This window comes from Glandiceps talaboti, chromosome 18, assembly GCF_964340395.1.
Source record: "Glandiceps talaboti chromosome 18, keGlaTala1.1, whole genome shotgun sequence".
NCBI lineage: Eukaryota > Metazoa > Hemichordata > Enteropneusta > Spengelidae > Glandiceps > Glandiceps talaboti.
The window spans coordinates 14,752,509-14,817,701 of record NC_135566.1 but is presented as its reverse complement, the minus strand read 5'-3'; the positions used below and the strand labels follow the sequence as shown (position 1 = coordinate 14,817,701).

General features: G+C 35.3%; 1 protein-coding gene across 1 annotated transcript; it reads right to left on the bottom strand.

Moving 5' to 3' along the window:
- Window positions 1–4,630: 4,630 nt before the first annotated feature.
- Window positions 4,631–39,753, bottom strand: LOC144449727 (equilibrative nucleobase transporter 1-like). The gene is made up of 9 exons (XM_078140305.1): window positions 39,422–39,753; window positions 30,135–30,258; window positions 17,156–17,248; window positions 12,337–12,589; window positions 8,763–9,029; window positions 8,023–8,154; window positions 7,271–7,463; window positions 6,102–6,225; window positions 4,631–4,847 (listed from the first exon to the last, which is right to left on the bottom strand). Exons 1-9 carry the CDS (start codon window positions 39,751–39,753, stop codon window positions 4,677–4,679), a joined length of 1,689 nt encoding a protein of 562 aa, XP_077996431.1. The 3' UTR covers window positions 4,631–4,676.
- Window positions 39,754–65,193: the final 25,440 nt, after the last annotated feature.

The following is a 65,193-nucleotide window of genomic DNA, read 5'->3' as shown; positions in this document are numbered from 1 at the left end:
GTTCAAATTGCGATATCAACACGTTTATATATGATGTAAACCATGATGAAAACTAGTCGACACACCACTACGATCGATGTTATGCAAACAAAAAAACATGATGGTAAAACACATTAAATTTCTACCGGAAACCCAGCACTGTATATCACATTAGAAATAAATATTAATCAACTTTTATCAACATCTCAGTAGTAAATACAGAACCTGTTATCATTGAAGGTGTGAAAGTTTTTAACATTTATTTAGGAGTGCAAAATAAAGTTCAGCAATCACATTGACATCAACCCCCCCCCCCCCCCCCCCCCCAAACAAAGTTTGTTTATTGAGTTTGTGTGACAACGTGTGAGTGCTGGCTGATAAGGCATAACATGTTGTATCTAAAAGACAACTACGAACACGGTCCCTTCCTTATCTTTGTCTTTGTATGATGGCCATCGCCTAAAGTAACATAATAAGATATAAACCATTTTAAAATTGAAATTGAGGACATCAAAATATGAGTATTGTAAACAGACAAAACATGATACTTCACAAGTAAATAAAGACGATTAGAAACTCTTTCTTTTTGTTTCCAACTATATAATCTAGATCTTAAGTTGATGTAGAAGATATCTCTTAAAAAAAAATGTACTTTCCTGGTACTCAAAAACTTGTATATTTTGGTTAAAGTAAATACAGAATATAAAGGAAAAGAAAATCTTCCTTTCTCTGTCTGAGTTTACATCCTGTTTACATTCACTGTCAATGCACAGGATATCTTGTTCACAGAAGTATTATGTTCATGCAACATACTACAAGTTTACACTTTAAAATCAATAAATGGATTGCCACTTCAGGAAATTAGAGACATTTTCATAAACTATGGGTTCTTGGGAGTAATTCCATGATTTTTACATCACCTACAATTACTTGTGATTTCAGAGAAGCATCAAGTTGATCTTGTGCCTTTTTACTATGGGCCACACTGCCTCAACTGAGTCAGCAGAAATGTATTCATGGTTGAACAATGAATATTCATGAGATGTTTTAGTGTAGGGAATAAGCACCTAGGAATCATATTCACGATTACTCATGAAAATCCTTTTATTTCCTGGAGTGACTTTCCCCTTTAAGTACGATATTCGCAGCATTTACTTTCAAGTCAAATGTATCAACAAAAAACCATGAAAATTACAGGAAGAGTGTCATCATTTCCTTACCCTTACAATAGAAGTCTAGATTTGTGCAGGGATATGACTGTGGCAAGCAAGGTTTCGGTTTACTAAGATAGACACAAACTAAATTATTATTGTTTGATGCGGTAGATTACACAAGTGGGTGCGTCTGTATTAACATTAGAAGTCCCTAACATGTACGATGCAAGATCATGGAAATTCATCACAAATGCTACCCTACCCTGTGAGTAAAATGAAACTGAAGTCCAATCAATAGGTTATGTCACAACAATAATTTGTGTTTGTTCATAGACCCTCTACCCATGGGAGGGTCTATGGTTTTATTATTAAGTAACAATGCTGTGAGGGTGAAATAATTCATCAAAATTGTCCATTTATACCTTTTCCACTATTTATTTCATGTTTCATATTAGTGTACGATCGTTTTTAGTGGTTTACACATTTCAGATAGCTGCATTCCTATAGTATTGTTTACCATCGTAATGTTACATATAAATGCAATAAATAGATTACATAAATTAAAATCATACATTATAGATAGATCTTTATCTAGAGCTGTGTTCTATACCACTATTACCATAGTGCTGTTGGGGTCAATTGGAATACTGCAACAGCAAATTTTTATGAACTTAACAACTTGCAATATTATCTCTCCCCCTAAACACAGTAGTACTACTAAACTGTCCTTGTTACACAACCAAAAGTTGTAATTACATACAAGAAATGTTTTGCATTCAGGTTGATTTGCTTTGCCAAACTGTGCGTTTGTTGATTCTGTTTTGGATGGAATGGACATTGAGATTCAGGGAGTATTTGTACATGTTTATTGTACAAGCTGCTGACAACACTTGGGTCAATAAAAGCAGGCGTCGGAATTGTGACATGCACGGCAAGATCAATCTCATTTAATATTCATGACCTGACCTCATTATGCAAATGATCAATAATGATTTGTATGTTGTTATTACTATTCTCTTTACAATATTCACCACCAGGGTCAAACACGATCACAGAACAAACAGTTTAAATCTCAAGGAAATGGGTGATACTTCCATGATTCTCTCTTCTCACGTATATTTTCCTTTTCATTTCCACGAATGTTTCTTTGTAAAACTTCAAAGGTAGTGACTTCTGTACAAAATTAATCCCTTCTTTCATAATACAAAGCCGTAAATAATGCAACACTGTAGACGTTTCATAAAAAGAAACCGAAAACAAACCTCAAATGAAATTGCGAGTTCTTATTCTGTCATCAATTTATCAAAACGAGATTAAAAAAAGACAGCTATAACAAAATTTAACAACATTTGATAGATTGTAAAATATAACAGCACAGTTTTGGTTCAGTATGATCTAAAGAAAGCAATGCACATTTTGCTTTAATATCTGGATTCCTTGCCTATCCTCAAAGTCGATGATGGCAAGCACCTTGGCACGTCCATTGAAGGTATATGTCCTTGAAATCACAATTTTTTCACAAATTGTCATCACGTTATAAGTACAGATTTATGAAACATCATAATATTCCCCAAATTCATGGTCTCCCCTTGGTATCAATGTGCAACTTCACTAGTAACTTTGTCTACACACTTTTTAAATTGTTCCTTTTAAAATCAGTAATATACATATAATATATTCACAGATTGAAGTATTTCCAAACTACTGCAGTATGTAAAGAAACTATCACTGATTACTGTAACCAAATGTTGAGCATGCTGAGTTGATTGAACTTTGTGATGAAAAACACTCAACTGGACGTAAAATAGCCATGGCAAATTAAAACCAACGACATAGACACATGTTAGATACAAAAGTCCTACTTTCTGTTCTAATGCTAAAATTCGGGTTTCTTTTTGTAATCATATGCCAAGTACTACCCTGCAGTACCTAGCTGGTAACATTACATTCAGTGGCAACACTGCCACCTAGTGTTGAACAAGAGAAACTTTCATTCCAAAACTTAACAAAAAACAAACATGCTTCTATATATGAACCCTGACATTAACACAAATTGAAGATTTGTAATTTCATTGTGACTATCCACTGACATTACAACTTAAGTCTGATATTTTGATTTGGCATTCATATGTACAATTAATCAAATATACAACTTGCAGCAGTGATTTCTATATGGTTATCGTACATCAAATATTATATACAAAATAGAATGAAAAATTGCAAGTTTTATTTCAGGTTAAATTGTTTGATCGACTGCCCCTCATACGTACTTGATTATCATCACTATACAAAGTGTTTTTTCTCCAGGGTATCGACTACCCTCATACATGCTCTATTACGACCACTATACTGTACCTTCCACAGGGTATCGTCTGCCGTCATATATCAACTGTCTTCATACATACTCTCTTAATTATGGCCACTGCATCTTAAACAGGGTATCGACTACCCCTATACATAGTCTATTATAACCACTACACTGTATCTTCCATAGGGTATCTACTGCCCTCATACATCGTCTGCCTTCATATATTGACTGCTCTCATACACATTCTATTATAACCACTACACTGTATCTTCCATAGGGTATCTACTGCCCTCATACATCGTCTGCCTTCGTATATTGACTGCTCTTATACACATTCTATTATGACCACTATACTGTATCTTCAATAGGGTATCTACTGCCCTCATACATCACCTGCCTTCATATATCGACTGCTCTTGTGCATATTACTCTCTTATGACCACTGCATCTTAAACTGGGTATCGACTACCCTCATACATATTCTATTAAAACCACTAAACAGAATCTTCCACAGGGTATTGACTGCCCTTATACATCACCTGCCTTCATACATCGACTGCTCTAGTACATTCTCTAATATGACCACAACAGTGTCTTCCACAGGATGTCTACTGCCCTCATACATACTCTACTATAACCATGACACGATGTCTTTCACAGGGTGTCTACTGCCCTCATACATACTCTAATATGGCCACTACACTGTATCTTCCACAGGATGTCTACTGCCCTCATACATACTCTACTATAACCACGACACGATGTCTTTCACAGGGTGTCTACTGCCCTCATACATCATCTGCCCTCATCCCTACTCTTTTATGGCCGCTACACAGAATCTTCCACAGGCTATTTACAAAATTATCCATCATTCTCAGAGAAAATGTTATCACAGGTTGACTTCACATTTTGAAGAAGAAAAAATGAAAATGTAAAAGATCTTGTATGTAGCTGGAAAGCATTTGCATAAAATATATTTAAACAGTACAACTAATGAAATAAGTAGATAGATTGATCGTTTATGATTTAGCAAATATGTAAAAAGTTGACATAGTAGATTCCAAAACGAGAAAACAATGTGTCATAAGTTAACGTAAGAAATCACAGCCCTTCTACTCTACCCCATTGTAACAATATACAGAGTCAGGAAGAATTCAATGTACACACCCCCTGACTTAACCTTTGACCTGACATCACCTTTGCACCCAAAACATCAATGTGTTAAATTTTCGTGTTTATACAGTTGAAATAATGTTGACTATCTTGAGTTCTTCGGCTTCTCGGTTTCTTCGTCGTCTGTCCACTTCTTCCGTCCGCATCCGCAACGTTTCTCTTTTACAGTAGTAAGCTACATAGATGGGATGTGCATATGTCACAAAATTCAATGCCAGCAGTCCGACATTAATCTGTTGTATAAAGGAAATTATAACGATATCATGATTCAGTTTCAAAAAATGTCATGCAATCCCTTTACCAAAATACAATGGTCTAGATGCATGGATTGTCACATACTGGGTTTGATATTAAATTTCTAAAGACAACTTGTAGTCAACCTTCTGGCTGTTTATCATTAGGAGCCAGGATAAAAAAAACCTTACTGTCTTACGTACAGGTCCATGATTCTATCCCAGGTTCTTGCATTAGTATCAATCAATGTAGTATAGCTTGCTGCATCTATTATACTACATGAGCTATTCTGCTTATTTTAAAAGCGACTGAAGTCACTACTAAGGACTCTACTTAGACAGAGGTACTGTCATCACCATTTCATTCATCAACCTCCAAAACACAGATCCAAAGACTATATCAAGACTACTGTCAGTGCAGCTTTTAATAGGGATAAGCTAGGATCATTCTTTTGTTCAGGATAAACTTTTTCTGCAGCTCTGTGGTATGATTTTTCTCACCCAAACCATAATCTGATATATGCCCCCTTGATTCAAATGTTATTGGTAGCTCATATCACTTGATTCAATCACAGTGTCTACTGTTATTGGTATCTCATATCAGTGGAGTAGTAAGGATGCAATCATACGTTTTGTTCTGGATCGACCTTTTCTACAGCTCTGTTAGACAACTGCTTTTCTTTCCTATATTTCAATCCCACGCTGACATTGGCCTTTAAAGGCCTATGTTTAAATTCCAGGTTCTTACATTTACGTTATCTTATCAGTGGAGCCATGAGCATTACATAGAATCATTCTTTTCTTCACAACCAACTTTTTCTACCACTCTACCAGACATCTATTTTCACAACTACATTTTCATGTTAACATGACATGGGTCTTTAAAGCTGCACTGGCTGTAACTGGAATGTCTTTTTTTTGTTGTAAAAACTGTTTTATTTAGATGTAATGACTTAATCATAATATGGTACACCCTGAACAGTATTGAATCACCTGTGGGTAAACATATTTGTGTAGCAGTAATATCCATTAAAATTGATTTTTGGGTCCATACCCAAAAATCAGCACACCTAATATCACAAGTTCAAGTTATTACTATACTACTAAAAGACAAAATTACCCTCTAATTGACATGTACCATGTCAAATTATTGTATTTTGACAATTCTTAGTTCATATATTGTCTGATAGAAATAATACCCCAGTTACAGCTAGTGTAGCTTTAAAAATTCTGACAGGTTTAATTAATACTTACCCAGAATGGATCTCCTTCAAATATACTCTGTGCTAGTTTAAACAGTGGAAATTGTATGAGACCAAACACAGCTGCTAATGCCAGATCTACACCAAGGAGTGTACCAAGATGTTCAACTGGGAAACTGCAAACAGAAGAATGAACAAAACATGAATCCCTTTGATCGCAGTCACGACATACTGTAGTTGTGTTTATTTTGGTCATAGACCTTCCATCAACGTTGTGGAGGGGGCTAGGTTTTGGTGCATGCAAAATTTGGCAGAATGGTGATTTAGGACATGTTTGGCACAGTTTAATTTGGCGGACAGTGCAAAGGAAGCAATGTCAGACAGACTTTGGTACTTGTCAAATTTATCAAAATAAATCTATCAACTTAGTTAGAGATGATAGCTTTGATTATTTTCATCACAAAAACAACAACTTTTATACAGAAAAACTATTTGACAAATTTTTAGGTTATCTATCACATATTCTTCGTAAATAGCATTTTCCAACTTCCTGACAGTGAAGTCAGCAATATTTACATTTAAGTTTCTGAACTGTTCCTCACAAAAGATCTCATGTGAGGTCACAAAGGGTTATCTTGGTACTCTCTGGAATTTCTTGATACAAATGTTTTATTAATGTCATTCCATATTTGGAAGTATGTGGTCACAAGGGGTCAGAGTGGTTGTATGAATTATTCATGAGTTTGATGCCATATTTGGAAGTTTAAGGTCACAAGATGTCAGAGTGGTACAATGCATTATTCATGACTTTTTACTCCACATTTAGAAATGGGAGATCACAGGATGTCACAAGCTATGAATTATTCATGACTGTTTACTCCATATTTGGAAGTGGAAGGTCACAAGGAGTCAGGAAGATTTTATGAATTATTCATGAGTTTGACTCCATATTTGGAAGTGGGAGGTCACAAGATATCACAGTGTTGTTATGAATTATTCATGAATTTGACTCCATATTCGGAAGTGGGAGGTCACAAGGTATAAAAATCAGAGATATGAATTATTGATGATTTTCGACCCACATTGAAAGTGTAAAGAATATCATGTTATAGTTTAGACACGGCAGAATTGTTGAAAATCTCATCTTCTACGTAAACAGACAAGCTCCAGAAAATCTTTGGGGAAATAAACATCGAGGAGACATTGTAAATGTTGACTTACGCTATTGCTATAAAAGCAGCGTTGAGTCCATAGAGAAATGACCTGAGTATAACTTGTAGGACAAACGATACATATTGTACTTGTAGCATTGGAACCACAATGGCAATGGAAAACAACACACTGAGTGTACAGGTAACAAGTAGTGCTAAAACTGTGTCGTACAGGTCAGCATACGGACCTTGAACTGTTGACACTGAAATACAAACAAATCACAAATAGTCAATATTGTACTTTCTTTTTCAGTTCAGGTCAAATCTAGTCACTTTGGGATCTGAAAATGTGTGTATTAGATGCAACCGTTTCAACGCTACTCTTACAAAGTGATTTTATATCACTGTCAAAATTTGTTTCTTGGAACCATAAAGAAAATATTTTTCATTATTTCTTTTTGCATCTGCAGTATAAAAACATCTCAAATTTCCAACTAGTTTCATGTCTTGGTTTGCTGTTTTACAAGAAATTTGAATAAAATGTAACAAAGTATTATAATTATAATTTTTTTTTATAAACACCAACATAATTTGAATATCACTTCACACAAAATATTTCAAAATTTGTACATTATGTACATGTATTCATCTAAGAATATGCAGTGCGCCCTCACAGGCTATTTATGATTAATGATGCCTTTTGTTTAATATTTGGTTGCTGCTTAGCTACCCATACACATTCATCAAGACATAGAATACTGAAATAATCCGGTGTCCCCCCCCCCCAATTTTTTTTCAGAATCATTGATGTTCAGAACTTACCTTCCCAACTAACTCTTTTCCAACCTGATTCTGATGTACTTTTCTTATTTCTATCTACGATGAGACCACATAGCGGACCGAAAAAAATAGCACCCAGTTGGATAAAGGCGAATACAGTGGTGTAATGACTTTCTGCAAAGAAAGAAAGAAAGAAAGTACTTTAAAAGATAATTTAAATAGCATTGTTAGGTTTCCCGTGGTTGGACTTCCAATTATCATTCCCGATGACAAATTCATGGAAAAGCGCAGACATGAAAAATAGATTGAGAATACTGTTTAACACAAAGTTTGACTATAGGAATGACAGACAAGAGACTGTCTGGTGTTGACACTGTGACAACCAGTACTAAATTTCACACACACACACACACACCACACATGCACACACCCCCACACGCCAACACACACACAGACACACACACTCACACACACACACACACACACAGACACACACACACACACACACACACACACACAGTGTCATCTTCTGCACACAACTTTTCCTAGATTCCTTCAAACACCACGAAATAAGTCTTTAACTTATGGAAAGTTGAAGTTTGATGGCAACATCATTTTACTCATGTCCTCTGTTTCCAATATGTTAATATCTTATGACAACACTAGTAAAAGTACACCCTCTAGTGTCCAAAATGAGAAAGTCAGAACAAATATGACAACCCTAACACATCAGCTACAACATGGTCAACGATTTTTTCACACGTAAAATATTTCCTACTCACCTTTTTCTTCTGTTGTCATCGACATGTCTTCATCATTGTCAGCCATAACTGTTATCCACGGCTGAAACGTGCCTAGATAAAACCAGTTCCTATGTTGCAGGATTGACATCCATATAAGGTGTGAAACAAAGAGACCAGACAACACACATTGTTTAACACTGGGGATGGCTTTGGGGTTGTTGTTTTCACTGTTAATGTCTTGGTTAGCGTGGTACGTGCTGACAGCAAGCCCAGAATCTATACTGTCATGGTTAACTTCATACTCATCTGCAAAAAAGTAAAAACGTGGTTTAAATATTAAACAGTGAAGCCTTTCTGTGTCGACTTGGTCTGTATCATTACTCTGCACTCTATTTCAAATATAAATTTGACAAAACAACATTGTCGTGTGCCTAAGATATATAACTATTTGGACACTGTACATTGGCTGGACACGGTGTAATCCCTAAACCTATACATACAGTCACACATACTCACATGGACAAAACCACTTTTCCAGCACACATCAATGCAGGCAAACACCTATCAAACACTCATCCACCGTCCTCCCCAATACAGACACCTCCACACATACACCTTTCATGTAAACCCCCACCACACAGACACACACACATACAGACACAGACACACATTTGTACATACACACATACATACACACACACACACAGAGACAGACAGACACACAGACAGACACAGACACAACAAACTGTTAAATGTATCTGGCACATAACAGTCCCCTTGAACTTCAAACACTAGCCATTCAATTTTACAAGCTCTAACTATTGTTGCCGAGTCATCATGAGCCTAGACCCTATACCCATTGACAACACATTTCCTTTCAAGTGTGCAATTTTGGGGAGTGATCACCTATGTTTCAACACATTTTGTTACAAAACTAAGATGATGAATTTGTTGGTGAATTTTCACAGCAATTTTGAGTAACAAAAATAAAGACTGTTTTGACGACAATCTTACATCGTAAGTGTCTTTCTATTAAGTGATAACCAAAAATTGAAGTCCTCTTTTTTTTCGCAGACGCAGTAACAACATCATATGAATATTAAAGTTAAAGTTAAGATAATCAGTACATGTATTACTTTTGTGTGTTAAGACTATACATTTAAGAATTGAAAAGGAAAAGTGAATTCAGAATGTACTACTGACTTGAAAGAGAAACTTGATCAATTAAATAGTAATCTATCAGTGCTTGGATACAGGTGTCTAGAACACTGTTAGTGATTACGGTGGTGCCACGACTCAAGTTGTAATGTTTCACTTGACTGCATTGAAGTCTCATCTCTCCAAGGACCCACTACACATTATGCATCTTCCCTATAACCTGTTACAATCACTGCCGTTTGTACAGGCATGGCTCCAATGTTGTTAACGTCATGGCGACTCGTTTCAAGACACAGACATCGTGGTGTCTGTGTTCCTTATTGACTTTCATGTAAACCGCCGGTCATGAAATTTCACCTTTTCCCCCAGGTACATCTAATCTCCAAGTAATTACTTTGTCACATCTTTTAATGACTATCTTGTCCCCCATAGAGCCACAATCGCCACACAATATTCCAACCTCTAAAACTGTCTCTAAACAGCCTCTTCTCTATCTCCTCCCCCATCTAGTTATCCCCATAGCAACCATTCATCTTGTTCCCTTGTCATTATGTCAACAACACTTCTCTAAATCAACTTTCTTCAAAGATTGGTACCATCGCTGCTGCTAACCATCCCCATGGCAACCACCCATCTTGTCCCCCATGCCAGAGTGCCCTCGATACTTTCTTAATTTGTCTCTGCAAAGATCAGTATCCTCTCTATCTCCCCCTGCTAGCTGTTGCCATGGCAACCACCCAATGTGACCCATCTGTTCTCTTCTTTCCCAGTTGTATCGATATTTCTACTGAAATTTGATATGGACATGTTTTCCGACACTATCTCTCTCATAACCCCATTCTATATGTATATACAGGGTTTGTTATTAACACAGATTCTAATTTCCTCATCACTCTTTTCAAACTTCCACCTACTTTCTGTGTCATCATTCATGAAATGTGTATACTTCCCTTTTCCACAAGTTATATTAAAGCAGCAAGGAAAAGAAAATATCTCCATTTCATATCTATTCTCAGAATATACATCTATCATATTGCTTGTTAACAATGGCTCATATATGTAAATGTATGTGATAACAATCTTATCAAATACAAATTTATATATATTAAATAAATCTGGCTTCTCTGGTCTTTGAAATTTAATGCTATGTGGACAATTCTAATCTTTACTTTCCGAGTTCTTACCATTTTTTGATGGTCTCTGACTATTCACTGATAAATGTGTTTGACTGTCTAACACTTCATTCTGACTAGGTACTGGTCTTGTATCTATTCCTATAGCCTGACTGGTATTCGATGCCGTCTTCTGACTATCAGTTTGCTGGCTATCTGTTGCTGTTGCCTGACTACATGTACCATCTTTCTGGCTATTTGTCCCTGTTGCCTGACTACCAACTTGCAGGGTATCTGTCGCTGATGTCTGACTGCCATCTTGCTGGTTAACTTTTCCTGTTGCTTGACTACCAGCTGGTCTACTACTTATCCCTGTTGCTTGACTACCAGCTGGTTCGTTCTCTGATTCTACTGTAATGTCTTCACTACCGACTGACTTGGTCTCTGGCCCTATAGCCTGACTACCAGCTGGGATATTTGTCCCTGTTGCCTGACTACCAGCTGGTTTGTTCTCTGATTCTACTGTAACATCTTTACTACCAGCTGGCTTGGTCTCTGGTCCTATAGCCTGACTATCAGCTTGTACATTAGCTGTCCCTGTTGTCTGACTACCAGCCGGTCTATTCTCTTTCTCTACAGCCTGACTATTCGTTACTATGTTAGCTGTTTCCATATCCTGACTACCAGCTGGTCTATCAGCTAATTCAAAACACTGGGTGGTTCCTGACCTACATGTACACTCTGTCTCTCCATTACACTCTGGTGCTACTCCTACCTGGTTTCTCTTGAGTACTTTCATTTTACCTGTATACATATGATAGCAGTAGTAAATTCATTATTCCTATGGTCTGTTCATACATACACTAACACTAAATCATGGTCTACTCTTTTTTCCCCAAAAATCAATGTGTTAATTATGGTTTTAAAGCATCACTCTAAGGTTATACAAAATCACTTAAAAACAAAAAAAAATGATTATGAGTACTCATTCAAGACAGACAGACAGACAGACAGACAGACAGATAGACAGACAGAGACAAACTCATACACAGACATGCATGCATGCATACAAATGGATAAAACACTGGCTTCGTGGACATAAACATATACAGAGACAGACAGACAGACAGACAGACAGGCAGACCAACAGACAGACAAACAAGGATATACGGTATCTCTTCCAATGGTATGCTTCATAATAGCCATGAAGTCTGTTGGCACTACCATTGACAGACAAACCAAGAAACAGACAGACAGACAGACAGACAGACAGACAGACAGACAGATAGATAGACAGACAGACAGATAGACAGACAACAAACAAACAAGGAGACATCTCTTACCATGGTATGCTTCATAATAGCCATGGAGTCTGTTGGCACTACCATTGGGCAATCCACCTTTTGGACTGTCAATGGGTCTGAGTCCTATTTCTTCCATCAATTTAGAAGATGTCTTGTAGAAATAGTCATCAGGTAATGGGTATGGAATGTGTGACTTTGGAAGTAGAAAGAATGTATTCACATTGAGCAGGAGACTCACACACACATACCCTATAAACATCATTTGAAGAGATACACCAAAACGGTAACCAAACTGTAAGACAAAAATATTGACATTTTACAATATCACTTCATTTAATAGGTTGATATTTTTAATACTACTGTGCATTTCTCATTGTTTGTAAGGTAAACATGATGATTCAGTCAGTCAGTAAAATCCCCCCCCCCCCCCCCCCAAGAAAAAAAATTCAGCATGTCACCATGTGGGTAAAGATTCATGTACATGTAGACTGTAAGATACATTGTGTCACTGTGCCCTCACTGGCCTCCTCTCAGTGTGAGAGGGGTTGACCGATGTGTGAGGGCGCCCTGCCATGGCATACCTTCCAGACTTTGAAGAGTCTAGTTGCTTCAGAAAAGATAATTAAAGTCAAAAGAATAGAATGAACCTTTTGATCCTACAAATTATTAAAGGCCTCACATTTCTCAAATAAATGTTAATTTTTGCCCAGACTAATACATGCTTGCCTTTTACCACCTGTAACATGACATTTTTTGTGCCTTTTACCATCTGTAACATGGCATTTTTTGTGCATTTTACCATCAGCAATATGGCATTTTCTGTGCCTTTTGCCATCAGTGTAGCATTGCATTTTTTGTGCCTTTTACCATCAGTAACACAGCATTTGATGTGATCTGGTCATTGAGGACACGATTTTTTCAATTTTTGGTCAGATAAGAAAAAATAGGGTTGATCATTAGTCTGGTCATGAGAAACAGAAAACTAAATGGAGCCATATTATGTATTTGATTAGAATATCAAACAACTATTATTAGTATGATTTAGAGGTGTACATGAAATCTACTTGACCTTGAAATTAGTATGTTGACCTCACCAGAAAGTGACAACAGCTGAGATGGTTTATGAGATTGTGATGAAAGGTCAGCAACTGTTACATTAATGATACTTGTGATGTGTTGATTCTTGTGTGGGTGAACCTATGTCACCAATTTATTGTACAAATTTCAGACCAGATTTAAAACTCAATTTTACTGCAATTATTTGTTTTAAAAATCTTTATCATGAATTTTGTAAAAGACAAAGATACTGTGTTACACAGTAACTTGACACACAGTGTTTTATTGCAACATACCATTTAACATCACTCCCACTTACCCATGGTAAATTACACAATGTATGTGTACAATAAGATTTCAAGTGTCATATTACAGCAGTACGCTATCTTTATTATGGTTTAGCTTACACAATATAATGGAAAACCTACAAATTATTCTGGAAGGCACAAAAACAATGAAAGTGAGAATCTACGACTGTCACACCTACAGTTCGAGGTGTGTCCAAAAGGTGCAAGTATTTTAAGCTCAGTGCCATCTATAAAATTTGTCTACGTGAAATTATTTTGAGTTCACTGCCATTATTAGACATATACAAGATTCATGTTGTTTCTGATAATATAGTCCAAGTATTTTCAGTTTATTGCCATCATAGACACATACAAGATTTAACAGTGTGTTGGATAAGTGCAAGTATTTCAAGTTCAATGCCATTATTAGATACACACAAGATTTAACATTGTTTGATATGTGCAAGTTCACTGCCATTATTAGACACATACAACTTACAAGATTTCACACTGTGTTTGATAAGTGCAAGTATGTCAAGTTGACTGCCATCGAAATCTGTTAATACAATGAGTTCATGCCATAATTAAACACTCAAGATTTCACATTGTGTCTGATAATTATTTTGAGTTCACTGCCATCGAAATCTGCTAGTATTACATGTACTATTAGGAGTTCAGTGCCAACATTAGACACATACAAGATTCCATCTATTCTCTCTTCTACTTATCTACAGGTATAACAAAATCAAAGTTCTGCGCCTTCAGGGTATTTACTTGTTGCTTGGCAACCTATCGTGACTTGATACTGCCATTCCTTGTCCCTGATTACATTTTCCTTCAAATGATCCAGGGAAGAGACAATCTGTCTCCAGGGATTGTCTTCAACTGTGGTTTTCAGGGACAGAAAAATTCCGACTTCTAAGATATCCAAGCATTTCAGACATGGATAGACATATTGAGTGCACCAAGGTGTCACATTACATGTACATGGCTCCATCCCAGACAACTGACACAGCATGCTCACCTAAATCATTGGCATTCGTTGCATGGACTAGGTGTTATACGTTCTATATTCACTGGGCAGAAGCAAATGACTGTGATTTTAAAATGCAAGGGGTGCCAGCGTGTCTTGAAATTTTGATTGATCATACGCATAAAACTGGAAAAGCATATTAGACATAAATTTAATGCTATTACAGAGAGGATGTAGTGTCTTTTTTTAATAGTAATGGTAGTACAGTGGGCCCTCGCTAACTCGCGCCTCGGTAAGTCGCGGATTCGGCTAAGTCGCGGGTGTCACCTTGGATCCCATTTTTTCTTTAGTATTCCTATTGTTTTCGGAACTCCTCTTTGTGTATTTTTTTAAACAAATGGCACGACTGCCAATTTCAAACTCGTTGGTGTTTCGATGAAGAGGTGTCGCGGTTTGACTTTGATGTTAGCAATCGCCTTCTATTTATTCGGACTGCCTCACATTCACAAGTTCCTTATGCACTTCTCGGCTAGTCAACAAACACGTCGACCATTTTCGTTTGGCTGGTTAACGGTGCATTGATCGTGTTAGATTCGAGTCGCAGGATTCGTCAGTCGAATTTGAACATTGTCCACAAAAACAAATTAATAACTAAAGCTTGTCTCGCATTAATATATCATTTGATTTGATTGATTTAGAAGTCACCTAAAAACGTTTTGTTTCTTCAAAATTTTGAGGACAACGATATTTATATAACGAAATTTCGGTCTACGATCAACTGAATTCGTTCATCACTTGCGTCTTTATGTTTATATATCTACCTACATCATGCATCACACCACGTGTTGCCGAACCTTGCGATTTCTCAACTCAACCCCATCATTTAGTAATGTTACTGTACTGAGAAACATAAAAAAATAGTTGTTGTTTTAGAATATATAAAACAAATCCCGTTATTCGATGATATAAAAGTCAAAACTGCACTTCCGCAACCCGGAAATTCAACAGCATTTCTTGGCCCTACCATGGCCGCCAGGCGTGAGCTTGTAAGTTGTACTGTTAGTTTGTCGACCGTGCAAAAAACAAAAAAGAAAGTCTAGCCGTGATTGATGCTTTGAGAGTCACACAATTGTACGATAATCTTCCTCAAAGATTTACTGTTAATCCATGACTGTTACAAATTTCATCTGTACATTACTGAAGAATGAAGAAAAGCTGACGTGTGACGTGTGTTAACGTGTGGTTATGAATATATAATGAGCACCTCGCTAAGTCGCGGCCCTCGCTAAGTCGCGGGTTTCTTGATGGACCCGGACACCCGCGAGTTAGCGAGGGTCTACTGTACTTCCAAGCTTTATGCCAGCACCACCTGGAACATTTATTTGAAACAAGGAAATGACAATGTGAACAAAGAATACTTCCTCCATCACTTCAAAATATACAATTGAGTTTAGATATACCTTTATTCTGATTCACTATCTCAGGCCATACACCCTCTATGTGCAAACAAATTTTCTATAAAAGTTCTGATAGTGAGACAACACAGTTTCTTTATTTTATGTTTCCTAACTGTCTGATAACAGCCATTGTACGTATTCATTTGAACAAAGGAATTACGAACGAAGCATAGTTCATCCCTTAAAAACATATGATTTAGTTCATACATACCAGTACATGTATTCTGAATCACTATCTCAGCTAATCAATATGAAAGTTCAGACAGTGAGACTAACTTCTTCATCATCGTTTTTTACGTTTCCCAACTGTCTGATAACAGCCATTGTACACTTATTAGAATTGCACACTGGCCATTACTTTTTACATCAAAATTGTCCATTAAAAGCACAGCACACAAAGTAGTACAACAGACAAATTTTAATGAATGTTCTACAAGGTTTGCTGGCAGGTGTATTTTACTACGGTGCATTTAATGAGTGATTTTACCATGTGTATGCTAAGTACCATTATAGTGTCTGTGTCACTACAGGATATGCTACAATGCAAGCTTTGTGGAAGTTTACATGCAAAGCCATCGTAACCTCTTTCTCATGAACTCTTACCAGCAATTTCATATTCCCATTTGTTTAATTATGTACAGAAAACATACAACAGCTAGTATAGGACTGGGTTTCATGTGAAAACTACACAAGTTACCAATCTGGTGGTGTTTTGCAAAGGCTTAGGCAGTCTCGGTAACAGAGGAAGGAAACCAAGTAAATCTCATGGATACCTTAGTTTTGGTAGCAAACACTTTTAAACTATGTGGGGAACTTACAAAGGTACATTTTTTACGACTTACAATCAATGAATATATATGATATGATAACAAAACATTGGTTAGGAACCCTGGTAATATACCTGGTAAAATTTGGTTAGATTTTCCCTATTATAATGCAGGAGTAAGATTAGAACAACTATGGTGTGTTAGAATACCTTGTATAGAAACATAGTCTGTATATTGAAAGTTTGGAAACTTATGTACAAGTATAAATAACTGAACTACATGACTAGTTTTCAAGTAATAAATAGTAGATGTACTTACATTGATTGCCATCATTATCACGGCTGAGGAGTCAAAGGCAGCAGATAGCAATGTAATTACGGTGGACCTCTTGGCAGCAAATAGATTAGCCACCTGAAACAAAAAAATCATTGACTGTTACTTCCTGTTTCATGTGCATCCCAATAAAATGAGCCAATGGTGTATAGATGATTGAAATCTGGTCTCAGGTTGGACATTAAGTATAGATGTAGTGTTGTAAGTAATGATTCTTTGCGATGAGAATGAGTCTCAGACTGAAAGACCTAATCAAAACAGCAAAGAACATATATATAATTCATCAAAACCATCAAATATGATATTTTCAACTGATGATCTAATATTTTGATATTATTTTGACAATACATTGTTATTTTTAGTAGGCAATAACACTTGTCATACTATCATATATTTCTCACTGCATGCCTGTGCAAACTGTAACTCACTTAGTAATTCAAGTTTCAATACTTCTTATACACACTTTCACATTCCACAATTTACTATATGAGTACTAATCTAAAACATCATGTATAACTATTATTAGTAATTGTTTCATGAAATGATAAACTATGATGTATGACAGTACATTTGACCGATGTAAAGTACAATATATATATCATATACTTCTCACTGCACGCCTTAAGTCAGTGAGTGATTCAAGTTTAACTGTAATATAGTCCCATATTCCAAAATTTGCTATGAATACTTATTCAAACCATCAAATGCTATTATTTGTTTCACGATGAGATGCAGCCTACAAGTTTACTTGTGATATACCAAGTTCCACATTCCTCATCTAAACCACCAAATACTAACAACCATTTCAAAGACTGATAAACTCTGCTGTACAGCAATACATACTCTAACCATGATATACTAATAACCATTTCATAGATTGAGGACAAATTCTGCTATACAGCAAGACATACTCATCGAAGCCATCAGATACTAACAACCATTTCATAGGTTGATGATAAACTCTGCTATGAAGCAAGACATACTCATCTAAACCATCATTACTGTACAACAATACATTATGCCTGTTTATATACAATCATGTACTAATTCAGTGCATGTCTTTAGTGTAAACTATGAGTGAGTGAGTGAGTGAGTGAATGAGTGAGTGAGTCGATGTTTATTTTGTATGCAATGTATGCAGAAAGCTCCTGAAATGTCAATGTATGTGTTATATAGATAAATGTACAAGGTATGCACTAAACATATCAGTTCTACAGTCCTAGGTATTCCTGGTTTATAGGCATCAGGAGAGCCAAGGGTTGGATGTCAGGATGTCATTTGAGGTATTATATCATGCCTATGTGTCTTACTGGACAATCACCACAACACAAGGACTTTGATAATTTGTATCAAGCCTTGGCCTGCCAGAGTTTCATCATTCTAGATTAGACATCATTCATACATCATTACAGATAATTTAATACAGATATAAATTTGACATCATAAAATATCTGTAGGAATGTTCAAATGCGCCAACATTCATCAAATAAATAAAACCTGTCAGGAGCTAATCAGAGAACTCGGTACTATAAGAGCACGAAAGAAGTGTACGACAGAGATATATTGTAATAGAAGTCTTTTGTTACTCAAGGAATTATGAAAATGAAGATAGGTTGTGCCTCAGTAGTGCAATTACAGCCAGGTTAAGCATCTGTGGTACAACAAATGACAGCTTTAATCTACAGGGATAATACAGATAGGGCTTGGGAAGTCAGACATTATTGAGATTATGTGGAGTAATTTATGATGAAAGGTCTCAGACAGAGTGCTGGACAGAATATTTATCGAGACAAACAGGTATAGTTATACAATTCAGGTACCAATTCATTGGTTGGTTACAGCATACTTCTGTCAGTGTGTTCAAAAGTGTTATTTTGTTATTTTGAAAACAACCAGAACTCTACTTTAAACAAGCGACCTATCGGTCAGAATAGCTCCGCTGTTTTTTTTTTTAATTTATTGTTTTATTTTGGTGACATGTAGAAGTGGTTCAGGTCTTCAGCTCTTCACTATGCAGTTTTGTTTTAGCGATGCAATAAAGTGGTTAGTGGTTTCATATGATGTCTCCCTATAAAACACATTTTACACAGAAGTTGGTAATGTATTGTACTTTTATACCATAGTCACCATTTTATGACAAAAATCTGTTATGAAAAATTGCACAAAATCTCAGAAAAAAATGACTGGGAAATGCACACAAGCAAAAGAAAAAAAGAGGATTTTGAGGTTGGCTATAAATAATTCCAGTGTCTTACAGCTGTAACCCTGGAAAATTTTAATGATGAATGAAATAAACTAGGGATCTAAAATAATTTTGAGGCAATTTCAATTTCAATTTTCTAACAAATTTACAAAGTCAACAACATTCAACTTGTACTAGTTGTGGTAGATATATATATATAGGGAAGAAATGTATTAATCGCCATCTTAGTTTCCGTACGGCGACAATCTCAAGTACCCGGAAGAGAGTCATTCTCAGCCATACGTTACAGTGGTAACACTCGTTCATGTTCGGTTACCTTTCACAAAGAAAACACAACGAAATGGTTGAAATGATCTTTTTTTTAATTTCTTTTCATCACAACAACAAAATCTGCGTGATCAAAAGTGTTGTAAACTAAACCAGAAAGAATTATCGGACTGGCTAAACTTCCCGATGAACTGGAGTAAGGTCCTACTACTTCCAAGTAAGCCTCGATAGTACTATAGCATATATACGTGAGAAAATCGTCTCAAACTAGCGATACAACTTTCAAAATATAACTTGACATGTCTTCATTTGTTAGAGTTATACAATTCAAGACGGGTTTTCACTCGAAAACAACAATTCTGTGAATAATGACACTCTGAACGCAGCGATTTCTCGGACGATGTTACCACTGTAACGTATGGCTGACAACGACTTGCTTCCGGGTTAGTCCCTCGTGCATACGGGTGGATTGTCGGCGATTAATACATACATCGTCTGATATTTTAATTCACATTGTTTCTTGTGACCGGCGCCTGTCAGCAGACTCTGCCATTTTTTTCATCATTCCATTGTATTTAAACCTTGTACTTGACATTTCGCAATATTTATAATTCTCAACAAAATACCTCAACATGCCTCACTTCGCTCGTACTCAAAGCAGCCCCGCGCGGTATGATCACTGACACTGATGACATGATGAGAGAGAACCTTTTCGGATTTACATGTAAAACGGGGAAAGATACGCAAAACATAATGCAAAGTCTGAAGCCAAATTAAAGTTGTAATTATTTTAATTATTTTTACTTGCCAAATATTTGCATTTTGGAAAGGCAAGACACGTTCATGTCGTTTAACTTTACATGTGAACTGTCGGCCATAACTTCAACCGTTAACCGCATGCCTGGCATGCCCTTCCTTCCCTTACGCAAGTTGTCTGAATTCTGGTTCACTGTCATTCCAAATTGCACGACAATATAGAATTAACCACAAGTTACATGTTATCTGAAAACATCACACTTTTATAGTGGGTCTGAAGTGTGATTTTAGTGAGTACCAAGAACGTCCTGTGTTGATACTCAAGATACTTGCTGTGGAAATCGCTCGGTCAAATGAGGTCACCTACAGCTTCTGGTCGAATCAGGATAGAGTATGCAAATGAGGATGTTGCAGATTGGCTGATTATGTAGAAGGATGCAGAATTGGATTTGAAGTTTACAACCCTGTTTCGAACAAACGCTTGTCATTTGGGCGCCCAATGCGTAGAATTATGACTATAGCACATATTACATTGCTTGTTTGACGTCAATAGTGTCTTTTGAAAAGTGGCAGTTTACTTAAAGTCTCGTCGACTGATTTCCAATATGGCGTCGGTCATTATGCTCATTAACATATTCATTTTTTTTTCAAATTACAAAAAAAAAAAATCATAAAAAATAAAAATGAGGATGTGCTGACTTGAAATTAACAAATCTGAGTAAAAAAACCCCTGCGCATCAACACGCCAGATATCAAAGCAATCTAATAAGAGGTTTTCAAGGAGTTGATGAAAATGACATTTTATGAAAAAAAATCATAAAAAATTGAAAATGGCACAGATCAACTTGGCATGAACAAATCTGAATAGCCTCCCCCCAGGGAACATGCACACCAAATATCGAAGAATTCCGACTGTCACTTCCGGAGTAGATAGTAAAAATATAAAAGTTTGACGGACACCTATGATTCACTCTACTCTCTATACCTCAATACCCACCTATACCTAAAGCTACGCTTTCAGCTTTCGCTGACAGCGGAGCTAAAAAAAAATTTGAACCGTTTGTAATGTATATATGTATGAAATCAGATAACAAAGGGAGAAATATGCATTTTTATTGAAAAATCATAATCAACTGTAGAATATCTGACCCTTAGAAAATATATACATATCAAAACATGTTTAAATAGTTTACAAATTGTTCTCTCTTTTTCAGGAAGACAGGAGAGCCTGAGTTAGAGGGCATGGAAGGGCTATCCTAAATAGTTGATATCAGCAGGGTTTATTAAAGGTTGATTGATTAAATTGTATTTTAATGCACTGACATCATGTTTGGGTTTTTTATTTAATATGTACCCATATTTATTTCATTATTTTTTAAATAGTTTTTGTGTACCAGGCTTTTATTTTATAATGTTCGGTTCTTAATAATGTTAATAATTTTGTTCCTTGAAACTTACATTTTAATATTACTCACTATAATTTGTATTTTATTGGAAATTTTCATGACTTTTTAGGCACTATACTTTATTTATGAAACTTGTTTTTTTCTTAACAAGCTTCTTTTAACTGACTCAAGCAATTGACTTTTAATAGTTTTGGTTTTAATAAACCATGTATTATTGTTACCAGTATAATATGCGAAGTGAATATTATTATGCAGTAACTGTATTGTGGTGTAAATGTTATTCTTTCATTAAAAGATAGTCATTTGAAACAGAATTTCAGTGTGAGTATATATATGTTAGTACATTATATACGTAAGTGCATACTTGATACATTATGCATACATGATCAAGGTCCATAGTAGACAGATCAAAGTGTCGCATTAGTTTCCAATTTACCGTTCCAAAGTAACTATACTGTACTGTCACACACACACACACACACACACACACACACACACACACACACACACACACACACACACACACACACACACACACACACACACACATTTTGCTAACATGATAATACTCTGTTAACAGTGTGAAGGCTCATCAGAATTTTTGAAACCTTTCGAGTTGAGTATTGGTGTACCCACCCATTTAATTTGTTTTTATGTCTAGACAGATGTACAGACATGCAAAACAAACAAAACAAAACAAACATACACCAAGTCATTATACATACATATGCACATCACTGTCATATACAAATGAACACTATAACACCATGAAATGACTAAAATTATAATTATGTCAGTGGTGTATACAAGACAACATACTAAGCATCAATTACCAAGAGACATTTTTGCCAAATCATTCTAAATGACAAATTTACCTCCCACTGTACAGTTTCACCTCAGAGAATCAAACCCATTCCCTGGGTGACCCTTAATGTCATTTAGAAGTGCCATCTAGATAATTGTCTTCAATGACACCAACTTATAATGTTTGATGGTGTAATTAAAATCTGAACTATCCAATCACCTTGCACCTTGTTGTATTGGTTCCTTCATCTAATTCATCAATCCTCAGGGTATCCAATGAATATGATCAGTAATCCGTAGCCACTGCATTTTCTTTTTATGAACTATTTTAATTGTATACGATGATATGTAGTGAGTCTCTTGTGGTTCAATATAATATCATATCTGTATACCTACTCTACAATAATCTATTCCCTCATGGAACCTGCTTTCATAATGGCACTCCCTTGAAAAATGTTGGAAAATTTCACTTTGAAACAGGGTACCTTGTTATTACCTCATTATCACTTATGTGTTGAAGTTACAAAATCTCTTTTTTATCATTCCATGATTAAGATAGAACATGGCCCCCGGTAATTTGTTGATTGTTCCTAATACTAGTATTTGTGATGAAATTCTTTCTCAAATGTTCATAAAACTATACACATGCAGGGCTCAAAATTAACAGTAGTCTCATGCCCACAGACTGCCAATTCTGGTCATGGGGCTACCATAGTTTGTAGTCTGGTCCCCTGCCCCCTTTCTACCGCTGCTGGCGCTACACTCACGAAAGGAGTCAGGTATGGGCCACCATTTTTGTCAGGATCTTGACAAAAATGTCGGACTACCACGTGACATCACTAGCCAATCAACAGTACAGACACTCGTATACGCGTAAAGTTCAATTTGGTGAGTCGTAGCAACATGGCTGTCACTGTCAGTAAAACCCCAGTGAAAATAAACACAGTAACATGTGTAGTTTGTAGGAGTGACGGACTTCGCTTAATTTTTAAAAAAATTCGCAACAGCAAAGATAATGATAATTAGCACACTCGATAGTAATGGCCAATCACAGCCATGCATTAAGTGGCCCATACCTGACTCCTTTCGTGAGTGTAGCGCCAGCAGTGGTAGAAAGGGGGCAGGGGACCAGACTACCATAGTTTGCAGTTGGTAGCCCACTCCGGCCACCACTGATTACGTGATGAGGATGGAAGATTCATGGACATGGAAGTATTTTAATAATACAATAGAGGAAATCTGTTTTCAGTTCAGGAATATCGGACAACAGGTCACAATCCTTGGGCTACCAATTTCTGAAACGTGTAGCCCACTAGGACTACTAAAGAAAAAAGTAAATTTCGGGCGTGACATGCAATGCAATCTTGTCTCAAAAACTGACTTAGTAATCATCATACAAATGCAGTGTTTAAGTGTAGTGTTTCCTTGCCATGTGGTATGGTGTTAAAACTTTTAGTCTAAACTGGTATAGTGATATATACTTCTTTGGTTTGACAATCTTCTGTTATGTCTCCTAATTTGCAATTAATATTTTTACATATCGTGACAAGCTTACAAATTGCAAACTATGATGGACATGCCATATTCTTGTGTTGTAAATAATTGTTTTGTTTTAATACAATAATATTCATTAGTTTCTCATACTGCTTTCATTTCCTGTGTTATGATTGGCTGACAGTGAAGTCTACATCAAAATCCCTGCTCTGATTGGCTAATTGTCCATGGAGCTTAGACCAATCCGAACTTACATTGTTCTAATTGGTTGAAAGTGATCACATGACAGCACTGCATGTACATTTCCAGTTTGACAAGTACCTATGTCATCTATAATTGAGCTCTATCGACTAAAATAAGTGGACTGAATAGTTTCATTGATTGCAGCCTGATATTTCATTCTGGAAAAACCACAATTGTCGAGACTGTCAAACGGAAATAGCACATTGACTTGTTTAAACATTGTCTGATCATTGATTTTTGTTATTACTTCACTATAAATGTTGCATGCTGTGACAAATGGCAGATGTGAGTCTGTGATGTGGAGAAAATGGATTGTTTTTCACTTGCCTGCTTTCTCGGATAAGTTTGGCTTGAAATATTAAAACCTGATGACATAAACTTTTCAGGTGATAAATCAATGTCACACACTGTATGCTATACATCAGTGAAGCAATTGATGAACATATTACTAACCAACTCTAGGTGATATAGTCTGAATACTGAGTGGGTGTAGAATGCTGGGGATTTAGTCATAATCCTACTACAAATAAATGACTGTACACATTTTGTAACCGTTACTGTTTTCTGTACTTATCAAATAATCACCTCCCTTATTTTTTTTAACTCCTGTCTCATAACACACACCCCCCCCCTCCCACCACTCATGTTCTTGGTGAGGTGATCAGTACCCTATCCTTGTGGGTAATTTACTTGGAATAACTGAATAAGTGCCAGGAATTTACATGTATTCATAATTCTACGAGACATAAATTTGCACCTTTATCAAACCAGAACACTCCCTCCCTTACTAGCTATTCTATTGTAGATCTACTGTGAGTACTAGGAGAGTTCATGAGATTTATTTATAAAATTCTACATGAAATTAACCTGTACCTTCTTTTTAAAATTTTTTTACGTGTTTATCAAATAATAATCTCCCTATTTTATTGTTCTTCATGCACACCTGTCTCCCTTCATGCTCTCGTATGGGGACAGTAACCAAATATTCCCCTTCCACCCCCAACCTCCAACCTACATTCTTGGTATGGACAATAACCAAATCTGCCGGTCAGGAGCCATTTGAATTGACAACAATTTCTTCCTTATTAATTATATACACAAGCGCAACGAAAATCAAAAATATATTATCATGGTAAATTTCCCGTCTCCATCCACCTGTCTGGGGGCTTTAAACCTTGGCAAAAATGCTTGTTCTCTCTCACGCATACCCCCTCTCACCCCCACCCCCCACCCATCTAAGATAATTGCTCTAAATCAGACAATTCCAAGACTCACAATGATCTCATAACTAATTCTACGGTGAGTGACTTTAATCATGCTTTCAGTCCCGATATCAACATTCAACGAACATAGTTATTCATCATGATTTATTCTTCGCACAAGCCCTTGAACAGTCCCATTGTCCTTTGATCATTGAAAACTCAATTTGTAACAAAACAGACCGACTGGCCTGAAGGGAAGTGAAAGATAATCAAGGAGTATATAAGTCTGTGTATGATGAATACATACATGCTGGATGACATAATGGTTGCCTACTTCTGACTGGGACACCTTGTGAGTACAAATGAGTTGATTACGTGATTCGTGCTCGGTGTCTGCATATATATCGTACATTGTCCTCGTCCTTACATATTCTAAATACTATGTGTCTGATTTGAACTGTCGACTCAATGCACTCTAAACATGACAAACATAAATTAGACCATGCACCAGCCGTGTTGAACAAAATATGGCATATATACATTCTGGTCTTTCTACGCCACAACAATGCATATTTACATCACTGGTTCTTCTGTGTTTGAAATATGAGTCAAAACGTTCAAAATTGCCATTACTGGGGAGTATACTGTAGGGTGACCAATGTGAACTAGGCGTGAGTAATGCCTTAAAATGCCTACATGTCATGTTAACAGGGCTAGTGGAAATGCTGGTAATATTTTGAATATTCAATCCAGCTTCCAGACATTGGAAAATTACAATTTGTAACATTATCCATGAAGTCTTCACTGAAGTCATTGCTTGCATGTGTAATAATATATAGACAGACACGTGTACATGTACACACACACACACACACACACACACACACACACACACACACACACACACACACACACACACACACACCTAATCGTTCTGTTATACCAAACATCCTTATATTTCTCCAAAACTTGATGTACATGTTTTGCTATAATGAACCCGTCATTATAACAAAACCATTTCATGTTTTCCAATGAGTTTGATATAAAGAAGTCACTCTGAATATACCAAGGAAGTCACTTTGAATAAATTGAAACTTGAAAGATGCTACATGTATATCATAAGTTGAATTAGTTTTCGGTTTTACATAGGTATTTGTCAAAATTTAAGACCTAATCATCGAAAGTAAAGCTTGAAAACAGCTGAACAAGTAATTGTAAACTCAGAATGCATCCCCTTTTCAAATGCATCCTCAATTACAAATTTGATGGATTCTGAAGTACATGAAGTAAAACCTAGCTGTCGGGTGCCATGTACCACATATAGTGTATTGACACAAAGTACTGTGTAACACATTATTCTCAAAAGTATAAACGCCCTAAATATTTATGATCACTGTTGTTAGCCGAGAAACAGATTCTTTGAAGTGTTTTTAATGACTATTCACAAGATTAGCGAAAATCGTGAAAATGTACTCCATGATTCAAAACTTCTCGCAGTATCTTGAACTGAAATATAACACTTGTAGGGTAGACCCTTGATGGGTTGATAACTCGCCAAGGGATAACAATATTATACTTCACACAGTCACACACCTGGTAATTAGATGGTGTAAATGTGAAGTAGAAATTCCAACTATAATGAGGGAATGGTACTTCAGGGATTCTATAGTTATGAAATATTACACAGTTATAAGTAGTTAGGGCATGACAAGATAAGATAAGATTCCTCTGAGCAGTTTGAGAATTAGACAGCCATTTTGGCTGAGATAAATGGACTCGCTGTCTCGATGAGATTGTGTCATGCTACAGGCATTACTATGTTGATGTATAGGTATAGTCACATTGTTGATCAAAGTTCCTGCATTTCTCCAGTACAGTTTTCACAAATTTATGAGGGAATTAGCATGGTTTTCGCCAGGTTTAAATTCTTTCATTGATGTTTTTAAAATGTATGAGGAATTAGCATGGTTCTTGCTAGGTTTGAATTACTTCAATGCTGTTGTTACAAATTTATGAAGAATTAGTATTGTTTTTGCTAGGTTTCAATATTTCATTGATGTACATTTAATAGACATATTATTACTACCAAACCAGAGTGGCTATTGAGTTTCAGTAACACAGCATGATGCTTTTTTTTTTTTTTAAAGTTTTTCCTGTTACAAATTTCATAAAACAAAAGATACAGACACTGACAGAACACAAGCATAATTTAATATCAATGATACATTTTATCTCATTGTGAACGATAACAAAGCAAAATCACTATCGGTGAAACAAGAAAGATTCAAACACAGAGCTGTTTATTTGTGTTCACATTGTGAGATGAAATGTAACGTTTCATGTGTGTGTGTGTGTGTGTGTGTGTGTGTGTGTGTGTGTGTGTGTGTGTGTGTGTGTGTGCTATCAGTGCCTGTATTTCATTGTGCAAGATATATTTAGCATCATTGTGCTGTCGAAACTACATTGTATACAGTCTTTCTGGTTTGGTAGTACCTAAGGAACTGTTATTAAGATTTAATTTGCTGTGATGTGTACAAAGGTATGTATTCTCTGTTAAAGTGACACAAGCTGAGATTATCACTTTTTTTAACTCAAGTGAAAATACTTAGTAATACATAAAATCTCAACTCTCCTAGTATTAATGTCAGTGCATACCTTCTATGACTTTACAATTGTCGACAGGCATTGCTAGAACAGTTGATTGCATAGTAGGGATTTCTGTGACATGTTTACATACGTATGAAAAATTACGTCATCGCCTCATGTATACGAGATGTTGAATTCAGTCAGTTGTATACAGTAAGTGGTGGCTACATATGTTTACGCACATATAATACTATGAGTATGAGTGCCTTTTGAAAATTTTACACCTAAAATGTATGACCCCAGCCTGTCCCTCTTTAAATCAACTGGATGTGACTAGGGCAGATCTGAAGGTGCTAGGCAACACATTTTGGCAGTACTATTGCTATTTCATGACGGTTGAATGTTTTATAAGCTGGGAAATGTATGTTGAGTTTTGTAATTGTTAGTTTCATTCAGATTGATTGCAATGACAGTATCGATTATCGTAAACCATAGACCTCTTCACGGCACCGTCCAAAATGTGTTTCATATTTCATTGCTTCAGCAAAATATGTGCTCTGGCTTCAATGCAAGAATGCACAGTATCTCGCAAAATGGTAATTTGACGAGGTACTTTTTAGTTCATATAGCCTGTATGCATTATATGCTTGACCTGCATAGCAGGTATTCTGGATGTTTTTACCTGAAAATCCAAAGATTGTGTGTGTGTATATCAAGGCATGCTATGTGAAATTCATCAACTGTAGGTCCAGGGGGTGGGGGTAGGTAAGGGGTGGTTCTGTGCATATCAACTAATCACATAATTTATTACACAATATTAATATACCAATCTATCATTTCATTAAATTTATGAAATGGATATTTGATCACAATTGCCAGTAATTATAATCAGTCATGTCTAAATTGATTGAATCAGTAATTAATCAAGCAATCAATAAATAAATCATTTTAAACAATCAACCATACCAACTGCACATGTCAGCACATTAAACCGATCTACAGAGTCATTCATCAATGATGAAATCACACAAGATAAATGTATGAGTGACCATTTTTGAGTAATTACTAAGATTACTGTATATGAAAGGGCTTGAAAACTTACTTCCATGTATATCCATCACAAAATTTATAAATGTTGACTTGTTGGTTTTTCTTTTGCCATCACTGGATAATGTAGTGCTTAAGGGCACTTTTTTTTTGCTATGGTCAACCGAAGAACACTACAATATATTGCTAGCAGGTGCACCTTATAATATTGTAAAGGTCTATAACAGAACACTTTTCGATGTAGCACTAGTGGGGTCACTATTGTAAAGGTCTAATGCAGAACACTATTGGATGTAGTGCTAGAGGGTGTACTTCATTTGGAAGGTCTATTACAGAACACTTCGATGTAGCACTAGTGGAGACACGATTGTAAAGGTCTAATGCAGAACACTATTGGATGTAGTGCTAGAGGGTGCACTTTATTTTAAAGGTCTATTGCAGAACACTTCAATGTACTGCTAGAGGGTGTACTATATTGTAAACATCTATTGCAGAACACTTCAATGTAGTGCTAGAAGGCGCCCTTTATTGCAGTCTATTCAGAAAACTATTGGATGTAGTGCTAGAGGGTGTACTTTATGTGGAAGGGTCTATTACAGAACATTTATATTGTATGAAGTGCTAATGAGGACACCATTGTAAAGCTCTATTACAGCACAGTGTACAATATAGATCTAGAAGGTGCATTTCATCAGAAAGGTCTATTGTAGAGGTTTGAAAAGCACACTTAAAATTTTGCTACAAAAATCATTTCATATCACACGGAAACAGTTAAGACAAAAATAAACAGTGAAAATTTTTATTCCAGTGTCAACTTATCTCTCTCAAATTTATCACAATTGATTGAAATATCTTACCTTGAAATTGTCACTCTGATTACATACAAAGTAGAAGTAATAGAAAAAAATAAGAATTCCAGTGTCAACTTATCTGCATAATTCATGGTAATATCTTACCTGGAAGTTGGTGACAAGAAGCATACAACCACCAATAGCCCACAGAATCATGGCAGGGTATAGGAGGAAGGGCATCTCAGGTGTACTGAAGATGAACAGCAAAAAGGCACCAAGAAATAAAATGCTGAGAAAAAAACAAAATAGTAAAAGATAAGCAAATTTTTCATACACTTCTGTACAAAAACTTTGTAACGAGTAATAACGATACACCTTCTATATCACAATCATTGTATATTACTTTTTTTAATTCTTGTAATTCATACTATCAAACAAACACTTTTCATTTTTTTTTTGATGACCAAGAAATATCAACTGACGAATGCATAATAATGAACAATCACTCAAAATATTTACATTTTCAATACAGCCTTCAGTGATTGGCTAAGGCTTTGTCATGTGGTATGGAATAGTGACCCATAATGACCTCAATCTGCATATAGAGGGCACTATTCATTTTCTATTTCGATCAGTTTGATTCTGGAAGGAATATGTGTCTGTGTAGGATGTGTTATAAAACATTTATTGCCTGGCCGTATTTGGGCACTAGTAGACATCAGATTATCCCTCATGTTGTTATGTAGTAACTACTCCTTGGCTTTCAGCCTTAGGAGACGGGTTGCTACATAACAGCCCACAGGGTAATAGATATCTACTAGTGCCCTCATACTAGCCAGGTAATATTCCATATATGTACTGTATATATTCACTGCACTAGAATATATAGTTGTTCAACAAAGATTTATCTTATGAATAACATATTACTAGTATTTGTCATTGTCATTTTTCAATGATAGCCAAATATATGATATACTTTTATTTTTCAAAATATTTAAGATTCCAACGCATAGCCACAATTATGTTTAACATTTGCTAATTTAAACATCAAACACAAGTTGTACTTGGACATCTGAATTATGCATGCCTGTTTCATTACTTTTTATTTCAGCTTGAAAAATAGAAAACATTAAACACACAAGTTTTCATTTGAATATTTGTCTTCTAATTGCTATTTACAGTTTTGAATAATAAACACTTTCAAACATATAAGTTTCTGTTTTTCAATATCAAAATGAATTATAAATACTGTCATTTGCCACCCTCCAGACACCTTCTCGGGATAATGACAAGAAATCGATATTTCACTATTAATATTTGATATATTCTTATTCCCTCCGAGATGGAAACATAACTCTTACTCAGTTGCACAGTAGTGAATGCCGCTTACAAACTGAGCAGAATCATAACAAGCTTACAGCTTCCGGCCAACTCATTTCAAAAACTCATTTTGATAAATGTGTTCCAATATTACAGTGGCGATGAAAATAGAAGGGATGCCATCTCCTAAACTGTTTTACTGCTTGGGGGAGAACATCAGGCTACTCTTAATTGCCAGCAAAATCTTATTACACAGCTGTACATTCTTATGCTTTCACAATCAAATTTGGACAGCTGATTTATTATACATTTTAGCTTGGAGAAAAGTTCGCGTGACCTTATTTCAAAACGTGAGGTTTTGAGGTGAGTGGGCAGGAGGCAGAAAATGGAATTAGCAAGTGAAGAGAGGACTTCTAATAATGTAATATATCAGAAATAGGGTTTTCAAGCCATGCCTGATGATACACACTGTGTGAGTCTTACACAATCCCAGCGACTAACGACATTTTGTGAAGGTAAGGAAATTACACAACAAAAGTCACTTCACTTTTTTTATTATCTCCTTCCTTCACTCCTTAAATTGCAAGTGAAAGATATTATTTCATCCTAAACAATCTTTCTGATCATAAAAAACAATGGAAACAAATCGTGAGAAAACTTCTGCCATTGTAAAAGGTAGGTACATGTACTTTAAAGTAAACACCATTTGGTGATAGAAACATGGCTCCTACAGGTTGAAGAACATTTAAAACTCAACAATTTGAAACTGTTCAAAAAACACTCTCAAATACTAAGTTGAATATTTCCATTGTGACAATAGGTATTGAAAAGTAGAATATTTAATTAAAACTGTACTGGAAGGTTTTTTGAAACTTTTTGCTAGACATAATGACTTACTTGTACATATTGTACACCCTGAACACTGTTGAACCACCTGTGTACCTGAACATATAATATGGTATGAAAGTACACCTAATGAATCAAATTAATTTGGGGTCCACACCTTAAAATCAGCATCCCCAACATGATCACGATTTCAACCTGTTACTGTACTACATGTACTTATGGATCAAATCAACCTCTAATTAACATGCAAAATGTCTTATCATTGGTATTGTATTGTAATCTCTGAATATACATGAATTTACATATTATTCCCCAATATTTTTCTTCATTCATCCAAGGAAAATACAAATGACCGAAGGGATCCTTGTCACTACGAGTCTTGCGACTCGTAGTGGCAACCCGTATGTCATGAGTATTTTCAGGCTGAATGAAGAATAATATTGGGGAATAATATAGTCATACCATCGCCAGTAAAATAAAATAAAAATCGGGGAAAGTAATGGCAATTTTAGGCGTTTTGACTCATACTTCAAACACAGCAAAACCAATGATGAAGACACGCACTGCCGTGATGTAGAATGACGAGAGTATATAGTCCATTTATTTTTTTGAACCTGGCTCATGCATAGTATAATGTTGGTTGTCGGATCAAAAAAATCACAATTCAGTTACAGCTAGTGCAGCTTTAAAATAATTTCCGAGAAGCTGACGTTTCACGCCTGAATCCTTCATTCTACAGGTAGTATGTTCAAGTGTGAAATGACATCTCATTCTGTATATACTTCAGTTAGATATAGTAAATTACGTTTTCAAGAGATAATACAAATTAGTTCCAGATATTTTCATTTCAGATGATGCACATTACATTCACATATTTATTTAGTATGTAGAGCATCTGTAGAGTGTTCTACCCTGAATGCAAATGTAGCGTAAATGTAGATATATGTTTAGTATGAGATCACACACAGCTCTGAGTAGTTGCCTTCTCCCATTAAAAGCTTTTTTAAATATCTTTAAAATCCTACAAATACTCATGTCTGGCTAAAAGTGATTGTGATGGCAATCTCACGTAATGGCATCATATCACATTGATAGTGAAAAGCACAGTAATTCTTTCAGACGTGGAGCTTTTAACTTTACAGTTATATACTGTGCATGTTATATTTTGAATGGTATCATATCACTTTGAATGTGAAAAGCTTCTTCAATGCTTCTTGGGTTGTCGGTCGCTGAGCGGTTAGCTTGTATGCCCCTTACAACTGCAGTCTGGGTTTGAACCTTTCCAGAGTCTGTATTTATTTTTTACATGAAATATGTGAATACATCAGTTCTAAATTCAAGATGAGTAATCGTTTCTTTCTGAGAGATCTCAAAAGGAAGTAAAATCGTGCATCACAAGACTCAGGTCAAAGATCCTCTTTCAATTCGTAGTTTCATTTCACTTTCTTTAGCGTAAATTGTTTACTGACATACTCAACGACTTGGGTCATAAATTCTCTTTCAGTTATAAATTGTAGTGTCATTTCAATTTCAGCAGCAGAAAATGTCTATTCAAATTTTGGAAATACACGACTGAATTGATAATCTAAGTTGAAGTTAGGCTGTTCATGTATATGTATAATCATATGTACATACATCATGCACCTTTTTCACGTCAGTGTACATTTTATACGTTTCACTGAAGTCACTTTCAAGTTCAAATCCAACTCAGCATAGAACTCATTATGGACATACATGTACATGTACGTACTAATGATTACTTGCAATGGTATGCATGCATATTATTTTTTCACTGCAGTACAATACCAAAACCATTTGCATATTATTACCTGTATGCAAATGAGACTACAAGCATTTCATTTCACAAAACTAAGCAACATAAGTAAACACGCCATAGTTATATTTTTAGGAAATTTACTGTTTTGGATAAACACATATAACCATAACCTCATGACAAATGATTACCAGTGTTGGTACTCTTGGTCATGCTTGACATGTTTTCTGCTGCACTTCACTTGCATTGCTCATGCAAATACCCAAAGTATGACATCCTTGCACAGATGCCTAGTATTCATGCAGTATGAGGTATTCCATGGGTATTCATTGTATACAAAATCATATTCAATCTTAATCCTCTTTCTCCCTTGGGGGTAGCATACTTGTTTGTATACAACTAGTAGTACAAGTCAGAAGTGGTTTGATCAAACATATACTTAATATTTAAGAAATTTCCTGTTATGGATAGCACAGTATATACATAACATACCGATATATATATATATGTATGTATATATATATATATATATATATATATATATATATATATATATATATATATATATATATATATATATATATATATATATATATATATATATATATATATATATATATATATATATATATATATACACACACATATATAAGTAATTGTCAGGGTGGGTACTCTTGGTATTAAAAATGCACTCTCGCTAGCTCTATTTTCTGAGGTACTTTCAATGTGCTGCTCATGCCAATATCCAGAATATGTCACCCTTGTACACATCCACCGGGTTCTGTTTATACTACTATCCCCATAATACCATAAAATTTATCATTATCAATTTTCAGGAATGAATAAGGATAAACTCGATCATTTAATCGTATGCATGTACAAATTTGAATTTAAAGAGCCGAGTTGATAGTTAATAGCATTAACCATATTAGAAGTCGACAACTTTTAACTAACATTACACTTTACTCAAGCCCTTTGTATCCTTCACCTTTTCAAAAAATTTGATTATATTGCAATTTTTTATTTTCATTTTACTCTGACAGTATGCAGTTATTGTGCAATCTATATGTATCTGTAATGTTAGCTGCTAGCATCTATCTCATATAAACTTAATAAACCGAGGTGTATTAGTTTCATTGCATATTATGAGATTTCGTCTCAATACCATCTTATTAATGTCATCGACAACAATAAATATAATTTATTGCCAGCTGTACAAAAACCTAAATCAAAATAACTATTTATCTACACAGTAGCATCAACAGCTATCTTGTAAAGAAACCCTACTTCACTTGACATGTGTTCCACCATTTTAGAGATTTCCTGCAAGGGTTTATGGGAAACCCTCTGGTGATGACATTAAAATATGCACTCATCTCTTTGTTACAGTGACTGGGGCTTTAGCATTTTTTTTTGTAAAATCATGCGACCTGGATAATTGTATGAAACATTCATTCAATCTTGCCAGAAAACCTACTGTGAATGCATCATAAATATGTATATTTTCAGCTTTTTTCTTTAGATGATTAGTTTGATAATTTTGGTATGTAGTTTGATAGAATTATTCCAGCATTCTAAATAATATAACATAAATAAAAATAAATAGGAAAATGTGAACATTTGGTTACCATGGTAGCATAGCATTTAATTTATGACCAGTCAGAGGTTACAGGTCAAAATTCAAAATCTACAGATTTCTTAGCTCAATGTGATGTATAATTTCTGAAGAATTAACTGCTTTTAGGACAGCTCCCTTGGTGGTTAGTACAACAAGAAGGTCAACATTAAATGTTCTAGGTTTTTCGTCATTACTTTTGTAGATGACATTAAACAAATACTACCTCACTCAATCTTATTAGAACTGCATGATAAAAACTGACAAGTCAGTAGGTTTTCAAGATTGGGGCAACATTTAGTTTTAGTCTTGTTTCTCACAAAATGTCCTTCAAAAATATGAGTTAGTCAGTTCTTTAGCATATAGTGAAAAATCCATCCCCAGGTTGAATGCAGTTCTATTATAATGATGCCACAGAAGTCATTACTTTAGCAGAAAATACTTTGTTAGGCACTTAAAATAAGTTTATGATTATCTGGTTGGCAAAATATTTGAGTCCGATGGGTGATTAGAGACACATGAATCAAGTAATGTAGCTTGTACGATTATGTCTAGTAGCATAGATGAGTGGCACACAGTATGACTTAAACGCACATACTATGGTATGTTCATTCTTACAGCTAAAACGATGTTGGTTTGGTGTTTCACTCATGTAAAATCATTTTATACACACACTCAGACAACTTTTAATGCAAAAGAAACAATTACACAGGTGTCGCACACAGTGAGGATGTAGAAGTAGTCAAGTTGAAATGTTGATTATCAGTTAGAAAATATTGCAGCCATTCAAATCATCCTGTCCATGTATAATGTTTTCATTAGAAGCCTGTTTTTACTGCACTGTGAAAGAATAGCAATGATTATCACTGTTCAATGTGATTGGGTAAAGGATCCTGCTGTTTGTGTGTTGTGTCTCTGTTAAAATGTTAGTCTAGAGTTGAAAAATGTTTATCTTTGTGTCAAAACGTGATGTCCCATGAGTGAAACATTAAACCTACGTCATTTTAGCTGTAAACATCAAGTCCAAGGATAAAAGAGTGGATGTGACTCACCAGCTGAGCTGGTTAATTTAATCAATGCAAATTAATCCAATTAGTATTCTGACTCTTGCCAATGATCCATCAGATAGCAAGATTATCTCCTTATTGTATTATACATTGATTAAATCACACTAAACTACCTATGTGTCAACTGGGAATTGGTTCATGCTAAAAACAAAACTGCAGTTAGTCAGAGCAAGCATGTGTACTTCCTCTGTGTTACATATCAAAATACTGAATATTCTCTAAATTTTATTGCCATTTATATTAGACGACCAGAATCAGCTGGCAGTCATGACTAAATTAATGTATCAAAACACTAAATACTGTGTTTTAGAAATCTTTATGGATTTAATCATGATTTCATATCCCCATTGCTGATTCTCTATTCCTATATCATATCACATGGCTGATTTAACATATATAATGGACTTGATGAATATTTCAAGTTTACTTCATATGACAATCTGACTAGATTGTGATCAAGACTTCTCATATTTTCTTCTAATAATCTTATCATCATACTTACCAATTTAAAATGATTTATCGATTACATATCAAGTGAATTTTTAAGTTGACAGATGTTTTTTCAGAAATTGAATAGATTTCTTTTTCAGAAGTAATTGATAGAATCTCACGATGCATGAATGTCAGGGTGGAATCCTTGGGGCAACTATATAAATTGTACTTTCATGAGTGTATCAAGTGAAAGTGCAGCAGAAAACACTGCAAATATGAGTGCAAATACCTTGAGTAAACCCACACTGACACTCATGGGGTTCTGTTATTATTAACATACGATGTTTATCTAAATCAGTAAATTTGTATAATATACCAGTGTGCATCCATGTATTTGTTGTGTGCAATTGATAGTGCACTTGTTTGCATACGGGTATACAGTAATATGACAGAACCCTGTGACTTGCAAGTGCGGGTGTGACGCACTCGAGGTATTTGCATTGAGGGCAGTGTTCTCTGTGGCAGTACTTTCACAAATGTTGCAAGTGAAAGTGGTGCAGAAAACATTACAAGCACACGTGCAAATACCCCTGAGTACCCACACTGGCACTCACATGGCATGGGGTTCTGTTATTATTACATATGTTTATCCAGAACAGCAAATTTCCATAAAAATGATACTGCGTCACAGTGTGTGATCGTATGCTTTCATGTACAACAAATGGTTGCATCCTCATTTGCATATCATTTCCATACAGCTATGCAATAATGTTTTCAGTATTGCACTGCAATGCAAATATCACTACTATGGGCATGCAACGGAGCAAGTAATCTCTGGTACATATGTAATAACTATGTTTAATATCAGTATTGAACTGCTGTGCATATACTAATAGTATCTGTATTTTTGTGTGTACACAGGTCCATGTAATCATCAGTACATATGCAATGATTTTTCTTTTCAATTCAGTTTCTTTTTCCTTGCTGAAGTCTATAATCTACCATTCCCTCTCATATTGAACTTAATCTGTAGGAATACAATGTCAGTAGTCAGTCTAGAATTCCAAGACTTGTTATCCCTTAAAATCACTCTGTACCTTTTACGATTGGCTTACAGTTAATCCTTGATTGACAGTGTTCATGAACTCTTCAACTGATATGATTGAATTTGAACAGTTTTAATTGGATCTCGCAAGCTCAAAGTCAGTGAATTATCACAGGACTGCTAATACTTGGCACTGTTAAACTGAGAATTAAGTGTTTGGTAAGTGTTTCAACAACTCACATGAACTGTGACATTAGTGGATGACTTTGATGAAATGTACAATCCATGCAGTGATACCACACCTTAGGAGCCTATGTCAGATTAGGATTAAAGTTAGGATATAACATTTTGTCTGGGAGAACTAAAGAGAAGGTTGATCCTGAAAAAGAGAGCAATCTTTTGTAATCTCTACGGCGCCACCGACAAGATACACTAAGTAGTACAAGACCACGGAATTCTACTATTAGGGTGCAGATCTAGAAATGTGTTATTTCCTTCTATTGTCAGCAAACAGGTTAAATTATATGAAAGTTTAAGAAATAGTATTGTTTTCATCAATTCCAAAATCCCCATCACATCAATCTAGCAAATGTAGTAAGAAGTTTAGCAACGAAGTAGAAAAGTGGACTAACTGTACAAATAATACATTAATGTATTCAAGCTAGGGAGTTCAAGTTAGGGATATAAATTGGGTAAAACTCCTTAGCAGAGACCTGATATGTCTCGTCTGTAATGAATTACCACTGTAATAAATGTGTCCAAGCAGTTCTATGATCAATAGGTAGGAATTAGTCATCTGTGACTTGTAAAGGCTACACTGAATCTCCCCATCTCACCTATAAAGGTAATTATTCAAACCTGTAGTTGTTGCAAAGCTGAAAGTAGTGACTGGTGGGTATACAAGTACCTGAATAAACAAGTTAGAAACATAACTATGTACATGTACCGTTTAAAACTGACTAATCAGACAGAAGCTAGATAACTAATTGATTGTGCAGTTTTCAGAAACATGTAAATACATGCGAGAATGAATGTTCATGGACTCTGGGTTCATACTTAGTAATGAATTTCTACTCATAGTCAAAAATTTCTTGGAAACAAGTCCCAAATTTTCATCAAGGGGCTATTGTAGTACACCCTGACGATGCTGATGAGACGTCTGCGAAAATTTGATGCTCGCTTCCAAGATATTTTTTTGACTTTGTGAGTAGAAATTCATTATACGTATGTACATATATAGTATTAGAATTCGAAATAATTCCACATATCACTTACTATTCATGTATTTGTTAGGGACATCACCACTTCAAATGATAATAAATTGTGTAATTTTAACAATATATTTCAACCTACCTGGCACAAATCTTAGAAACTCTGGTTCCTGCTTTGTCATATATAAATCCATTTGGTAGAGTACTTAATGAGACTGCAAATGCTGCCATGGTGAAAATAAGACTGAAGCTGCTATCTTGATACTGACAAGTTTTAGGTTCATTTTCCACCATTTGGTCCGTGAGGTTCCCATTGTTGGAACACGTATCGAAGTAACCACCATCCTGCAACACATGCTGTAGTGATGGCCAGCCGTAGATACAGCCAGCAAAGCACAGGTTTTCAAATATTGCGAGAATTAGAGTCCAGCTCTTCCGACAGCAGATCTGGCAACCACTCATACAACAGCACATGGTTGCGTACATTCAGTGCAGGAAATCTCTCATCAAATATAGAAAATACAAATGTTACGTGATGAAATCTTGGAAGAATTATGCAGACTTCAGCTATGCTACAATGACATAATGGTTTTCGCAGTTACAAATTCAGCAATACATTAGAATGAGAAGTATTCCTGCGAAGTAGAGTTGTCACTTGGTCATTATATTTGGTTTTCTTGATAAAATCATTCAGCTCTCAGTTGATCTTCAGGCTACTGGCAATAAAGCTAACACAAGAATATAAAGTTAATCCAGGAAAGGCTGCTACAGACTTGCTACATCCCGTGTACGTGATCCGCTGTGACTGCTGCTATACATAATGTAGGGGGTTGGACTGTATATCTGTAAAACAGTCACATCTCCAAGCTGTCCGATGAATCATCTGAACACACTATAGATATGTCACTTCTCAACTGTTGCTTTGAATATGATAATGTCAAAGAAATTCACAATGGTTCATTACACATAGAATCCTTAATATACAGTCTGTTTAAAAAAGCCTATAATTGCCCACGTAGGATAGTGTCCATCAACTTCTTCAATATCACCTACAAAAGCAAGCAGAAAACGAGTTTTTTAAATAATGAATTTATATAGTTTTGCCAGAGGGGAACATCTGCTCTACAAACAAGAGCAGTTTTCGCCCGCGTCGTGTCTGATCCAGTGTCTGATTGCAACCCTTCATCTTTTTGGTAATTTGTAGTCGCCTGAAGAAGTTCAAGATCAGAAGTTGATAACCCATTGAATTATTACTATAATCCTCTTGTGTGTTCATGTGTTCTACTAGAAACAGCTCAGGATTACAAAGTAGTGAGTATTCTTCCTGTACAAACGATCTCCTAATCCATGCATGCATGTGTAATTGTAATATGTGTGTTTGCCTGGAGGTTCCACTAGCTAATATGTAATATTGTAATTTGTGTGTTTGCCTTAAGGGAAGGTCATGATCAGATCACAAGCCCTGGACTCATCTTGAAATGATTACAATACAACCAAACTATGTATGACAGCTTGACTTAGCGAAGCAATAAACAAAATTACACAAGTCAGACACAGTAGTGTTTAATAGACTGCGGCAGGTCAATGCTAGTAATTGCAACTGTAGAGGTGAGCCAGTGTCAAAACAATCAAGACATTCAACTGTGGCTCTTTTGATTAAATAACAGCATAGACCTTGTTTCTTTGCACTTCTAGTACTAAAAACTATAATGTAATGAGTGTTTCAAATGTACATGTATAACCATAGAATTGAAAATGAGATTATGAGATTTAATAAAAGTATCCGTAGCATCAAACTACAATTGTAGATACTTGATTTTTTCCGTTGAATTACTCTTATTAATGTGAGTTGATCCAATCCATCTAAACTAAACCACCCTCTGTAAAGTGTGAGCTCTGTCAGCCAATATGGGCTGAACCATTCTCGATGAAATGCAAGCTCACTGAGTCCATATTAATGTAGATTCCGACATTCAGCCCATCCAAAACTAGACCATATGCTGTATAAAATATGTGAGTGATACCAGTCAATATGGACTGAACAGTTCTCAATGAAATGCAAGCTCATCAAGTCCATCTACAGAAAACCCTTATCCATTAGTGTCTACTCATTCAGTCCATTCAAACTAAACAATCCTGTGTAAAATGTGAGCACTGCTATATCTCGCCGATGTGGACGGGAAAAATTCTCAATGAAATGCAAGTTCATCGAGTCCATCTACATCAAATCCCCTACATAACATTGTAATCTCATCCAGCGAAGCTAGGACGTGTCACTCACAGTGAAATATTACTTTGTTCCGTCCATCTTGATCAAACCAAAAGTAAACTGTATACAAACTAACACCTACATGTATATGTAGCATTAAAAATTCAAAATACAGGATTTTATCTCTGATTCTAGATCTCTACATGGTTTATCATCAGTTTTGTGATGATACAATCAGAGATACTTTTATACATGTATGAAAAAAATTAAAATACATGTAATTCATGGTTTTCTTTATGCACTTGCAAACAACCGTGATAAATTAATCCTTTTTCCCCAACTACACTGCAGTGTTTACTTGTGTACAAACAAATACCCCTTGGTGGAAAGAGAATAAAATATGTCATTACTCCATGGTGATAAAGACATTTTTGAATCATGTGATTGTCTTGAATCAAAATCTACTAGCCTCTGGCGCTATAAGTACATGTAAATGTATATATTTCCTGATCGCATGACAAATATTGAAGAATAATACATGTACCTCATTATCCTATGACCATAATTAAGTCTTTCCTCTAGCATAATGATTTACAGAAATCAATATAGCGTGTTTAACTTCCACTATGGTTATAAATATCATGGCCATCAAACATAACATTTCATATGCATGTTTCAACAAAGTTATCACTCAAGGTAATTGTTTTTAATTAAGCACAATATGTTTGAATGCTGTAAAACCAGAAGTAGAATGAGTTATTTCTACTCATGCAATGAATAATGGACATGTCACTGGCGCAAATTCAGAACCGCACTAATTTGTTAGTACTCTCATTGAATATGTGATTCTACTATAACCGAACATGTGATTTACCACAGAACTTGTAATGCAATTTTACCAGATTAGAAGGCCTACATGTATGCAAACAGAATATTTCAAACTACAGAGTATACTCAACCAGTAGGATTTACTGATTTACATGTAAACCATGTTTGAACCAGCTAACAACATGATGAACAATTTTGAAAGGAACACACAGACACATATACAATGATCACAAGAGTCTCATCGGATTAAAAGGTTCAAAAGAAATATTTCTGACTCGCATTTAACTGTCTACACACAGTCATGTACATGTTATATGCACTGTACATGTTATATGTGTTTTGAAATCTTGCATTCTATTCCATGTCTTGGCAAACAATAATTTTGAAGGTAACATGCTCACAAGACTAATCGGATGGTATCTTTAGCCAAGCAAATAGAATATATCAATAGAATTTAAGCCAATTTGATGCACCACTGACGCACACAACTTCTAGTGACGCACCAAAATTTGGTGTTCCCCTATCTCTTACTATGTTGTGACCAGTATGCCCTCTAAGCCAATTTGACACACCACTGACATATTCAATTTCTAGTGACGCACCAAAATTTGGTGTTCCCCTATCTCTTACTATGTGGTGACTCATAAGAATGCCAGTTTCTATCATACTGACGCGCAAAAAAAAAATTTGGCTATCATTGAGGGCACACTGGTATGTATTTCTGAGAGTCACTGCAATCACTAGTTCAATTAATGTCACACTAGGAAGTGACTTATCACACACAAATGATTATACCATGCACGAGCCAGGATCAACAAAAAATACAGAATGTATACTTTGGTTGCTCTGTCACAACTCGCATCTACATCCTTGGTTCTGCTGTGTTCAAAATATCAAATTCAAAACACTCTAAATTGCCATTACTTTCCCCAACTTTTTTATATTACTGGCAATGGTATAATTATATATTCTTCATTCAGTCAGAAAACATTCATGACCTAAGGGTTGTCACCACTCGTCTAGCGACTCGCGGTGACAAGGGCTCCTTAGGTCACTCGTATTTTCCTTGGCTGAATAAAGAAAAATATTGGGGAATAATATCTGATTACAGTGCATTACATACATACAAATGTATGATGTAAACTACTCATTAGATAAGGGAGACAAAATGGAATAAATCAATCTGAAAGTTATACATGTTGACTTCCTTATACAGGCTTCAACCTGTGTTTTGAACTGATTTTAACAATGTAAATCACTGTAAAAGAAGCACAAGGTGTAAATGGTACAATGTATGTTTCTGAGCATCACTGCTGTAAGTCACACACATCATTAGAGAACCACAGCGGTGAGTAAACTGCCAGAAGGTGTCAAATGGAGTAATTCTGATAGACATATCTGTTAGTTACACACGTCATCCAAGTCATCAAGGTATTACAATATTAGGTAACGACTTGCTCACTCTGGACCATCAAGCATATAGAGACTCCTCTTTAGCGCTGTTGGGCTATTATGATAAATGTAGTCAATTTACAACAGCTAGTTGCATGTGGTGGGTAAAATTACATGGAAATCAAATCACATCCGAGCAATTTGCTGCACTAACAGTGTCCACCTTTAACAAGTACGATTGTCAGAAATGGTTCTAGAAACTGTCAGGAAATGCCTTTATTGAATGACTAATAAGCATTAATATACAAAGTACCTTCCAGCCATTTTTTGTCATTGAATACTTGGATCTTGGTAAAGCTTTCACACAATTACATACATGTAGCTTCTACCTTTCTTAGGCATTGTGGGAGTTGTCTCACAGCTTCTTTCACCTGATTAACAAACCAAAACTCGACTGACAAAATTCATGATGGCTCTCTGAAAAGACTATTTGCTCTGGTGGAATGCGAAATTGTATTAAAAGTACACTCACTATTCATCAAAAAGCTCCCTCTAACAGAAGAATCAAGCGTTGACAAATTACTTGAAAATCTATTTATGGGAAGCCTTTGGATTTTAACCAGTCAAGAGGCCAGACATACAGTCTACACGTTAAAGAATGATGCATTAAATTACATGTATAAAGACTACTGACTGACATACATCCATTCAAACATTACTTTACACTTTTATTTCATTTACAAGATGAAATATAACTTGTATGAAGTCAAAAACGTATGAATTATGAAGTTACATGAAGATTATAACATGACTCTTTCTCATACAATTTATCAAACCTGTTCAATTCTCATAACCGAACCAATCATAGTTTAAGCCACCAACCCCAGACTATATTCTCATGCAAAAAGATAAAATTATGACAATTTATTTCTACTTCCCTGTAGATTTTCTTGCCAAAGTACAGTCACTTTTTTAAAATCTCTCATTTCAGAGAGAAACAATGTGATTTCAGCCTATAACAGTACAGTCTGCATAGTGTGTTTGTCTATTAAATTCTGAATCACATAATTGTCTTGATTTGCTTCTTTTTTAAAGCCTCATCAATTGTTAGAGAAGTATTGTGACCAACGAGTATCTTGTCGTTGGGTCAAATTATTTTTAAAAAAAAACAAAATGTAAAATAAAATAAAATCCCAACCTATTCTCTGAAGTCATTTATTATATCGGAAACAAACATTTTATCAATTTTTGCCCAAATAAAAACTTGATGTCATGTGAAATCAAAGTATTGGTTTCATTCACTTTTCCGTATCAGTATAGGGTTAGTATTGATCTGAACTATTAGAGGCAGAAATAATGTATGGGTGTTGCTGGGGAACTTCCATTAAGAAATGAGTTGTCAACTGTTTGTATTGTTATAAAATTACAACAACAGAAACAGCTGACAACATGTTTAACAGAAGTTGCCTGGGAAGGTTCATATGTCACTTCCGCCTATGTTGTGATCGATGAATGAAACCAACAAATTATTTTATCTTATTTTATATAACATCTAAGTTGGTATTGAACATAATGAATTCACAAAGTGTCCTTTCTCTGTAACTTCAGACATGATCATACCATTTTGACAAAATGAAGAAAATAATGTGTGACCATATTTTAGAAAATTGTGTGATTTAGAAAAAGTGAAAACAACTTTTCTGGGTCCCTAAAACATAAAGAAATGCGGCTAGATAAATTCAGTGTTACCTTTGTCCTCGTTATGCATATAATAAAGTCATGACTATAGACTTTGATTATCATAAACTCCAAAGCATGGTAAAAGTTAATCATTAATTTCAACTTATATTTATTGCAACAATTTACAAAACACTCAATACGCAAATCTGCTGTTCTTCATGGAGAATTCAGATTGGTGGTTTGAATTAACTGAATAAGTTGGGTAAATTTTGTTAAGTTTAGATTTACTAGTTTTCAAGTATAGCCTCACTCCCTGTGATATATATATATATGTGTGTATGTGTGTGTGTGTGTGTGTGTGTGTGTGTGTAATGGTTATTAGGTTATTGATTAGGGCTCAAAAGCAGCCACTGTGCATCACTCTAAAGTCTTTTCTTGATGTCATATGTGTTTGAACATGTTGATTCATATTGAGGACTGATGAAATAAGATGTTGTGCTGACACTGAACAACCAGTAAACAAATCCCATATTTTTATCTCTGAATGATATAATGATGAAATGAGTATTCAGATTCAGAGAGATCAGAATTTAATCAGATCACTGAATATTGCATTCACACTAAGACAGAGATCTTAATTAAGAGTCCATATAGTATTCAATATACTCTATAAGAATCTGATGAAAATGTTTGGTTTTGGGGACAATTGAGGTATTTCCTAGAACAGAATATTCACCATAATGTTCTTAATTATTAAGTCACCCTAGTAGTGTTCAATATACATGTACTCTAAAATAGTAGGATGAAAATATTAGTTTGTGGAGAGACAAGTGAGGTAGTTCTTGCAACAGAATATTCACTATAATGCTCTTAATAAAGAAATGTCAATACAGTGACAAATGTACCCATATAGAAATATTCGATTAGTTGATTTGTTTATTAAGCATCAAAATCTTCACTCAGACAATTTCCTATAAAGTGGTATTTCATACTGTGGGAATCCGAGAAAGTAATTTTTTTCTTCACATTCAGGAAATGAAAATACCATTACCATAACCGTGTATGCATAATATATATATTTCATATACACAGATTTTAATAACTCAAAAAATTTACATTAAAAAATCATGATATGACATATTCAAAGGATGGAAATTGAACATTAAACTACGCAAAACTGTTAGAATCACTATGTTTCCACATTTATCAATTTCAATTGTGATATGCATATGGTTTGTAATGACTAATAGATTATTCAATTTACGAGCAATATAAATACACTTTGATAAACTGTCTACAAGGAAATGATCGGTGGCATTGCCACTTGGTGCTTGTAGGCTTGTTCTTTGTAATACCTAACCTGAATAGAATAAGTGATATGACGTCACCTTGCTATTGTGCGTAATCCATTATAGTACTCATTCAGTCTGGCATTTCAGTTTAAAGTAATTCACCTTGCTGAATACCCTTCCTTTTTCACTACAGCTATATACAGCTGAGACGCAATAAATGTCATCTTTACTAATGAAGGTGTATGCCGTATGCTGTCTATTACTCATGAATATATGTAGAAGTAGACAAGCTGTACATATACATGTAGCTGCTAGTCTCACATGTATTTTGGTTTCAATACACAAAATCTTATATTATACACAAAATGAAGATTTATTGTAATTGTACTGTAATATGGCAGAACCCCATGACATGCGATTGCAAGGGTGGCATACTAAGGGTATTTGCAAAGCGTTTACAATATTCTCTGCAACAGTAGTGCGGCAGAAAACACTGCAAGCACGAGTGCAAATACCCCGAGTAATCAAACTGGCACCAATGCGGAATGGAATTGTTGTTTTTACCGAATTTTTGTCTTTGCATGAAGTCTTTCCTTGGCCCACTTCATTCAAACAAATGCACTGCGGGGTTTCCACGAGCTGTGTATATGCAACAGAAGATATATTAGATGAAACAGTACACATGAAATATTTATGTAAACCAAATCAAGACTTTCCCCAAATCAAAATTGAATCAGAAAAGAGCCCAGGCAACCTGCGTCTACTATTGTCCTTTCAAAGGTTTGCCACAAAGGAGTGATTAAGTTTGTCAAATTGATATAATCAACTTGCGTCACTGAAAGGAATACTTCAATTTGCTTCAAATTAAGTACATTCAAATTTCATCGAGTACACTTTCAACATCAAACAGGTATAAAGAATGTACATTGAGTGCACTGTAAATATATATATAATTATCACTTCAATTGAATAACGCACATAGGAGAGACTAAAGCATTGTGAAGTGCATGAATATGTGGTGAGTAAGTGTCATAAAATGTTGTGAAGTAGTGATAATTTCAAATCACCATCTGACAAAAAAATCCATTTTTGAGAAGACAAATCGATATTTTTCTGGAAGGTCTAACTTAATTTCAAATGCTGACAGATTCATCATTGGTCCAGAAACTGATATGAGATATTAAATACTTTGAGGGCAAGATCAAGGTCAGTTTGCATATCGGTGCTGTTTTGATTTTCAGTGATCACTCACAATGAGGTGACCTGATTGTTAAGTCACCGGCCACCTGGGTGTAAAGTCTCACTGATCAGAATGACCTGACTAAGTCAATTGCTATACATGTAATGACCTGAATGCTAGGTCACTGGACACAATGAACTAGAATTCTAAAAGACTGACTACAATGACATTGGTCATGAAGATCTGACTATTAAAATCACTGATTACAATGACCTGAATGCTAGGTTACTGGCCATGATGACCTGAATGCTAGGTCACTGGCCAGAACGACCTGAATGCTAGGTCACTGGCCACAATGACCTGAATGCTAGGTCACTGGCCACAATGACCTGAATGCTAGCTCACTGCCCACAATGACCTGAATGCTAGGTCACTGGCCATGATGACCTGAATGCTAGGTCACTGGCCACAACGACCTGAATGCTAGGTCACTGGCCACAATGACCTGAATGCTAGCTCACTGCCCACAATGACCTGAATGCTAGGTCACTGGCCATGATGACCTGAATGCTAGCTCACTGCCTACATTGACCTGAATGCTAGCTCACTGGCCATGATGACCTGAATGCTAGGTCACTGGCCACAATGACCTGAATGCTGCTAGCTCACTGGCCATGATGACCTGAATGCTAGGTCACTGGCCACAACGACCTGAATGCTAGGTCACTATCCACAATGACCTGAATGCTGCTAGTTCACTGGCCATGATGACCTGAATGCTAGCTCACTACCCACAATGACCTGAATGCTAGGTCACTACCCACAATGACCTGAATGCTGCTAGCTCACTGGCCATGATGACTTGAATGCTGGGTCACTGTCCACAATGACCTGAATGCTGCTAGTTCACTGGCCATGATGACCTGATATGCTAAATCGCTGGACACAATGACCCAAGTTCTAAGTTTAATACTGGCCGCAATGACCTACATAGGTCATGATGACCTATGAAAGTAAATGACCATAATGACGTCTTGAATATTAGGCCACTGACCATGATGACCTGAATGCTACATGTAGGTCAGTGGCCATGACGACCTGAAGGCTAGGTCACTGGCCATGATGACCTGAGTGCTTAGTCACACTTCACAATGACATACTACATGTACTGAATATCAATGCCAATGTACCAGGTGACATTTCATAGACCTTGACATTGAACATTGTACAGCGATGACTATTAAAGTCAATGTCAACTCAAATGACAGGTATACATACTTCCATTACACCTGATGGGTGTGACATACAAGAAAATGCTTTTATGAGGATTTGATGTATAGCTTTTACACACTGATAATACATCTGAATTCTACTATGAAGTCATTAAAAGGTCACTTAGTTTTAAGAACCGCCTACCATATAAATCAAATATAGATATTCCAGCTAATAATATACAAAAATGGATATCGATGGCATCACGTATCCTGATAATATGGTTGTCCAATAATATTCAGATATTTAGGATTTCTTCAATGAGACAAATGTAATTTTTTTAGTAATACTTGGAAGTTATTTACATTAGGTTTTAGTTAAAAAGAAAAGAGATCAGGATAATTTGTGGGGAAAAAAAATTCTAAGAGCAACTAAGTCGTGACAAGCATGTCATATATTAACATGCAAAGCCCCATTTCTAATGATTAGAAGGTGTCTTGATTTCTAACTTACAAATAAATGTCTTCATATGAACTGCTGTATTTCATCATGGAAAGACAATATTAGGGCATGTAGTGCTTGCAATCATGAAAACAGACACATGCAGTCACATCATTAGTTGTGGAGTGCTCATGATGTATGGAATAAAAACCTTGCCCCTACCTCAATTATTATAATGTTTGTTATTCCTGCCTCTCTTTTTACTATCTCTGATTTTCTAATTCATGTAACAATTGGTAGGGTATCATACAGACATCATGTCTATAATTACCCACAGACATTCACATGTACATGTTAGGGATGCCAGGTCTTGTATACAACATAATTTGTAGATATACAGTGTGATGAGATGAGATGCTAAGAGTTGAGGCAGGAAGCACTCTACTAATCTGATGATGCTTATCCGGCGTTGTCAATTTTTTGTCAGAAATATTAATCTTGGAAAAGTGATTCATGATTGAAAAACTCACCATTCCTACACTCTTTGACAAAAAAATGTCAGTTGAATGCCTTCCATTACTGTAATTGACTGAACAGAGATTTGCGGAAAAGAGCTAGCTGCAAGCCTAGGCCAATATTGACTCACGGCAATTGGGATTCATTCTAAAAATAAAATCACTCCAAGTATTTGAAGTATATTGTACAAATGTCAAAGTAGCAGTCTCACAAAATAGCTCTGTAAACTGCTGTTTGATGATGCGACAGATAAGACTTTTTTTTTTCAAATTGATGCCGTGACTGTCTATGCTGTGACAGAGAAGCTCTGACGTCAGCATGGCATCATCTATGCCCTATCTATGTCGTTGCAGTAAGCTCTAGTTACATTCATCCAGTGCAGACAAATTATCAAAAAATGCGACTACAATCAACTCTACGTCAGATACAGTTATAGCATTGTCTCCTGAGATGAAAAATTATTGGAAAATTGGGGATCATGAGTCTGAACTCTGGGATTACTGCAGCTGTGTGGCATGAGTAATACGATCAGAGATCTCTTTATCCTGCTTTAAGATCCTGGGACTGTCGCAATGTAGATAATTACTGGCCATCTGATGACCCATCATGTCTTCCTCAATTACTTCTAATCGCAAGGTGTATTCAAATAACCACTTCAATATGCACATTAAACTCCATCGCATGCCAACAGTTCATGCATTTTATCCTAATCACTTTTACCTCTGCACTTGTGAATGTAAAAAAGTTCAAGCTGCAAATAGGGAGTCATGTGGACTTATACTTCATTAAGATTAGGCTTTCTCCAGTGAATTATCCATAGGAGTCTGAGACCGATGCTATAACTGTCAACAAACAGAGTACATGTAGTTGCCTCATAACAGACACTCAAATCACAAAAGGCACATTTACATAACCACTTACTGTAAAATATTACCTTGTCATCTCCATGGATACCAAATTGGTAACTACGGATACATACAAATATACAAATGTCCATGATATTGACAGAGGGCCTTTTAACACAAACCATAGTACGTTAATAAATCAGCAGTCATTTTTTTATCGACAGGAAGAATTTCAATGAAAAGACAAAGGTGTATAAAAATGTTTGAAATGTGAAACAAAGGATAAATCTTGACTGCATCTTGCTTCAGGCAATCTTAAACTAAAAAGTGACAAACTAAACCTTTGATAAAAGCTTATAATGGAATGAGTTGCATTATGAATCTATGCTATATTAGTATAAAATTTTTAAAAGATTATCCGGACCTGCTCTAAGTTATTATTCTCCTTCCCTTCATCTCATATAAAACATTTACTCATCCTTGTCATGGCAACAGAAGAGCCTGCACTGTCATTGTAATATCCAAATCAGTCTAAAGTGCTTTACTTTTATAATTCAGCTAGCCTTGCCTTCATTTCAGCATATATATAGAAAAATAACATGTAAATGATATCTGCACCTGAGGCAATATGACGTACTGCACCACCAAACAAGGGTTTGCAACCAAGAGGTGGAAGGATTTTATCAAAAGAAAATACCACAGCTGATATACTCCTGTGCTACACAAACGAGTCACAGCAAAGATGGATAATACCTATGTATGTATACTACTTCTTCGCCTTAGGATTAGCAAAGCCATAGTCTTAGACCTGTCATGCTAGTCATTAACTACTTGTACGTGTGCATGTACCTAGTCACATATTTACGAAGATTTAACGTTGTGTTTACATGACGAAGATTTCAAATAGAATTGCTAATATCGTTTTCATTTTTAATGCATTTTTCGTGTGTTTACATGATAGGGTAACAAGTATTTTGACTGTTTATATGGAAACACTGAAGATGAGACAATTCAAGAACGACGCTGTTGCCCATGCGCAAACATATTAAAGGGCTTGCTATGTCAGTTATGGGGTCATTCCTGACGTCAGATATGTGCGTTTTTGAATTGTTGCCTTTTTGGTTGTTTACACAATGCTAGCCTGAAAGCTCCAGGCGTTCCTTCCACTTATCTAATGTGCTCACTTCTATTAGCGGGCCAATGGTTGAACCTTAAGACCATTAAACACAATGCCGTTTTTGAATCTTTCTATCTTTGCTCATTACATGAACTCAGCTTTTGAATGAAAATGGATAGTTTTGAAGAGACCTATTTCAGCAACGTTTCCAAATCTTTGCTTTTCATGTGCGTTTTATCATCTCTATGTAAATAGTTGGTACAAACAAAACATTTGCATTTTCGTTTGAATATGACATCTAATAGCGTCTAAGAATGAATTCACGATTAAACACAGAAAATTTTGAAGGACCCTTGGAAATTTTTCTACAGAATGAAGATATAAAGTTATGAACTTAAATATTTCCGATATCATGTAATAATGTGGAAAGCTAGTTACTGATACCAAAACTAACACAGGCTGAACGCTCTTTAAATGTTGGTAAATCCAGTGATTAATCATAATCACATGACAGATACAAAATCTTCTGAATAATCACATATTTGTTTTAAAATCTAATAAATAAATCATGTGATATTTACACACTATGGCTTAAACCATATATCTATTCGGCCATATTTGATTCAGTCATGCAATAAGTGACGTGCATATGTCTCACATGGCATATAACCTTTGTGCCGGGTTTGGTTGAAATCAGTTTGGTGCATGCCAGAGATAGTATGCCAGTGAATGCACATACAACAAATATGGCTGCCACTCAGCTATATTTGACTTTAGTCTCAATGCAAAGTGATGGGCATATATCTCACATAGTATGTTACCTTTGTGCCAGGTTTGGTTGAAATCAGCTGGTGCATGCCAGAGATATGAAGGTGAATGCACATGCAGACTAACAGATGGATGGTGAATTGACGCACGGACAGAACCCAATGTAATAACCCCTCCCCGGGTGAGTGCCCGCTGGGGGCTAAAAAACAATTTTTGTCATCTTCAACATTAAAAATGTGAATTTGTTCCAGTTTTCATGAAAAGTCCATCAGGATTTCTAAATAAGCTTTGTCACCTTAAAACTAGATAACATATTTTTTCACATTTCATAATTCAAAGGAACAGCTTTAAACTTACAGGGATATATTAGTCTATCTTGATGGAAATTTGGATTAAAATATAATTGTGTACTGTTTGTGTTATGTGGAAAGCAGCATTTCTCACCATACTTGCTGTCACTGAAAACGGATTACTGTGTAACAGAAATGAGGTTGTATTTATAACCAGTGAGTCTTCTGAAATGGCTTTATTATTCCACTGCACATGTCAGTAATAATTGGGTATAAAAATAGCTTCAATTTCCAACCAAGTACCGATAGTTTCACAACAGCAAGCTTTTTTTTTGGAGGAAACACTCACTTTAATATGTCACACATTATTACAGAGAAAAACTTAGTCAACATTTCTTTATTAAAATCAAAACAAGGAGTTAAATCTGTAAAGATGAGCCTCATCATCTTGGTGTCACCTTTCACATGCTATGAGAAACACGAGAAAGCCATCAAATTCATGACATTGCAAAGGAACTTGTTTCTATAATAATGAATAACATCTATTATTAAGAAGTTATCTAGATTTCTAACTGCCTTTCACTGCAAGTTTCAGGCAGAAAATATTGAATCATTTTGTCAAGTGTTAAGATGGTAAATGGTAAAGCTTGCATAGTTTCCAATACATTGTACCATAATTTTGGTGGGGAATCCAGTTGAAATGACAGGGTAACTGTTAGATTTTTAAATACCTGCTTCACCCTTTAAAGCAAAAACACGGGTAGGGAACCCTAGTGAAATGACTGGGGAACTCAGGTAGATTTTACCTGCCTACTGATCTTTATCAAAAACAGTTGTGGGGAATCCTGGTAAAATGAAAGTGGAAACTCAGGTAGATTTTACCTGCTTACCACGCTTAACAAAAACATGGGTAGGGAACCCTAGTGAAATGACTGGGGAACGCAGGTAGATTTTACCTGCTTACTACCCTTAACAAAAACACTACATAATAAAATCACTGTATGCCTAGTAAAACATTGATTTCTTCTTTCTCAAATAATTTTTTGCTGATTTATAACATCAGTCTTCTGAGATACATATGTGACTCAAGAAATCAAAGAAAAATCATGAAAAAAATACTAAATGAACATGATGAAAGGGAGTAATACTTCCAACACGTCTAAAAATCAATAGTTGGTAAAAACACACTAAATCTTGTACTCCACTATGGTGAGAAACTAATGCAGAAAATAACAACTTATCTTGAAATCAATCGTGACTCAAAAAAAAGCTTTTAAAAGGGTTTATAATGTGAATAGAAATAAATGGACGGTGTGAATTATTATCGTTTTTAGTACCATAAAATGTACACACACATGAGCAAAAATATTTCTTTCCATTTGTCACTGTTTCTGTCTTCTTTACACGACACTAGCTTGTGGAATCTCCTTAGATAGGAGATATAGAAGAAACAGATAGGTAGGTATCACTTGGATGGCTGACTGTTATATTTCCACAAAAATTACGAATGTGCATATTTCACTGCTTTTCTGTCAACCACGACATAAATGAATGGATTTCTTCATTAATTATATAATCACAAATCTCGGACACACCCCTACCATAAACACATTTGTGTTTTATCATCACAACTATTGGATAGCTGCCTGTTATGTCAGTACTTTTGGACTCGAACATATACAGCTCCACTGTCAACAGACAAACGTAATACCATCACATTTAGTGGAGTGCTGACTGTTATATCTGTACTTTACAAACATATACAGATCCATTATCAACAGATAAATACATTTTGAAGTACAATCGCAAAATCTGATTGTTTTGAAAAAGCTGACTGTTTTGTCTGTACTTTGACACTCAAACAGCACAGAGCTCCACTGTCAACAAATATATCTAGTATCGTGCCATCACATTTCATGGACAGCTGGCTGTTATATCTGTATGGCACAAAAAACAGTACACGGCTATATTGTTAACAGATAAATAAATGTAGTGCCATCACAATTCATGGAAAGCTGACTGTGCCATCTGTTCTTTGGCACTCAAATAGTACACAGCTACATGTACCGGTATTCTGTTATAAATATAAATAAATGTATACCATAACATTTCTTGGACACCTGACTGTTATATCTGTACTTTGATACTTTGGCACTCAATAGTGCACAGCTCCACTGGCAACAGATAAAAGTATACACATTACCATCATATTAAACTTAGTGAACAATTGACTGTTAATGTTATATCTCCATGTATACTTTGGTACTTATCAAGTACTATACAGCTCCATTGTTAAAAGATAATTATGCCTAAAGGTGGGGCTGATTATATCTTTCTATAAACTGCATTTCTTTATACTTAGGGACCAAGAAAAGTCATGTTCACCAACTTGGCATTGTGTGACATTTCTAAAATAGAGTTTTAAAATTTGGCAAATCTGGCTTTATAGAAGAGGGTCTGCTGTACACTGGGGAGAGGCATTATGGGAAGTAAACAAGGTTGGGAGCTGTATTTTGTTTCTCAAAACAGGCCTACAATGTATAGCCATTATTTCCAGAGGTGTGAAGCTCCCTAGTCCTAACATTGTGGTTTCTGGATGAAGAGAAGGCCAATTTCCGTTTTCCACTGATCACTAATTCCACAGTCGAGGTAAAGTAAAGACTGTAGTAATTAAAATAGAGACATAAATCACCAGAGAGAGACCCATCTATATTGTCGATGTTCTCTCAAGTGACAGGTACAATTCAATCTGATTCTCACACTCTGCTTGGATGTACCAGTATTACCCTATCACATGGTGACAGGTTACTGATACAGATTGTGATACATGACACAGACTTCAACCATTGATTAAATTGGAGGCTGGTTGTACACGTATACGACTTCAAGGTACTGGATACACATTGCATCTCCTTGCTTCAAGGGATCTTTGTTCTCTTGTACAAGATTGAAATTTTGTAAAAGAAGAATGTAACCGCAAGGCACAGGAAATATAATTGGGGCAATATATTATCAACTGGACAGAGTTAATGAAGAAGGAGGTTTCATTTACCAACCCATTTCTAAATTACCCTGTGTAATACAATGTATACAGCTGCAAGATATCCAATAATTGCATCTCATTCTTCTTAAACCACAGCACTTTAAAATTTATATTTCAAATAAAAATTCCATAATTACACAGATCAAGATATTTGTATAAAGCTTCTGCCTACTCTAGATAGATCTCAAAATATTGTTAATAAATTATACATTTCCCAAAAATTATGTTCGTTCATAAGTTGTTTTTTATCAAACTGTTCAGCAAAATGATGTGGATACCAACTTCAGTGTCATGTATCACCTTTGGGCAAGGTTTGATGAAAATTTGCTACATGCTAAAATGGGATGAATGTTCAATTTTGCAAGCCATGGTACACATTTCTGCTGAAGCACAAAAATATGATGGGTATGTTTCGGACAGTGTCAGAAAGAGGCCTGTGGTTTACAACATTGTGAATGTTATACAGACACAAATATACAAAGACATCCTTAAAACAAAATTCGTCAGCAAAAAGCTTGAAGTAGCTATGCAACTTGGAACTGCTCTTCATAGAAACTAATCATGATAACTTCAAAGAAAGTACATGAAACACAATACAAAACATGAGTAAAATTCAAAATGTATTTTCTTTTGCCATGATACATGTATGTGTGTACATGTACATGTAGTTAATCCACATCATCGAAAAAATTGTACGCTTTTTATATCTAAATAGGTGAACAATATCGCCTGGCTAGTATCTTTATGTTGTTAGCATATCTAACAGTAATCTTTATGGCCTTTTTACAGATATGGGTTTTGCATAGAAGGGTCCTACCTTATCCCTTAAGTTGTTCTACTGAGGTCTGCAAGACCCACATCTGGGTAGTAAAGTTTTATCATACACCTCGTGAAATGTTCAAATACATTTGAAATAAATTTCAATTTATATATATTTGCAAAAAGTGTTGGATATGACATTGAAAATTTATAGTCTAGGTGCATGAAGGACAGTATACCCATTTTTACCGTCTAAGTCAAGGTTCCAACAAATTGTGTCAAGTGTGTTTGAACATCATGGAGCAAAGAACAAATGGCTCATGTCAGTAGCAATCCATCACAAATTGACAGGCTGTCGTCATCACTCATTAATACATTTGATACAGCTGTTTTGACTATGTTTTGACTATCGCGGGAATTGAGCACGTAATAATGATATGCAAATGTCCAACTCCTCCTCCAGTTTGTTTAAACTAAGATCATATGAGGAATGTGAAGATGTCATCATGTTTATATGAACCCTGTGAGAGGAGCACAGAATTATGTGCAATTGTTGGGGACCTTGACTAGACAATAAAAGTGTGTATACTGTCCTTCATGGAACTAGACTAGAAAATTCATTGCCATTAGGCATTAGATGAAACGATACAAGCCAAAGAAATGGCAGAGAAGATTGATATACAATGACTTATTTGAGCAAAGTGTGCCAAGGCGTGATACAGAAAAATTGCATACCACTCATGATTTCACCATTATACATGTAGCCTGTGATCATTACCATAAAAGGCTGTCATGAAAAGATGTAACATTCTGCACATTGTCGAGTAAAAAATCTTTGTGAAGCTTTGACTTGATTTCTTTGAAACGACATTTTTCATGTCAACATCCATCACCAACAGATTATTGCTGCAAACACGCGTCATCCATTTGTTAATTGCATGATGTGAAACTTTCATCTTTCCCAGACAAAAAACACACAGAAATCTTACTTTAGATGTGGATTAGCTATGTCATTGAATGAAGGAACAGCTGAACCTCTAAATATGACTAATTACTAATTAGGATGTTGGACAGGATGATGATTCAGAATTTTTTGTATTTCTTTCACTGAAGAGTTCCATACACAGGGCTTTGATTTTTTAAAAATAATTTCATGATATAAATGTCTGTATAATACTGTGTACAAATTACAATATACAACTTTACCTGTATACCTTACAGCACTTTGGAGTTAGTTACATCATAAGATTTTGTTCAGGTTTTTTTTCATACAATTGTCGATACGTATGTTATGTTTTAATATGGATGACATGCTTTTTTCATACAGTTCATGTTTTTTCTTACAGTTGTGAATATGTATGTTATGTTTTAATACGGATGACAAGTTTATTCATGTAGTTCATGTTTTTTTATGCAATTGTTGATACGTATGTTATGTTTTTATAATATGGATGATATGTTTTTTTCATGCAGTTCATGTTTCTTTCATACAATTGTGGATGTCATATGTAATGTTTTCATTTGGATGACATTTCATTTCATTCACTCTGAAAAATAATTTGATATCTACTAGAATTCCCCCAAAGACAGTCTTTAAAAATATATTAAGATTGCATGATGTGTGTGTATATATATATATATATATATATATATATATATATATATATATATATATATATATATATATATATATATATATATATATATATATATATATATATATATATATATACAGACAAATGTAATCAACGTACCTGTCATGCACTGCACTGCACCGCACACCCACACATCTGAAGTTGTAATTGTGTTACAGCATCCTACAGATCTACATGGATTATGGTTACAGCACCTGATTGCTTCGTACTCGCTCTCTTGTATAAATCTTATCCTATTCTAACGTCAAAATATCCCTGCTGGCTATGGCGAGGTTGTAGTGTAATGGCATCAGTCCTCGTTGTCCTTCAATAAGATGAAAATCATACCTAAATTAGACTAATCCATAGAATCAACATTGCCACACAGTTGCCTTGTGAATGAATAGTGAATGCTGCCGTGTATACTACACTACACTTTGGGGTAATAATAGTTACTGCAGGTACAAATGAAGAAAGCCAGGACTTCCCTCGTGTCCGAATGGTTTATTCCTTGTAATACTCAATACAATAAATTGTAGTCAGTGTGCTTATATAGTTGACAGGTTTAGGATAAAATATGATCATTTTTTTCAAGTGATTGCAAAGCCGGAAATAACGAAAGCTTGAAAACAATATTACAGTACGCTAAATTAGTTTTAGTCCTTACGGGTGTCGCTATTTGCTTTGATTATAACTACGAGTATATCGGTAAGAGAAGCATCTTAAATATACTTGGCCTTAAACACAAATTATATTACTGACCTTCTCAAGGAAACATTATCGTAATGAAGCCATTTCATTTTATACCTTGCCTATTACATTCATAAACAGACTTCATATTAAATAGGAAATCAAATATTAACCCCATTTAGATTTTAACAATTTGTTAATTAAGTTAATGGTTCATTTTATAAATGATTAGTTTACTATTAAGCCATAAGATAATATCACATTGTAGGTGCAACTTACAGCGGACTAAAATAACTGGCTAATATATTTATAGTCTCTTTAGATTCAATGTCAAAATGATCTCTTCCCATTTTTGATCTGCCAGACTGATTTTTAATCTGATGTTTAGGTCAGCTAGGTTTATATTTGATCTTTCATATCACCTTATTTTTAGCTTGAATCCTCCTATGTATAACATGTTTTATGTTTTCATCTTTAATGGCTATCCCATAAAACGTATGCATAAAGCTGACTACGTTTAATATGATAATCCTCTAAAGTCTTGATGGATATTTACACAGTATACCATAGAAGTAGCAGCAGATGTACAAATGTAGATACATGTAAAAATAAGTAAGTTTGTCCCCTTTCAACTTTATGATAGATATTATTCCCTATAAGCATATGTTGACTATTTTTTATATTTTTAAAAATAAAACATGTTTAATATATAGATGATAGTCCTTGTTGGATGTTTACACAGTACAGAAGTAGAAGCAGATGTACATGTGTACATAAAAACAAGTTTGTCCCCTTCCAACTATACGTTAGATATTATCCCCTCATATTTTTCTTCGTTCAGCCAAGGAAAATACAAGTGACCTAAGGGGCTTGGTCACTATGAGTCAACAGATGAGTTGTGACAAACATTTAGGTCACAAGAATTTTCCAGCTGGATGAAGAAAAATATTAGCGAATATAGACTTATACCACCTCAAGCATAATTTATTGAATATTGGGAAAAATAATGGCGATTTAGAACGCTTCGATCCATTATCGAGCACCTCAGAATTTGTGACGTAGGCACAGCTTGTCGTGATTTAGACCAACCGAGGTATATAATTCATCTTTTCTGTTCAAAGACAATAACTTGGCTTAGAATATGTCTTGATGACTTTTTGAATAATATAATTATTATTACCACATATGAAATTACACTGCCACTCCAGCTTAGAAAATCTGATGGTATCAATAAATTACGATTGTGCCCAGCAGGCAGTTAGCGGCAAATACAATGGAAAAAAGAAGAAGTGTAAAAATTTATGATAAGTGCGTGATAAATATTGAGAGTAAAAGGGGATGCTTAAAATGGATAATGTAAAGTGTATTGTAATGGGGAAGACATATAGCTTGAGTGGTTGTCAAAAAAGTGGAAAAATGTGTGAAAACAGTGGATTTGTGGTGTTGATGGTGTGAAGATGAATGTGAAAGATATCGTATGTGTTTGTTTTGTCAATACTAGGGCGACATAAGGCTTGCCAATTCCTTGTTAATGTTGTTATTCTGTCGCCAATGAGTAGAAAGTATGTTTGCATGCATGTAGTTGTTATTCATAGAAGGGTCTATGAATACGAAATCTTGACCAGCTGACAAAATGAATTCACTCTTTACGTTCTTTTACATGGAATTTGTAAACATACTTCACTCACTCTTTTAAATACCAGTAGGGTATACAACCTTGCTTTGCAGTAAAAGAAATATTACCCAGCGTGCGTTAAAGGGGAATAATGACAAGGTGAATTTTATCTCAGTTACCACTGCTCTGTTTTGGGGACCCAGAACTGGAAAAAGCTATTTTCACCAACCCTGCATCAGGCAACCTTTCTAAAAACACACACCAAAATTGGCAAATTTGGCTTAAAAAGGGACCTACTTTACACAATAAACAGTTAGGAATGCCGCATCTCTTGAAACAATGAGCACACAATGGTAAGGCTGATTGTCAGAATTAAAGAAGCTCCTAACATTACTTATACCCATAATGCCTCACCCTATGTACAACAGACCTTTTGTATGCTAGATGTGTCAATTTTTGAATCTCTACTTCAGATAGATTGCATGATGCAGGGTTAATGAAAATGACTTCTAAGTCGGGATACAGCTATTAAAGATAAAATCAACCCCGTATTTACAAGTCAAGTAAATATCACATATGTTTGTTTAAACTTTTAATTGAGTTAGATGTGACCTTGACATTTAACAATACCTAAACAGATTTGGCTAAATAACCGAATCAAATATAAGAGTGAAGTAGCGACATCAATGAAGAACTACTCATGTTGGAAATCACAGTCTAAATTATTCATAAAGTACTTGTCACTGTAATCATACCCTATCTGAAATACACTTAACCATGTATGTGTCATCACATACCACTGAGCATTCATTATATGAATAAAATGGACAACTTTGCTTTTTGGAAAATGAAAGGACTGCAATCATATTTAGATTCAATTAACGTCCACTCAATATTGATGATTGACTGTCTGAAATGTAGTAGGTCAAGTATACACATACAAGTCTATAATATGTGAAGATTTCAGTAAATTATTCATATCATTTCATGCTGTGCTGGTCACAAGAGTGTAACATATTGTCAAGTATACATGTACCTAGTACAATAAGTTATGAACTCATTCATCATTCTTATACAATGGAATATGTGATGTTGAAAACTGTTTGATTTTCTACAAACACACACACACACACACACACACACACACACACACACATACACACACAGACACACACACACACACACACACACACACACAGCATTAAAATATACATACAAATGCAAACCATGCATCTGTAACATACATACATACATACATACATACATACATACATACATACATACATACATACATACATACATACATACATACATACATACATACATACATACATTACATACATACATACATACATACATACATACATACATACATACATACATACATACATACATACATACATACATACATACATACATACATACATACATACATACATACATGCATGCATGCACACACATACATTGTACACTGTGACATACACATATATACAGAGACACGCATGGATGCATGCATACATACATGTACATACATACATGTACATACATACATACATATACATACATACATGCATACATGCATACATACATACATACATACATACATACATACATACATACATACATACATATGTACGTACGTATGTACGTACGTACGTACGTACGTACACACATATGTACGTACATACATACAAACACATACACAAACATTCCAATTTGGTATGAAAGTTTTGGACTCAATACAGTAAATATTAAAGAAAATTTAACAAACTCTGGGTACACTTCACCAATAAAGTTACTTTGAAATAAACAAAAGTAGTAATAATAACCTACATGTAATACACAACATTGATTGGTCAATGCTACTGTAACTAACAGCATCAATACAAACAGTACAAACCGGTCTAATGGAAATTGATTATTTTGGCTTTGAATTCATTCAAAAATACTCCTACATGATAACGACATTAATTTCAGATTCACAGAGAGTAAGCTTAACATTCATGAGTGGATTGACTTCATATTGACTATATTATCATTAGAAATACTCTAAGAACGTAAAATGCAATATCCTGTGAGTGGATAAAAGTTCGAGTTTCATTTCCTTCATTTCGTTCCGTTCAAGCAACAACACACCAAAAAAGATTAGCACATTTCCTCTCAGAATACTAACACAAACAGTTCCCTGTCAAAGAACGCTGTATGAGCTACACTTCCTTTGTTAGTATTTGTTTAGAAATGAATTTATAAAACTAAAATATTGACTTGTTTCATTTTATTTTCTAACTGGCATATTCAACAGTAAGATGCATATGTACACGTCATGTTACACAGTGGTCAAGCCAATTCTGCAATTTCTGAATGAAACATCTGTCCCTATACGTAACATGTACATGTAGCTTATCTTCACTGCTTGATCTTGGCTATATCTTTTCAACACGTGCTTCCGAACAGTTCAGTATTTAAATCCAAAATTAGATTATTATATTTTGTAGTCTTGTAGCAACAGTTCAACCCATTAACATAAGTGTAGATACTGTACAGTCATGTTGTGATGTTTATGACTGCATAAATTAGAAAATGTGTCCCTCTGATTGGCTGATCCTGTCTACTGGTGCCATCTCATTAATATTCATATCATTAGGGGAGCTTTATTGATTTATTAAATCAAGCACAGTGGGTAGATTTAAATCCAGTATGAATTTCCATAATTAATAAAAGTGAAATACTGCTTTCCTACACATGTTGAGAACACAGTCAAGATCAACCAGCAGACAGTAAGTTCTGTCACACAAGTCTCATTCATATGACAGATTAGTTGTATCACACATTTCCAACATTGTTATCCAAAACTCAGATTCTTTTCAAAATGGCTTCCTTCCAATATTTCAGCTACATGCAGTGATGAAATATCTCACAAATGTGTACTTTCTCTGTCTCATATCATTTCACTTCACTTCCCTTTTGCTATCACTTCACTACACAAATGAATGTTTCAAATGCAAAAAACAAATAATTCATCACTTATAAATAATTTGTTCTCTATGCACATATGATATATTGAAGTCTACTGATACTGAGTCATTAGAGAATCTCGTCACACTTCCCCTTTATGTATCACCATGCACTGGTTATAAGCCTCATATCATGACACAGTATTCACTATACAAATGTACCAGCGCACTCAGAGAAAAGACTCAAACTTCCACAGGGAGAAATATCATCACGAGACATTTATTTGGAAAATTCTTGTTTCCTGATATCTCATTTTAGGAATGTGAAACTTCTCAAACACAATTTCTGAGCCTATTAATTATCAAGACACAGCGTTCAACAGTTATATCTGTGAGGAGAAATGACTCAAAAGTCAGCAGGGACAATTATCTCACACGTTATAAATTTGGAAACTTCTTGTTTCCTTATGACAAAATAAAAAATTCCCAAGCACTTGTCACAAAAGCCTAATATCACGACACAGTATTCAACACTTGTACAAGAACACTGGGAGAAATGATAAAACTTCCATAGGGTGGATACTTCTTGTTTCCTTATGACAAAATAAAAACTCCTCATGTAGTACTCACAAAAGCCTACCGGTAATGTCACGACAAAGTACTGAACACAAGTACACTGGGAGAAATGATAAAACTTCCATAGGGTGGATACTTCTTGTTTCCTTATGACAAAATAAAAACTCCTCATGTACTACTCACAAAAAGCCTACCGGTAATGTCACGACAAAGTATTGAACACAAGTACACTGGGAGAAATGATAAAACTTCCATAGGGTGGAGTATCCATATATTTGTAAACTTCCTATTTCCTTGTGTATCAGGTGAGGAAGGGATTTTAGGATATCATCACAGCTACAGTTTTCTGACTCAAGCCCTCATTTCTTCCAAACTCAATTATGGCAATGCACTGCTTTACGGACTACCATATGAACACATCAAACCAATTTACCACTACAACATGCACATAGCTGCCAGGATCATCACACGGTGGACGAAATGATTACAGCTGTATGTCAACACATTACACCAATATTAAAGGAACTGCACTGGTTGCCAGTACACTACAGAATTGATTACAATGTTCTCCTGACCACCTATAAAGTATTGCATGGTCTTTCACCACCTTACTTACATGTATTACAGACACTATCCATGAGAAGCCTAATCTCTGCACACTTGGTCAACGGACAAACATTTACTGTTTGAATCCAATTACAGACTTAATTCTTTTGGTGGCCGTACTATCTCACTTGCTGCACTGCGTCTTTGGAACAAATTGCCACTGGAGCTTTGACAAACACCCACAGTCAATGGTTCAGGAAGAACCTTAAAACATACAGTTACTTATTCGTGAAAGTTTTCAATAATGTTTAAGTGCACAGCACCTCT

What these genes read in the sequence shown, in the direction of transcription:
- LOC144449727 (XM_078140305.1), bottom strand. Translation starts at nt 39,753, where the DNA reads ATGTGCTGTTGTATGAGTGGTTGCCAGATCTGCTGTCGGAAGAGCTGG. An exon ending in TTCTTGTCACCAACTTCCAG is followed by an intron (nt 17,249 to 30,134) that starts GTAAGATATTAC and finishes TTTTTGTTTCAG; the next exon opens with GTGGCTAATCTATTTGCTGC. An exon ending in GAAAAGAGTTAGTTGGGAAG is followed by an intron (nt 7,464 to 8,022) that starts GTAAGTTCTGAA and finishes TTTGTATTTCAG; the next exon opens with TGTCAACAGTTCAAGGTCCG.